Source organism: Pelobates fuscus, chromosome 12, assembly GCF_036172605.1.
Source record: "Pelobates fuscus isolate aPelFus1 chromosome 12, aPelFus1.pri, whole genome shotgun sequence".
Classification (NCBI taxonomy): Eukaryota; Metazoa; Chordata; class Amphibia; order Anura; family Pelobatidae; genus Pelobates; species Pelobates fuscus.
Window position 1 is genome coordinate 83828270 of NC_086328.1, and position 72089 is coordinate 83900358.

General features: G+C 42.1%; 2 protein-coding genes across 2 annotated transcripts; one reads left to right on the forward strand and one right to left on the reverse strand.

Moving 5' to 3' along the window:
* Positions 1-12973: 12973 nt before the first annotated feature.
* Positions 12974-28440, reverse strand: LOC134578289 (LRRN4 C-terminal-like protein). Its single transcript, XM_063437266.1, has 2 exons — positions 28229-28440; positions 12974-14720 (listed from the first exon to the last, which is right to left on the reverse strand). The coding sequence occupies exons 1-2, from the start codon at positions 28244-28246 to the stop codon at positions 13806-13808; spliced, it is 933 nt and encodes a 310-aa protein (XP_063293336.1). The 5' UTR covers positions 28247-28440; the 3' UTR covers positions 12974-13805.
* Positions 28441-40155: 11715 nt separating this feature from the next.
* On the forward strand, positions 40156-55413 carry GNG3 (G protein subunit gamma 3). Its single transcript, XM_063438656.1, has 3 exons — positions 40156-40311; positions 49661-49767; positions 54983-55413. Exons 2-3 carry the CDS (start codon positions 49669-49671, stop codon positions 55109-55111), a joined length of 228 nt encoding a protein of 75 aa, XP_063294726.1. The 5' UTR covers positions 40156-40311; positions 49661-49668; the 3' UTR covers positions 55112-55413.
* The last annotated feature ends 16676 nt before the right edge of the window (positions 55414-72089 follow it).

The window sequence follows — 72089 nt, forward strand, 5'->3', positions numbered from 1 at the left end:
TTATATGAGTTTCCAAAGCCAAACCAGGAACTGCACTCATCCATCTAGAGAGACTTGGGTGCAACTGAACGAGGAACCATCACCAAGTCCTTAGATACAGTTTGCGAAAGAGAAGACAAGTCAGGCACCCTAAGATATCAAAAAGGTAAATTTATTGGAACCCATGTTCAGCAGCAACATTTCAACCAAAATGTTTTTTTTGGTTTTTTTCAAGGAAAATACCATATTGGTCGAAGTTTTCCAGCTCCTGGAAATTTGGGTTCTGATAAATTTGCCTTTTTAATATGTTGGAGTGCTTGAACCTTCTTCTCTTTTGCAAATTACATTATAGGATGGCTTGAACACCAAATGCAACCCCAACCACATAATAACTTGAGTTCATTTCACCAAATCGTGTATGCCATCCAACATTTCAAACACAACACCCGATTGAGCTAAAATGAGCAAAGCTTTATTGTATTATATGGATAGCATCCTGTCAACATAAACAATGATAGCTAGTAATTTTTCTTGGACTTATAATAGCACAATACATTCTAAAGTTTCATCTGTCTGTCAGACCAGAATATACTGCACAATTCCATCTCATAACAGTTCCAAGCTAACAAAGATCTAAACCATCACTGTTCTGATGACCTGTTAGGGTTGAAAATGAAGACAAGGATCCCAAGCAAGAAAGCAACTATTGGACCAATTGAAGAGTTTTTATGCCCAAAAAGGCCCCTCGCCATAGGTTCCCTCCATCCTCCCATCAAGCACCCTCAAATAAAACTTTGCCAACTTTCCTGCACAGACCATGCGTGAAGAAGGGAGAAGGGAAGGATGGGACTAAATCAGTCTAGGCAATGTCAAACTCATTTGTTCTGAAGGGCCAAATTGACCACTGAAGTAGGTATGGAGGGCCAAATGCAAAACATTTATATACACACATGCACCAACAAGAAAGCACAAAGAACAACTTTAAATAATGTCATAAATGTAATGTATTACTTGATTACAACAATAAAAACGTGTATGTGTGTGTAGTCTTGGCATTTGAATGATGCTGTGTGTTTGTCTGTACTGACGCTATTTTAATGCAGTGGTGTATTTGTGTGTTTGAATACAGGGTGTGCTTGTGTGTAGTGCTGACTTTGGAATGCAAAGGTGTGTAGTAATGGCAAATACAGTTTTGTGTAGTTTGTGGGTTTGAATGCAGGGGTGTGTTTGCAGTAATGGCGTTTGCATGCAGGCCTGTGTTTGTCTTTGAATGCAGGGGCATATTTATGTGCAGTGTTGGTGTTTGATGCTGAGATGTATGCACACTGACACAGATATGCACATACAATCACATAAGTACGCATACACACATATTTGCAAAGGTACACATATACACTTACACATAAACAAATACACACAGATACACTGACACTCAGATACACACAGACACAGGTACACATACACACAGACACACAAATATAACCCAAAATTAACAGTTTTAGCCACTCTTCTGTTTCCTTACATTTTGGGTGCATGAAGGTGGTGATACCGGAGAAACTGACGGAAGCCAAGCACAGAGAGATGGACACAGGTTTCTTCAGGAAGGAAGAGATTCTTTATTGGATCACCGATCGGGACTCAGAGGGACTAACGTCACCAAAACACAGCAAGTTCTGAGCCCCGGACAATAGTGCAGGCTCCTTATATAGGCATATAACTCCTCCCATATTAAGCTCCACCCGCACATTCTCTTAACCAATCAACACAAATAAGAATTAACTTCCTGTTTGACCGCATGGCTTGTCCAGCACAATGGAGGAGGGGGAATACTATATCCTGTATTCTTGCACATGCTCCGTACACTACTGATCGTATCTTGCCTCGTGCAACCAACTGATCGATACGTCAGCATATGCACGTACACATGCCACGTGGTAATCTCGGCCTACTAAATTTATTTTTACCGAGATTCCACCACATTCCCCCCTTTGATGCCTCTTGATATTTTACAATTACTTGAGGCATCACTTAACCTTGGTTTGCTTACACCGCAAGTTACCTTGAACCAGACCAGACTTATCTTATGATGTGAATCTTTTAACACTCATCTTCCTGCATTGGTTCTCCCTGATCTAAAGCCTTATACTTATAAATCGCCATTATCTGTGCAGCAGCCTTCCTCTCTGCTATACTTCCTATCAGGCTTTGCACAGACCTGACTACTAGGGGTATAAGACACGGCAGGAGTAGACACAACATTAAAATTAGTAGGACTCCACCTACCACTGCCTTAAGCCCTCCAAACCACTCATACCAGCTACCAAACCAACTACTTGGATTATACCCTTTCCATACCTGAGTAGGCACATGCGCTAGTTTAACCATATGGCTAGTAAGCTCAGCTATTGCTTGCCCTTCGTCATCTATTTGAAGACAGCAATTGCTTAGGTTAAACTTCCCACATACACCTCCCTCTACTGCCAAAAGGTAATCCAAGGCTAATCTATTTTGGTAGACTGCTGTCCTCATCCTGGTGTTATGCTTCGCTAGAAGATTGAGCGCTTGTGATGTCTCATTTGTGATAATCTCAACCACCGCCTGTAATCTTATAATACGGTTGAGCATATAAATAGGGGTTCTGTAACCAAAGGTACCATCCTCAGCCCACGTGGCTGGCCCATAATAATCTATAATACGCTGGGGAGGCCATTCATTATCTTCCCAGGTGCCTATCTCTATGGGTCCCCTTTTCTTCCTATGATTCACATCATACACTTTAACACCTAAAGTCTCACCTGTTTCAATCGGTAACAAGAAGAAGGATGGTTTGAGCATACCCAACACACATGCCCCTTCCCAGCCCTGTGGCAACTCCGAATAGGCTTTCTTACCACAGATCCAGTACAAATTTGCTGGGGCTCTCCAGGTAGATGTGATGGATAAATCAAACCACACATCCTTTAAATTGGCGTATCTAGCAAACGGGTTAGATGGTTCTGAGACATTTGAAGCCGACCACCAAGTTGTATTCTTTGTATCATCATCATAAGCTTTTTGCCCTAGACAAGTTAATTCTCCTACAGAAGTGTTATACATTATTCCTTTCCTTGCTATGCAAACATAACCTATGATGGAGGTCTTTAATCTCCACTCAGATTTACCTCTAACACTCATATGATAATCGGCTTGTGTAGATATTAGTTGGTCAACTGCCTCAGAACCGGACATTACCTCCTTTGCTTCCCAAGGCCATTGGTCTCCCATGTTAGTACCTCCACACACATAGCAGTTGGTAACATTAAGACTACCGGCAATACTTTCAGCTAAATCGATGAACAGGTTTTTAGCATTATGGGGGATCTTATTATCTATACTCATCTCTTCATAAAAGGAATGGTATACTTGATGAGTTTGGGAGGATACCGTATCAGTCTCTATCCCTATAAACAATAATGTCCCAGGATCTAAACCCGTCCCGTATATCTGAAACCCAAATAAATTGCCATATTTGTCTAAGAACTTATCGGGGTTATTTATAAGTATATGGATGGGATTACATTCCATAGACTTACAATATGGGCTAGTCGGCAACTTAGTCACTATCATGTCTTTATCTACTGTCTGTCCCCAAGTCGCCCACCCCACACAAGACCAATATGGGCAAAAGTTATAGTCTTTATTTGGGCATCTAGGACTTACATATTTATTTTTACTACTGGGACAAATATATTTATCATTAGACCCATACGTCCTCTCCCATCTAAGATCCCCGCATACATTCCACGGCTTTCTACCGCTCGATATCGCTTTACACGCATCAAATAGCAGAACACCCGAAGAATGTACGGATTCTAACACCGTCTTATTAATTAGGGTCCCCTGAGGATCTCCATTCCTGAGAGTCAACCAAATTGTACGAGGTTGATACTCCGGACTGAAGCACTTAGGTTCTCCTACTCCTAAATGGCACACACTATAGTCTATATTTAAGTATCTACATCTCGATACATCTCCTTTACACTCGTATTGTGAATGCCAAATTAGGGTTTGGGAAATATGATTACCTGTTCTCGTAGTCTTAATGCATACCTCACAGCTAGGAGTGTCGGTACCTCTACCTTCCTGAATATAAGAACACATATAAATAAACACTATCAAAAGCACATCTTTCGCCGTCATCCTCAGTCTTCGTCCGTGCGATGGCGCCTCAGCTTCCAGGAAGTGAGGGCTGCAGGGAATGGAGTTCTGCTCGTCTTCACAGGTGTCCCTTCGAGACTTTCCTGGCTTATACACTATGTGTTGGTAAGAGGACAGGCTTTATTATGGCCTTCTCACTCACGCACCAAATCCCAAAAATAATAAAATTTGTAATCCACAATAGTTCCTCGTTACTCCGACTGAGTAGTGCGTTTTAACCGGATCTTGCAGGGATTCTCTGGATCTGCTGTAACTTGCCAAGAATCGACTGCTGCTGGCTTAACCCTGGAGTGATGTATCCACGGAGTCACTTCGGCTACTTTTATCGCTGTAGGGGTAGACAAAAGAACAACATAAGGACCTCTCCACTTGGGCCCTAACGGTACATTATTCCACTCTTTAATCCATACTTGATCTCCTGGATGATAACTATGAACAGGGGGATAAATATTCACAGGTAATCTATCTTGTACCCATTTCTGTACCTCCTCCATAGTCTTACCCAACTCTACAACCTGCTGCCGGGTAATTCCTTCTCCCAACTGACTCAAATCCCCCCTTAAGTTACCAAGTACGGGAGGTGGTCGCCCATACATAATTTCAAAAGGAGAGAGGCCCATCCTTCTGGTAGGGGTACTGCGGATTCGCAATAGAGCTATGGGTAAGAGAACGTTCCACTTAAGTTGGGTTTCCTGACACATTTTAGCCAACTGGTTCTTAATAGTTCTATTCATTCTCTCTACCTTACCAGAACTCTGGGGTCTATATGCAGTATGAAGCCTCCACTTTATACCAAGCATATGAGTCAGTTGTTGTAGGCACTGATGAACAAAAGCTGGACCATTGTCCGATCCTATAGAACAGGGTAGTCCATATCGGGGTATTATTTCTCGTAGCAGGAATCTTACAACTTCTCCTGCTTTCTCTGTACGAGTAGGACATGCTTCTACCCAGCCTGAATAGGTGCACACAATTACCAACAGGTAACGATGTCCACCCGATTTAGGCATCACTGTAAAGTCTATTTGTAGATCGGACATGGGGAGTCCCCCCATAAACTGGACTCCTGGTGGCTTTACTGGTCCTTGTCTTGCATTATTTTTAGCACACGTTACACATCTTCGTACAATGGCCTGAGTCAAGTTGGACAATCTTGGTATGTAGAAATGTTTTCTGAGAGATTCTTCAGTACTGTCTCTCCCAGAATGTGTCCCGTTGTGATAATTTTGGACAATTTCTACCGCTAGTGATGCTGGTATGACTATTCTTCCATCTTCTAGCTGATACCACTTGTTCTCCAGATACTTTCCCGGTTCAGTCTTTAACCACTCCTCTTCTTGAGCTGTATAAACTGGAGTCCATTGGGACAGTGGAGTTGGTATAAGAGCAGCTATATGCCCCACATACTCCTGTCTTCCTGATTCAGCAGCACGCTTAGCTGCACTATCTGCCATCCGATTTCCCTTGGTTACATCACCATCTCCTCTCAGATGCGCTCGACAATGTATGATACCGACTTCTTTCGGTTCCCACACTGCTTCCAATAGTTGTAGGATTTCAGCTGCGTATTTGATTTCTTTGCCTTCTGAATTCAGTAGTCCTCTTTCTTTATACAGAGCTCCGTGGGCATGAGTGGTTAAAAACGCATACTTAGAGTCCGTATAGATATTCACTCTTAAACCTTCAGCCAATTGTAACGCTCGTGTTAGTGCTATTAATTCTGCCTTTTGTGCTGATGTTCCTTTTGCCAGTGGCCGAGCTTCTATCACCTTGTCTATTGTTGTTACTGCATATCCTGCATAGCGGATCCCTTCTTTCACATAACTACTGCCGTCGGTATAATATTGAACATCGGGGTTCTGGATGGGAAAATCACGAAGATCTGGTCTACTTGAGAATACTTCATCCATTACTTCCAAACAATCATGTTGACTTTCAGTAGGTTGTGGCAAAAGGGTAGCTGGATTTAAGGTGTTTACAGTCTCTAAATGCACTCTTGGGTTTTCACACAACATTGCTTGATACTTGGTCATACGGCTGTTACTAAACCAATGATTTCCTTTGTAATCCAACAACGTCTGTACTGCATGTGGGACTCGTACATAAAGTTCTTGACCCAGAGTGAGTTTATCGGCTTCAGCTACTAGCAGGGCGGCTGCAGCTACGGCTCTTAGACAAGGTGGAAGTCCGCTGGCCACTGCATCCAATTGCTTAGACATATAGGCAACAGGTCTTTGCCATGATCCCAAGTACTGTGTCAATACTCCCACAGCCATTCTTCTTTGCTCGTGTACATATAAGTAGAATGGTCGTGTGTGATCAGGTAGACCTAATGCTGGGGCACTCATCAAAGCCTTCTTCACATCTTCAAATGCCGTTTGCTGTTCTTGGGTCCATAAGAAGGGGTCGTGCTCTGTACCTTTGATAGCTGCGTACAGAGGTTTTGCTAGTATCGCATAGCTGGGAATCCATATCCTACAGAAGCCTGCTGCCCCCAAGAATTCTCGCACTTGTCTTCTATTCTTGGGTATTGGTATTTGGCAGACAGCTTCTTTTCTCTCTGGCCCCATAATTCTTTGACCTTCAGAGATATGGAATCCCAGATACTTGACAGTTGGCAAACACAACTGAGCCTTCTTTCTAGACACCTTGTATCCTGCCTTCCAGAGAATGTACAGTAGATCGTGCATTGCTTGCTGACAGATTTCTTTTGTAACTGCTGCTATCAACAAGTCATCTACATATTGTAACAAGACACACTCTCCTGGGATGGACTCGAAATCCAGTAGATCTTGACTTAGGGCTGAACCAAATAGGGTAGGTGAATTTTTAAACCCTTGGGGCAGTCTTGTCCAAGTCATTTGGCGCTTTGAGCCCGTTACAGCGTTCTCCCATTGGAAAGCGAAGATACATTGACTTTCTGCGGCAATTCGGAGGCAAAAGAAGGCATCTTTGAGGTCTAAGACTGTAAAGTAAGTAGCCCCGCCCGGAATTAAAGCAAGCAGGTTATATGGATTGGGTACGACTGGATGTATACTAACAACCGCATCATTGACTGCTCTCAAGTCCTGCACAGGTCGATACTCATCTGTACCGGGCTTTTGAACAGGCAGCAATGGGGTGTTCCAGGGGGAAGTACAGAATTTTAGGATACCATACCGTATGAACTTATCCAGATAGGATTGGATGTTCTTCTTAGCCTTCTGCGGGATGTGGTATTGTCTTAGGCTTACTGGATAAACCCCAAGTTTTAGTTCAATTTTTATAGGTGGAATATTGCGGGCCAGTCCTGGTGGGTTGTTCTCTGCCCAAACTCCTGGTATGTTAAATAATGTCTCATCACTCCTAGGGTTTTGGCTAGTCAACGCTGTATAAAGTCGCCACTCTTCTTCCTTTGGTACAGATAATGTCATGATACCTGAAGGTCCATTAAACTTTAAAGATGTTGTTCCATTTGGTAGGAACGTAATCTGCGCTTGTAATTTTGATAGCATATCACGTCCCAGTAATTGGACTGGACATTCAGGCATATAAAGGAATTGATGTTTTATTACGTGGCCTCCCAATGTACAGAGTCGACTTTTAAGAACCGGTTTTTCAGCACTTCTTCCAGTTGCTCCTATCACAGTAATAGTCCTTCCAGATGGAGGAGCAACTAGATTAGTCACCACTGAATGTTCAGCACCAGTGTCGATCATGAACGCACTCCTTTTTCCCCCTATTGATACATCGACCATAGGCTCCGCTCGACCAAGGGGGATGGAGCCCGGTCGGTATCAATAGTCCTCCATGACCGTGTCAGCCAATCCTACGAAGTCCCTACCTTCTCTATCGCGGGACCTTTGCGCTGCTGGAATATACCTGTCTTCCCTAACACTTCCTCTGTTCCCATTACTCCCTCTATAACCATTACTCCCTCCGGGGCCTCCTCTACCTCTCGCTCTGCCTCTAAAGTTTCCGTAGCCTGCCCTGGGTAGGTCTCTCTCGTACTGCTCTCTTTGCGGACATTCGTTCCTCCAATGCCCTTCTTCCTTGCAATACGCGCACTGATTCCTACTCAAAGGCTCCCTACTCCATCTACTATCGCCTCTATCTGGGCCCCGTCTATCTACGCCTGCGATCGCTACCGCTAGCATATCAGCCTTTTTACGCATCTTGCGCTCTTCCTCTTTCTTACTTTCTGTTTCCCTATTCATATAAACCTTATTCGCTACCTCCATTAGTTGGATGATTGACATACCTGCAAACCCCTCTAATTTTTGTAGCTTGCGCTTAATATCTCCGTAAGCTTGGCTGACAAAGGCGGAGTTCACCATTCGGGAATTATCTGCGTCTTCCGGATTAAAGGGGGTATACAAGCGGTATGCCTCCAATAATCGGTCATAAAAGACACTGGGCGCTTCATCGCTTTTCTGAATCACCTCAACTGTCTTTGACATGTTAATAGCTTTCTTTCCTCCGGCTTTCATGCCAGCAATTATAGCGTCTCTATAGGCTCTGAGTTGAGCCATATCAGCACCATTTACGTTCCAATCGGGATCGGTGTTGGGATAATGTGTTGCGGCCCATGCTGATGGATTGGCTTGGTTTAAAGTACGGGCTTTATCCTCTAGTGCTTTAATGGCTGCTTGATTTATTCTTGTCCTTTCCTCATTGTTAAATAAAGTCATTAATAACTGCTGACAATCAGCCCATGTCGGGTTATGTGTCTGTACTATTGAGGTGAACAGATCAGTCATAGCTTGTGGTTTCTCGGTATACGAGGAATTGTGGGTCTTCCAGTTTAAAAGGTCGGTTGTAGTAAATGGGACATATACGAAGACAGGGTCAGCGTGTGCCATTTGACCTGCGGCATCGATATAGGCTGACCCGGGATTCAGACGAAGAGGCATCTGATAGTGCTTTAATTGTTGGGCACCGGTCAACTGTCGGGTCTGTATGGGGCTACGTGGAGGGGCGTCAGTCATAGGTTCCAGTCGGGGAGAAATAGGGTATGGGGATGTGGGAGCTTGGTTTTGGGAAAAGGTTGTAAATAGAACGCTTCGAGTCGAGCTAGATGAAGCTTGACCGGAAGTCTGAAGTGGCGCCAAATCAGGATATTCGTTTTTAATGGGGGTTGGTTCTGATTCCGGAAGGGGAGATTTAGTACGAGGGGGGGTGGATCCTGTACTGGAGGAGGAAGCGGAAGTGGATGGGGGTAATGAGGGGAGGGCTGCAGGTCTTCCTGCATTTACGTCACTTCCTCTTAACGGAAAGTAAGGGGGCGGCATAGGGATCTCGGACTCAGGGGGCGTGTCCAAAATGGGCCTAACACCAGTCCTAGTGGACGAACAAGTCCTAGCTACCATGAGGCGACATTGCTCCTCGTGGCATGTCCGGAGCCATTTTGGCGAGTCATTTACGGCCTGTCTCCAACAATCAACATAAGGAAACTGGCCGTAAAGTTCAGGCCTACCTGATACAGCCACGTGTAAGCGCTGTACCAGAGTTGGATCCAAACTGCCACGTGGCGGCCATGCCGCAACCAAAGTAGGCCACTCCCTAGTACACAAAGTGACCAAACGTACAGGAGACATTTTAACCCCAAAATCACAAGTTTTGAATCCCTTTTTAAAATTCTTCACCATACAACCTAAGGGATCCGGGATCGTTGACTGCGACGCACCCATACTTAACAATGGAACGTCGTCGACAACGAATACTATACACGCGTACTATTCAACAGTCACACCCGTTTCCTCTGGCAACAGCACCACGTGGTACGGTTACCAAGTGAAACGTACACAATAACACAATAAACACTCAGGGAATTCCCGTACACACACAGCTGTTACACCAGTCACTAGATAATCAATATTATGCCCTTTGGCGAAACTATACAGTCACCCACGCTATAATTCTCTATATACGAATTACCCGTCTATAACACACCCCAGTAACATCGTCTTTTACAAATAGCGGTTACAGTACGGTTAGCATAGGTCAAAGCACAAGTTAAGGTCACAATACAATTATTAGTGGTTATGGTGTTAAACATGCAATGGACGACAATGATTAGTACTTATATACAGTGTCAGTAAATATACAGGGTTATGGTACCGTGCACTATAATACAGCAACACACTATTAACACTCTCGCTAGACGGCTGAGCTCGCGCTATCTAACAAGATATACACTTTACTAAACAATCGTTAACACATTTACAATTCCCAACTAAACTATTGGCCAGTACCTTGATGGACTACCTAAAACTATATACACCCGTTTTGGTTAGCCACACTGCCCAATCACCACATATAGCGAGCTAGAGAACCGAATTTACACAGGCGCCTCTTAGTCGCACTATCAAAAGTCTAGTGGGTTCCAAATTTACACGCCTTCCCACTTAGCCCAGATAGGTTGAGAGCTAGCGAACCGAATTTACACAGGCGCCGCTTAGTCTCCCGGTCCCTCCGACCTAGCGAACGTAATATACACCCTAGAACGCTAGTCTAGACAAGACACCGGTGTCCGGCTAGGGCTATTTACACCAGGACCCCGCCTGACTAACAAAATCAAACGGTCTGACTAAAGAGCAGAGGGGGCAGATACACAGATTCAAAACCCCTTTGGGCCTACCGCACAATCGGTATACCCCTAGTGGGTCCTGCCGTCTAAAACAGCAGTTGTCTTACCTCCTCGTTCCTGAACCTGAGTTCACACTCATCGACGGGGACACCCCAGCACTTCTCACGTAGAGGCCGATGATCTCCTGGACAACAGACCAGTGGCGCCGAGACAAAGGGAGGTCCACACAGAAGTTCAGGGGTGCAGCCGTAGAGAACGTGGGCAAAGATAGACCGTCTCACGCCTCTGCCTCTCAGCTACCGTTGAACGATGAGCTTCCCGGCCAATGCACCAAATGATACCGGAGAAACTGACGGAAGCCAAGCACAGAGAGATGGACACAGGTTTCTTCAGGAAGGAAGAGATTCTGTATTGGATCACCGATCGGGACTCAGAGGGACTAACGTCACCAAAACACAGCAAGTTCTGAGCCCCGGACAATAGTGCAGGCTCCTTATATAGGCATATAACTCCTCCCATATTAAGCTCCACCCGCACATTCTCTTAACCAATCAACACAAATAAGAATTAACTTCCTGTTTGACCGCATGGCTTATCCAGCACAATGGAGGAGGGGGAATACTATATCCTGTATTCTTGCACATGCTCCGTACACTACTGATCGTATCTTGCCTCGTGCAACCAACTGATCGATACGTCAGCATATGCACGTACACATGCCACGTGGTAATCTCGGCCTACTAAATTTATTTTTACCGAGATTCCACCACAGTGGCTTTGATGGTGTCCAGTGGGAGCTGGCTGGCCAAGGCTGATGCCTTTCTCTCCACACTTTGTGTGTGTCTGCTCCTGCCTCCCCACATGGCTATCAGCAAGCTTGTTGGAAGTGACCTGAACTCAATCCCAGCAGGCCTAACATATTGCAATTGCTGTTTAGTAGACAGTTGTGCAGCAACTAAATGACCGGTTTATGTTAGTGAAAGGGTAAATGTGTCCCACGGCTTCAGGTGTGTATTAAAGCCTCAAGGAGTATGTTATTTTTTCCAAATCCTTATTTTGTTTCAGTGTCATTTGATGGCAGAGGCTATTTGTGTTTTTCTGCAATATGAATGGCTTTTTTGGTCCCTACTGTCAAAGTGTCTTTCATCCTGGCTTTCACCATCTGCCACATAACATGTATAGTGCCCGCAGAGGAGTAGTGCATCAATCTAGGCTCACACCCTCTAAGTCATTGATGATGTATTATTCTACTTCTCGTGGTAATTATATTAGCCGTGCTCAATTGCTTTTATTGGTTTTAGTACATATTATACCTAGTATAGGCACTAAATAGTACAGAATTTGTTGCCACTTGAACCCAGGTTCACCTTCTCGTGGATGTTCTGTTTCCTGGTGGTCTATAAGTTCAAAGATCGTTAGTGGGAAACCAGAACACCTGTAATGCATCATATGTTTCACATTTGAGAGTGCTTATTCATAAGTGAGTAAATATTCTGGCATTCAAAAGATGTGTTTTAGGGCTATATACAGTAATATTTTCCAGAATCCAGTGTTACCTCCAGCCTGTTTTTGCTACCCAGCTAATGCTTGCTTTGTTAGTATGTTGTTACCATATAAAGACAGGTTAATCACTAAAGTGAGAATTCAAAGTGAATTTTAAATCTAAGGCCATTGTAGCCAAATTGAAAGCATAGTTAAAGGACCACTATAGGCACCCAGACCACTTCAGCTTAATGAAGTGGTCTGGGTGCCAGGTCCATCTAGGATTAACCCTTTCTGCTGTAAACATAGCAGTTTCAGAGAAACTGCTATGTTTACCTATGGGTTAATTCAGCCTCTAGTGGCTGTCTCATTGACAGCCGCTAGAGGAGCTTCCGCGTTTCTCACTGTTATTTTAACAGTGAGAAGACGCCAGCGTCCATAGGAAAGCATTGAGAATGCTTTCCTATGGACTGGCTGAATGCGTGCGCGGCAAGAGCCGCACGCACATTCAGCCAGTCCATAGGAAAGCATTCTTGACGCGCATGCGCATTCAGACGATGACGGGGAAAGGAGGCGGAGAGTCCCCACTGCCGAGGGAGCCCGGCGGTGGAGAAAGGTAAGTGATTTAACCCCTTCCTACTACTAGAGCCCTGCGGGAGGGGGACCCTAAGGGTGGGGGGGACCTAGAGACCCTATAGTGCCAGGAAAATGAGTATGTTTTCCTGGCACTATAGTGGTCCTTTAACTAGATCATTTTTCGGCTATTTTGACCTTAATTGAAATTAACTTTGAAATCTCACTTTGGTAAATTACTTCGTCAGTCGATTCACGTGATCATGTATTTCCTGGATCACCTATACTGCAATACTTAATTACATATAGAATTTACAATTGCACATATGCAATTACCATTATACACATTCATCAACTTATAAACTAAGATATACTAGATCCACAGTTACATATTTATAATTAAATATATGAATTAAGTCATCATAAATAGTTGACACATTAGAATTTTGTTTCAAACATGCTTTTTAAAAGTGCGCTGGACAAAGAACCCAGCACACGTGAAAAAGCCTGGCTGCCATTATCCTTGAATTGTTACGTACAGTGAGCACCACTTGGAACTCGGTGGTCGCTCACAGCCCGGCTAACTAGCATGTCATAAAACAGGATTCATTTTGGCACCACTAGGGTAATTATAATAGAAGTCTGTCCAAGAGTACATCCATTGACTCCATCTTTCCTTACTAAGATGGCCAGGAATGAGAAGAGGATTATGGGAGAGATTTCTAAGACATTTGGGAAAAAATTTGTGGATGGAGAAAAAGCATGGGCCGTATACTTTCTGAGAGAGGGAGCAATGTTTATTTTTTAAGTGTATGCTTTTTTTACCACTTTCAAAAATATCTGTACTTCTGCAAACCTGTGACCTAATATTTCTGAGGAACCCAGCTTCTTTCAGTAGTCATCCACCAACTACCATGCACATTTGCTTCTTGCACATATATCATGCTTCATTCAGGACCCACATCAATACACCAAGCACACTTCCCTAGATGGTAATAAATCAATTTTACAACTGCTCAACACTATGCCCCCTATATAACTGGTCTGGTAATACCATTTCCTCCCAATTAGTTTCTTTGTTGCTCTTTCTCTTCTGGTACAAGCAGTACCCAAGAATGGCTAGCCCTACCAACCCTGCTAGGGCAGCCAGTCCCACCCCAACATAAATATATAACTCCTTGGATGATGTTGTATGGATCAATCTGCAGGACACGGTTGTTTCAGAATCCAATTCTAAATTTCCCTCTTCAACTGGACTTTCTCCTGCGTCATTAAAAGCCAATATGCAAACTCGATAAGGGGTATTTGGTAGGAGTCCATCTATGACGCAAAAGCGAAATGAGTCATTAAGAACAGGCCCTCTCTCCAACAAGCCTATAGGAGGACCATAAAGTACCTTATAACCATGGACAGTGGACAGAGGAGAGCACCAGCTCATATTAATATCTCTTTCCCCAGGGGTTATTTGAGTAAGATGAGGCTTACTTGGACGGATTGTTGGTCCATTTATCCCAGGACAAAGACATCTACCTTGTGCCCTCCTTTGTGTTTCTTCACATGGAGTTTCCAAGTGTTTGCAGCGATCATATGGGCAAGGCACAAGAATGATGTTCGGTGGGATGGGAGGTATTGTTTCTTCATTGTCATCTTCATAGTAATCTTCACCAGTTCCACCCGTTATGTAACGAATGTGCTCTCTTGTACTTTTGTGACCTTGTGTGACCTTGGTGCGTAGAGGAGCATAAGACTGATTGTTTATCAATGTTGGGGCAATGGTGGTCACAGAACTGGAATTTTTACTATTCAAATCAGTGCCGTTGTTTTCCAGTGACTGTGTTTTGTTCTCAGTGGGTAAAGCCGTGGATCCTATAGTAGTAACAGGCAGAGACAGTAGAAGCAGGAAAGGCCAAGAAAAAAATAGCTAAAGAGGGTTTGTGTAAAGGGCAAAAGATTAAAGGCACAGAGAAAGACATTAATAGGAGACAATAAACGACAGCATGAGAGGGAGATAAAGAAAAGTACAAAATAGAACAGAAAATAAATGATAATTAGTATACTAAGTCTATTAATTCAGTCTGTTAAAAAGAAAAATACTAAACTTAATAATTGATTTATTTACACCAAACATTTTACTGTATTTCCAAACTGCCACCATTTCAGATGGGTGCTTTTAAATTAAAGGGACTCTCCAGGGAGGTGATTTTACTCACCTCGTTCCAGCGACGGGATCCTCGTGAAGCCGCGCCCCCTATTTCGTCGAAATGACGAAACAGGCGGGCGCGAGCAGGGAGCAATCAGACGCTTCCATTTGGAAGCGTCATTGCTCACTTGTGCGCATGCGCGGCTTCGCCGTACATGCGCACATACTTCAGAGGGCGGCAATCATGCCGCCCTCTGAAGTGCTGAGCGCACTACCGCGCATGCGCACGGTGTGCGCGGCCGCGAGCTGAGCTGAGTGACAGCTCAGCTCGCGGTCTTTGCCCGCCCCCCTCCTCCGCTGACAGGCTGGAGAGAGAAGGCGCGCACACAGTGCCTTCTCTCTCCTGAACACATCAGACGTATTTTAATACGTCTGACGTGTACAGGGCCTTTTTAGGGCCCTGCGTGATAGGAAGTCCCTCTAGTGGCCGTCTGAGTGACGGTCACTGGAGGTATTCCTATCAATCAATGTAAACACTGTATTTTCTCTGAAAATACAGTGTTTACATTAGATTGTCTGCAGGGAGCTATAGATAATACCTGAACAACTACATTAAGCTGTAGTTGTTCAGGTGACTATAGTGTCCCTTTAAAGCTACTTTTCAAACAGTACACCCACACCATCTTCACTCTTTAATCAATTTGAAATGTATGCTGTGTTTCTATTCTCAGTTTTTTTTTCTCTTTCTACCTTATTTTTCTGCTGTCTGTTTGTCTTCTCTTTCTCCCCAAATCTGCCCCTCTCTCTAATACATTCTATTTTTCTTCTATACACTCCACTGGGATTTTCACCCTTTTCTTGGCCTTTCACTTTTCCTGATGTTTTTATTAATGTTGATCCAGGGGAATCCCTGACGAAGAAAAAAAACAACATGAACCCCCCAAATCCCTATTTCACTAATATACGTGTTTTTATTTTTAGAAGATAGTCCTCATCACCAATGTTCCAAAACTAATTAAGCACTGATACTTGTAGCAGAGTATACTCTCAATGCTTCATGATGTGTGACTGTGACGGATGCCCGAGTGCCCCTAACTCATGGATTGGCTTGGAGGCCAGCCTCCTCCTCACAGCCTATGGACCCTGTCACAGGACACTCTGTCCACGATCTGATGGAACTTTAAAGTACTGCCACTTTTTAGACATTGCATAGCTGAGAGAATGATGTATGGTTTGTTGGGATACTATGTTGGGAAAGAAAGTTTAGGGGCTCAGATTCTCTGGCACCCTGTCTGGAGATGACACAGCAGAAGGGAAATATCATTAACACTGGACTGATCACATAACGGAGGGGCGCCGGGGAGGGAATTGGATTGTGTTATACTGTATTGTATGTATCATCACTAGCATGGGGTATCTACATCTAGGGAGTATAAATAAAATATGTGAGTGGAATAAAAGAGTTCTGTTTTACCCCTACATTAAGTCTTTGCTAATGGTTTGGGGAAAACAGTTATACTATTTTCTGTGAATACTGCTTTAGGATTAGAAGAATAATATCAACTCCACTGATAGCATGACCAAAGTTCTCTCATAAGAGAGACTGCAATGGGATCCATAGCATGTCGGATCCTCCTGATAGCACCGATTTAACTGACCTGGTGGAGATACTCGGCCTAGGTACAGGAGCTCCATCACATTGATGATCTAATTTTAGAGATCATTGAGTTATGAAGTCATCTATTATTGTTAATTGGACTTGAAGACAAGATCTCGAGAGTTAATCAGAGGAGATACATGTCAGTTAAGGCACACATGTCTTCCCTCTCACTCTTTACTATAGAAGAAAAATTATGGGGAGGATTCTCAAATCAATTGTAGTTTTTTATCAACATTTTATTATCTTGTTGAAAATATATATTTTCATCATTAGCATTTTAATTTGTTTAGTTCCCAGGAAAATGGTTTATTGCATAAGCACTGTACAATAACCCCCTGACAATGATTTGTATTTTGCACATAATACTGCAGAATGAGTTACTGAGTCAATTTAATGGTCAAAGAGTGGGTATCCACTCCATTGCCATGCACATTATTCAATTTCATAATTTGTCATTGTAATTTTTCTTTTTGTGGATGGACTTATTCAGCCTGATCTGAATGGAGTTTGTTCCAGTGTTTTGTTTTGTTTTTGTCTTTTATAGTAACAATGTTAAAAGTACTATTATGAAGTATTATGATGTGCTTTATGATCTTTGTTTCTAATTTATAGTTAAGATTTTCCATAAATTCAAAGCATCTTCTTCTTCATATTAGACATTTTCAATGCAGAACCCTTATAGAATATATCTCAAAGAGATTAGTGGAAGCAGAAAGCAGAAATAGACAGGAATGAACATATCGTTTGTAAGAGAAGAAGGGGAATGGGTGGAAAATCCATTTCCAAGGGTACTATCTTAAAAGTCAATGTTCAGCCAGCTGTGGATTTATTATGTTTGTGTCAGAATGGGAGGACATTGTCAGGATCGGGACAGGGATCCAACACGCAGAGTACTAACAGTAGAAAGGTACGTATACCGGGCCTTAGAATGGCCGGACTAACGTACAGAGAATAGTCAGAGACAAGCCGAGGTCGAGGGAACGAGAAGACAGGTAAGCGAGAGACAAGCCGGGTCAGAGGGATAACAGAGATAAGCAGAATAGTACAACAAGCCGGGTCAGAACCAAAGAGAAAACTAGAATACAAGAGCACTGAGTGACTAGACAAGCTAGAACCACGACAGGGCAATGAGCTGACGAGTGAAGCAAGCTTAAATACCCTGAGTCCGGAGAGTAGACACGCCTCAGCTGAGTGCTGATAGGATAAAGCCAATAGAGTGGCAGGTCGCTTGGGATAGCGTCAAGACGTCACGTATCGAGCGTCATGTTAGAAAAGGAAGCGGATCCCTTGCGGCCAGCGTTAGAAAGACTGGATGGACCGCGAGGAACGGGAGATATGGCGTGTCTAGACGGATAAACAACTAAGTCTCTACCCTTCTCAAAGGTAGAGACCTCAGGTACCCTGACAGTACCCCCCCTCTCAGATACGCCCACCGGGCGGAAGGAACCGGGACGAGATGGGAAGCGGGAGTGAAACGCCCTGCGAAGGCGGGGAGCATGGACGTCCTCCTGAGGTACCCAACTCCTCTCCTCAGGACCATATCCCTTCCAGTTGACCAGATACTGTAATTTTCCCCGGGACAATCGGGAATTGATAATGGAGTTGACCTCGTACTCCTCCTGACCGTCCACCTGAACAGAACGAGGTGAGGAAACCGAAGAGGAGAATCTGTTGCAAATCAGTGGTTTCAGCAACGACACATGAAAGGAGTTGGGAATGCGTAAGGCCGACGGCAGAGCTAGGCGATACGCAACCGGGTTGATACAAGACAAAACCCTGTAAGGACCTATGTACCGAGGCGCAAATTTCATAGAGGGAACTTTTAAACGAATGTTCTTAGTACTCAGCCATACTCTATCCCCAGGGACAAAAACTGGAGCCGCCCTTCTGTGTTTATCAGCGTGTTTTTTGAACAACATAGAATTATGCAGGAGAATCTGACGAGTCTGATCCCACAACTTCTTCAGATTGGCGACATGATCATCAACCGACGGTACTCCTTGGGAAGAAGAGACCGAAGGAAAAATGGAGGGATGAAAGCCATAATTCATGAAGAAGGGGCTGGAACGAGTAGAATCACAAACGAGATTATTGTGTGCGAACTCTGCCCAAGGAATCAAACCGACCCAATCATCCTGGTGTTCGGAAACAAAGCAGCGCAGATATTGTTCAATCTTTTGATTAGTACGCTCAGAGGCTCCGTTAGACTGAGGGTGATATGCAGAGGAAAAGTTCAATTTGATGCCTAATTGAGAACAAAAGGATCTCCAGAATTGTGAGACAAATTGAGAGCCTCTATCAGAAACGATTTCAGAAGGTATCCCATGTAAGCGAAAAACTTCTCTCGCAAAAATCTCCGCCAATTCAGGAGATGAGGGGAGTTTAGGCAACGGTACAAAATGAGCCATCTTAGTGAATCTATCCACCACCGTGAGAATAACAGTCTGTCTCTTGGAGGCAGGTAAATCCACAATAAAGTCCATGGCCAAACAGGACCATGGTTTCTCAGGAATGTCCAAGGGGAGCAACAAACCACAGGGAGATGCGTGAGGCTGTTTAGTCCTGGTACAAGTCTCGCAAGCCCCGACGAACTCCTTAATATCCTTTCGTAAGGAAGGCCACCAGAAATCCTTGGAGATCAGGGAATAAGTCTTGCGAATGCCAGGATGACCAGCCACCTTGCTTTCGTGGAAACACTGTAAGAGCTCCAGTTGGAGTTCAGGAGGAACAAAATTTCTTCCCTCAGGAGTCTGTCCAGGTGCTAGATGCTGTAAGTTCAAGATCTGGGCAAGCAACGGGGAATGGATTTTGAGACTTGTGTTAGCAATAATGTTGCATTGGGGTACAATAGAGGACAGAACCGGTTCAGAAGAAGCCAATGGTTCATATTGGCGAGATAGAGCATCGGCTTTAGAATTCTTTGAACCAGGCCTATAAGTAAGAACGTAGTTGAAATGGGTGAGGAATAACGACCAACGAGCTTGCCTGGAAGACAATCGCTTGGCCTCTCCAATATAGGACAAGTTCTTGTGATCCGTTAAAATAGTAACAGGATGTAATGTCCCTTCCAATAAATGTCTCCATTCTTTTAAAGCTTTGATAACAGCTAGTAGTTCTCTGTCCCCAATGTCATATCTGCTCTCTGCACCAGACAATTTTTTAGAAAAAAATCCACATGGATGTAATGGTTTATCCACACCTAGCCTTTGGGATAGGATAGCACCTACGCCAGTCTCTGAGGCGTCTACCTCAAGTAGGAAAGGAAGAGTGGTATTAGGGTGAACCAAAATTGGGGCGGAAGCAAAACGCTCCTTGAGAGTTTTAAAAGCAAGGAGAGCTTCCGTAGACCAATTCTTAGTATCAACCCCCTGTTTGGTCATATTGGTGATGGGCGCAATAATAGAAGAATAACCCTTAATAAAGCGCCTATAGTAATTGGAGAACCCAATAAATCTCTGAACGGCCTTGAGACCCTTGGGTAGAGGCCAATCCAGAATGGACTGGAGCTTATCCGGGTCCATCTTAAATCCCTCCCCAGAGATCACATAACCGAGGAAATTTACTTGGGATTGATCGAAACTACATTTCTCCAATTTGCAGTACAGCCCATGTTGAAGAAGTTTGTGCAAAACCCTTCTGACCTGATCGTGGTGAGTCTCAATCTCTCTAGAATGTATGAGTATATCGTCCAGGTATACAATAACACACTCCTGCTGAAATTCCCTAAGAACCTCATTTATCAGATCCTGGAATACAGCCGGTGCATTACATAACCCAAAAGGCATTACAGTATATTCATAATGACCGTAACGAGTATTGAACGCCGTCATCCACTCGTGTCCCTGCTGGACTCTCACCAAGTTGTACGCCCCTCTGAGGTCTAACTTAGTGAAAATGTTAGAACCCTTTAAACGATCAAAGAGTTCAGTAATCAAAGGAATGGGATAAGCATTCCTAATGGTTATCTTGTTCAAACCTCGATAATCAATACAAGGCCTAAGAGAACCATCCTTCTTTTTAACAAAAAAAAATCCAGCCCCGGCAGGGGAGGAGGATCTCCTAATGAATCCCTTGTCTAAATTCTCGTGAATATACTCCTCTAGAACTGAATTCTCCTTAGTAGATAACGGGTATACATGACCCCTGGGAGGCATGGTACCAGGGAGTAGGTTAATCTTGCAATCAAAGGATCTGTGTGGAGGTAAGGTATCGGCTCTCTTTTTATCAAATACTGCCTTTAAATCCAGGTACTGAGGCGGTATTTGTATCTCTGTAGGATTAGAGGAGCTAGCCGACGTGTTTGCCAGGCAAAGAGGCGAGACCCTCCGCAAACACTTCTCTTGGCAATTCTGACCCCATGAAACTATCTCCCCTAATTCCCAATTAATGATAGGGTTATGTCTCTTTAACCAGGAGTACCCCAGGACTATGGGAATAGAAGGAGAGGAAATGATCAACAGGGATAGATCTTCCTCATGCAAAATGCCAACAGTTAAATTCACAGGTATGGTCTCACGGAAAATAACAGGCTCAAGTAACGGTCTACCATCTATGGCCTCAACGGCCAGGGGTGTCTCCCTTAACTGGGATGGGATAGTATGCTTGTTAACAAAAACTTGATCGATAAAGCTCTCAGCGGCTCCAGAATCGATCAAAGCCATGGTTTTTACTACTCCCTTCTCCCAAGTCAAAGAAACGGGTAACAGAAGCCTGTGATCTTTATAATTGTGAACAGAGGACAAAATAGATACACCCAAGGCCTGTCCTCTAGAGAAACTTAGGTGCAAGCGTTTCCCGAACGATTGGGACAATTTAGGCGTAAATGACCTCTGACTCCACAGTACATACATAAACCCTCCCTTCTCCTGTACTGTCTCTCCTCCTCTGTGAGGTGAGTATTACCTATCTGCATAGGCTCAGGGAAACGTGAGGTTTCGATCTCAGAATCTCGAAATGCAGGAGCTAGTTTAAAGGAGGGTCTACGAGTCCTATCTCGAGTGTTCTGTCTCTCTCTTAAGCGTTCATCAATGCGAGAGATAAAAGAAATTAAATCCTCCAAACTCTCAGGGAGCTCTCTAGTAGCGACCTCGTCAAGGATTACATCTGATAGCCCATTTAAAAATACATCTATATAAGCCTGTTCGTTCCACTTAACTTCTGCCGCCAAGGATCTGAACTCTAGTGCATAATCCACAAGTGTTCGATTTTCCTGTCTAAGGCGCAACAGTAATCTAGCTGCATTGACCTTCCTACCAGGGGGGTCAAAAGTTCTTTTAAAAGCAGCTACAAAGGCATTATAGTTATAGACTAACGGGTTATCATTCTCCCATAAAGGATTAGCCCATCTCAGAGCCTTCTCAATGAGTAACGTAACAATGAATCCAATCTTCGCTCTATCTGTAGGATAGGAGCGGGGTTGTAATTCGAAATGGATGCTGATCTGGTTCAAAAAACCACGACACTTCTCAGGAGAACCGCCATAACGTACTGGTGGAGTAATACGAGAAGAAGCACCTACAGTAGCCACTTCTAGACCTGAACTTACAGGAGAGATCGAAGGAGTACGTGTCTCCTCTGGTGGGTTACTAGCACGAGACAAAAGCGCCTGTAGTGCTAGGGCCATCTGATCCATCCTGTGTTCCATGGCGTCAAACCTGGGGTCGGAAGAACCAAGCTGACTGTTAGTACCTGCAGGATCCATTGGCCCTGTCGTAATGTCAGGATCGGGACAGGGATCCAACACGCAGAGTACTAACAGTAGAAAGGTACGTATACCGGGCCTTAGAATGGCCGGACTAACGTACAGAGAATAGTCAGAGACAAGCCGAGGTCGAGGGAACGAGAAGACAGGTAAGCGAGAGACAAGCCGGGTCAGAGGGATAACAGAGATAAGCAGAATAGTACAACAAGCCGGGTCAGAACCAAAGAGAAAACTAGAATACAAGAGCACTGAGTGACTAGACAAGCTAGAACCACGACAGGGCAATGAGCTGACGAGTGAAGCAAGCTTAAATACCCTGAGTCCGGAGAGTAGACACGCCTCAGCTGAGTGCTGATAGGATAAAGCCAATAGAGTGGCAGGTCGCTCGGGATAGCGTCAAGACGTCACGTATCGAGCGTCATGTTAGAAAAGGAAGCGGATCCCTTGCGGCCAGCGTTAGAAAGACTGGATGGACCGCGAGGAACGGGAGATATGGCGTGTCTAGACGGATAAACAACTAAGTCTCTACCCTTCTCAAAGGTAGAGACCTCAGGTACCCTGACAGACATCCATCGGCTCAATATTTTTGGGAAAATGCTCCATTGTATCGTGCAAATAAGCAGTATGTTTTCCACATACAAAAACTTGTAAACTACTTGACCTGATCGTGGGAATTAGCTGGGGAGTACATACCTGTATATACAGTGAGGGGGGAAAGTATTTGACCCCCTGCTGATTTTGAACGTTTGCCCACTGACAAAGAAATGATCAGTCTAAAATTTTAATGGTAGGTGTATTTTAACAGTGAGAGACAGAATAACAAAAAAATGCAGAAAAATGCATGTCAAAAAAGTTATAAATTGATTTGCATGTCAATGAGTGAAATAAGTATTTTGACCTCTTCGATTGTTGTCAATCACAGAGGTCAGACGTTTCTTGTAGTTGGCCACCAGGTTTGCACACATCTCAGGAGGGATTTTGTCCCACACTCTCCAAGTCATTAAGGTTTCGAGGCTGATGTTTGGCAACTGGAACCTTTCGCTCCCTCCACAAATTTTCTATGGGATTAAGACTGGCTAGGCCACTATAGGACCTTAATGTGGTTCTTCTTGAGCCACTCCTTTGTTGCCTTGGCTGTATGTTTTGGGTTATTGTCATGCTGGAATACCCATTCACGACCCATTTTCAATGCCCTGGCTGAGGGAAGGAGGTTCTCACCCAAGATTTGACTGTACATGGCCCCGTCCATCGTCCCTTTGATGCAGTGCAGTTGTCCTGTACCCTTAGCAGAAAAACACCCCCAAAGCATAATGTTTCCACCTCCATGTTTGACGGTGGGGATGGTGTTCTTGGGGTCATAGGCAGCATTCCTTCTCCTCCAAATACGGCGAGTTGAGTTAATGCCAAATAGCTAGATTTTGGTTTCATCTGACCATAACACTTTCACCCAGTTCTTCTTCTGAATCATTCAGATGTTCATTGGCAAACTTCAGATGGGCCTGTACATGTGCTTTCTTGAGCAGGAGGACCTTGCAGGCGCTGCAGGATTTCAGTCCTTTACGGCATAGTGTGTTACTAATTGTTTTCTTGGTGACTGTGGTCCCAGCTGCCTTGAGATCATTAACAAGATAGTTCTGGGCTGAATCCTCACATGATCATTGAAATTCCACGAGGTAAGATCTTGCATGGAGCACCAGACCAAGGGAGACTGACAGTTATTTTGTGTTTCTTCCATTTGTGAATAATCACCCCAACTTTTGACACCTTCTCACCAAGCTACTTGCCGATGGTCTTGTAGCTCATTCGAGCCTTGTGTAGGTCTACAATCTTGTCCCTGACATCCTTGTACAGCTCTTTGGTCTTGGAATCTGATTGATTGCTTCTGTGGACAGGTGTCTTTTATACAGGCAACAAGCTGAGAGTAGGAGCACTCCCTTTAAGAGGTAACGAGCTCCTAATTTCAGCTTGTTACCTGTATAAAAGACACCTGGGAACCAGAAATCTTGCTGATTGACATCAAATACATATTTCACTCATTGACATTGACATGCAAATCGGTTTATAACTTTTGTGACATGCGTTTTTCTGGATTTTATTTTGTTATTCTCTCTCTCACTGTCAAAATACACCTACCATTAAAATTATAGACTGATCATTTCTTTGTCAAACGTTCAAAATCAGCAGGGGATAAAATATTTTTTTCCCTCACTGTATTTTTGACAAAATCTCAAACAACTATTTCTTCTTATATGAATTTTGAATCAGTGTTTGCTTTTGCCAAGTTTTTCTACCCAGACTGGAGATCTAAAAATACAAAATGTACATTTTTAAATATGTCGTCAGAAGCACTTTTTTGCCTCAGTATTAGTGATGAATAATGCATCTATTATTTTGCCCCAGGTATAGCATTCTCTAAACACACAACTACTGAAATGTATGCAAGAAAACTATTATATGTTCCAAGTTTTTTTTAATATAAATGTTATCTTCTCCTATAATGTTCTTGTCTATTAATCAGGGTCCACTAGATCATGCTCCCCACCCAAGGCTACACTGCATGCTGTAAGGCTGGTGTAGAGAGGCAGCATAGAGAGAAATCAGAAGAGGACTTGGGGTACTACAGCTGAAATAAAATGAGGGGAGGAGTCCTTACCAGAAAAGGAGAAACTGAAGGATTGTTGGGAGAGATGGGACGAGAACCATGAAAGGACAGTGTCACAAGGACCAAGGGTGTGAAGAGTTTGGAGCACAAGAGCATGATCAACAGTGTCCAAGCAGCAGAGAGATCTAGAAGAATTAGAATGGAATACTGGCTGTTGGATTTAGTCATGGTTAGATCATTAGTTACTTTAATCAAAGCAGTAGTTGAATTGGTAAAATATTCCATAATGAGAATCATATAAATGTCATGAGGGTAATCTTTGAATATGACTAAAGATATTGGAAGGACAAGGCATGATCCATCTACAGTAGAAGAATATTTATGCCCTACTTGTTCCTCATGAATGGTTTAACGTTGTTAATGTCTCACATTTCCACCTCCTTAAATATTTCCACATGGCCCACATCCATGGTTTGATACCTCTCTATATCTCAGATTAATACTGGCTTGATTTGTTATGGGGGCCATCACTGGGCCTTTACTTAATGTGTCTGGAGACTGGCTGGAGAGCAATATTTGATTGCCCAGACTGCTATAGCTTTATTACTTAAATTCAGGGAGTTTGCAGTCTGCAAGTGTGTGTATCTGTCTGTATGTATGGTAGTGTTTATATATGGGAGTCTGTAGTTTAGTGTATGTGTATGTGCACGTGTAGGTGGGTATGTATATGTGGGTGTGTAGCTGAGTGCAGGCCCGGACTGGCCATCGGGCACACCGGGCAAATGCCCGGTGGGCCGCGGTGGCCAGGGGCCGAGGCCGGCAGGGAGGTCACAGGATCTCCCCTGCCGGTCTATGCAGGGCCGGCACTATCCTATCGCCGGCCCTGCAGTAGTCCATGGCGGGCCGGTGGGGAGATCAAAGATCTCCCTCACCGGCCCACATGCTGTCAAAGGCGGACGCCGGCTGGGGAGGGAGGGAGGGAGCCAGCCTACCAGCAGAGGAACCCGGCGGAGCTCTATCTTGCAGCTCTGCCGGGTTCCTCTCGCGAGATCCGGAGCGTTGCCATGGCAACGACCGGATCGCGCGAGAGTGAACTCTAGCCCGCAGGCTAGAGTTCACTCACCACTGGACCACCAGGGATGAAAGAGTGCCGGTCCCCCCCTCCCAGATACCACAATGCCGGTCCCCCCCTCCCAGGCTAAAAGGTAAGAAGGGAGGGGGGACATAATGCCTTTTATTTTATTTGTTTATTTGTTTATTTACCCCCCCCCACACACACACACAATCCATTCTAACATTTATACACAGCAGCATTCTCACACCCATCACACTCAGCACTGTCACACACATCATACACAGCACTCTCACACACATCACACACAGCACTCTCACACACATCACACACAGCACTCTCCCACACATCACACACAGCACTCTCACACACATCACACACAGCACTCTCACACACATCACACACAGCACTCTCACACCCATCACACTCAGCACTGTCACACACAGCACACGCAGCACTCTCACACCCATCACACACAGCACTCTCACACACATCACACACAGCACTCTCACACACAGCACTCTCACACTCAGCACTGTCACACACAGCACTCTCACACACATCACACATCACACACAGCACCCCTCACACACAGCATCCATCACACACACACTCTCACACCCATCACACACACACACTCTCACACCCATCACACTCAGCACTGTCACACACAGCACTCTCACACACATCATACACAGCACTCCCACACTCAGCACTGTCACACACATCATACACAGTACTCACACACAGCACTGTCACACACATCATACACAGCACTGTCACACACATCATACACAGCATCCATCCCACACATCACACACCGCACCCTCACACACAGCACTCTCACACACATCACACACAGCACTCTCACACACATCACACACAGCACTCTCACACACATCACACACCGCACCCTCACACACCACACACATCCCACACAGCACCCCTCTCACACCCATCACACTCAGCACTGTCACACACATCACACACAGCACTCTCACACACATCACACACAGCACTCTCACACACATCAAACACAGCACTCTCACACACATCATACACAGCACTCTCACACACAGAACTCTCACACACATCACACACAGAACTCTCACACACATCACACACAGCACCCCTCACACACATCACTCTCACACACACCGCACACACAGCACCCCTCACACACATACTGCACCCCAAACACATTACATTCCAGACACACACTAGATCCCTTACCCAACTCTGGATCATATACACACACTAGATCCCTATATACACTCTGAATCCGTTATAAATACACACTCACTAGATCTCCTATACACATTCTGGGTCCTTCAAACACACACTAGACTATATATATATATATATATATATATATATATACACACACACACACTCTGGATCCCCTATACACACACTAGATTCCTTGTAAGCAAACACATACTACACCCCTAAACACATACTTTCTACAAACACTACATCACCTATACACACACACACACTATAGCCTGTATGCACACACTTGCTATATCCCCTATACACACACATTCTCTACAGCCCCTAGCCACATATGCATCACATTACACCACAAACACAACATGACTAAAACCAACCTTATTACACAATACCACACCACAATCAGCTCACTCTACACACACGCAATACCACAAGCAGGCTCCAAACACATGCACAGTACTCTTTAATGGCATTTTTGTCTCCTGGTATCCATTTATAGAGACACCAGAGACAAATTGCAAGGAAACACAGTGCAAGCATGTTATTAAATTTTCTTGCGCTGTGCAGAACAAATACAGGGCTTTTTTCTCATGCTAGAGCTCTTCAGCAGAGCTCTGTGCATGGTCTGCCCTGGAAGAGCATTGAACCAACATGCTCACTTTGAGAGGGGGCGTGTTTGTCATTGGTGATGACAAAACACACCTCCTCTGCCCCGCCCCCTTCTTAGTGGGCCGCTGTGATAAAAAATGCCCGGGCCGAATTTTTCTCCCAGTCCGGCCCTGGCTGAGTGTGTATAGAAATACATAGCTGTATGGATATGAGTGTGTTTCTGCATGTCTATGTCTGGGAGTATGGATCTGTGTGTGTGTGTGTGTGCGCGCAAGTGTGGTAGTATAGTTCTACGACTACCATGGGAGAAATTACTGGGCAAGACAACCCCAGGTAAGTTGACTTAGAGTCCTCTATGCTTCATTTTATAGCAAGAATCAGTAAGTAAAGTAATTTAAATTAACTGACTCACCTGTATCTTGTTGTACATGGTACTGTTAGCTTTCTCTGGTGCTGTTCCACTCTACTTGCTGCCTTTCTCTGTATCTTTGTTTTCATTAAGATTTTTTGTGTTTTTTAGATGCAGTCCTATTTATTTGTCCTATGAGTTCTGTGCTGACAGTTAATCTTGTTGGAGACTCTTCACTCTGTATTTTGTATACTGGAACGGCTATCTCCTCTCTGTCTCTTTGTACTGCACAGTAGTAGTGCTGATACAAGTCCTGACTGGATACCTGAATCACTGACTCAGAGAAATTGATATGTAAGATGGGGGTGGTAGGGTAAGGAATTTTACCTTGGAACACTTAAATGAGGGAGGGCGCGAAGAGAAAGTGAGAACATGAAGGAGAAAAGGGAGCCAGAACACGAATAGAGAAAACGTAAAGAAAAATACATGTTTAATTGTAATATTATTGTAATTTTTTCTTCCTCTTATAAAAAATGGTTACAATCTGTCCACATGTATGTGACGTAGAAAGTGATTGGAAATTAATTTTCCCGTAATATTATCTATACAAACACTATACATCGATCAACCACAATATTAACACCACTGATAGGTGAAGTGAATAACATTGATTATATTGTTGCAATGCCACCCATCAAGGGGTGGGATATACAGTGCCTTGCAAAAGTATTCACCCCCCTTGGCATTTTTCCTCACAACCTGGAATTAACATGGATTGTTTGAGGATTTGCATCATTTAATTTACAGAACATACAGAAAAACAATAACTATCCCTTACGGAGATAGTGAGTGGTATTCTAAAGTGCCTGAATTATAAAAGCAGCTCAACACAAAAAGATGGATTTTGGACTTTTATACTTGGACTTTTTTCATTCTACTTACATGCTTTTGAAAAGTCTAGCATTGTTTTTATTATTATCTTTTATTTTTACAATAAACCATTATTTTTATATTGATTTATATTAGTCCATAAAGTCCTTTCTAGCCTCCAGGAATTTTATGTGGGGAATGCTATCCCAGTATAATTAGCATACTGCCAACACACCTCAGAGCCAGGAATTTAAGGCTCTGTCTAAGGTGAGCATAACCATTACCACCTTATTACATTGTATTTACTTTCCGTACAATACCACCCATTTGGTTTCTTTCTCTCTGCTTGCTCTATATCCCCGGGAGAACATTGTTTGGGACAAAGGGGTGTGTTGCTGCCTTAAAAGCAAAAAGGAGTTACTTACGGAGCCAATATTTTATAGGCTCCAATCCACGTGAGTGGTTTAAGCTAATTGCTATTACTATTCATTTTCATTTCTGTAAACCATCTGCACTATATTTTCTTTTGCTGTTTTGTTTTGTATGTACGTTTGGATATATTTTGCCACTGTATTGGAGGGGTGAGTATACCCCCTCATTATTTATATTTATTATAGCGCTCCACTTGTTGGTATATTGTTTATACCTCTTTTTTCTTTAATTTACAGAGCATGCCCACAACTTTGAAGATTTTTTTTTTTTTTTTTTATTGTGAAGCAAACAACAAATAGGACAAAATAACAGAAAAAGTCAGTGTGCATAACTATTCACCCCCCTAAAGTCAATACTTTGTAGAGCCACCTTTTGCGGCAATCACAGCTCCAAGTCACTTTGAATAAGTCTCTATGAGCTTGCCACATCTTACCACCGGGATTTTTGCCCATTCAGTGATGTTATTGCTGTTACTTATAATGGTGGATGGGGTTGTTTACCTTTAGGGGTTGTTAAAGGGACACTATAGGCATTACAACATTGGCGTAATGAAGCAAACGTAATGTATAGGTAATGCCCCTTCATGCTTACAGCTCAATTCTGTACCATTTAGGAGTTAAATCACTTTTGCTTATGTTTACACAGTCTTAGATACACCTGTTTAGGAAGGCAGTGCAAGTCACCTACAGGGAGGTGTGACTAAGGCTATATAAACAAAATGATTTAAAGGAACAGATTAGGCACCATAACAGCATTATCAAAGATAAGTTGTTATGTTCGAACCATAGGTCCCTGAGTGCATTATTAGGGGTTAAACCGTTCTTGATTTTTATTTTGTAAATTCATAAAAGTGATTTTTTTCACACCTTTCCAAAGTATCAAAAAACATGCCTCTCAACAGTCCCAGATCTTGTGGAACAGTCCTGGTTCTGGGCTTCTGTCTCACCATCCAACTTTGTTTCCTGGTGTCCTGTTTCTGGGCTAATTGATTATAAACCAAAGACCCAAGCCTTTTGGAGCTAATGCGTGGTTGAGCAGTGCAAAGTTCAGAGACCCCCCAACTGGTCCAATGAGATTCAGGGGGCCCATCAGGCTGTGGAGTTCCTATTCCTTAAACATACACCTTTGCACAGTGTCCAGAGCATACAGGGGGCGGGGACATGATATGCTCAATTTCACCACTATGTTCACACACTGCCAAGTTGCACAAATACACCTACATATTCACACGTAGAACAGAAAAAGTGTGAATGGGCAGTGAGATCCATCCACAAACAATGCCACCACTCCAAGTGATAATCTATTAAAGGAACACTATAGTCACCTAAATTACTTTAGCTCAATAAAGCAGTTTTAGTGTATAGATCATTCCCCTGCAATTTCACTGCTCAATTCACTGTCATTTAGGAGTTAAATCACTTTGTTTCTGTTTATGCAGCCCTAGCCACACCTCCCCTGGCTATGATTGACAGATCCTGCATGAAAAAAAAACTGGTTTCACTTTCAAACAGATGTAATTTACCTTAATTAATTGTATATCAATCTCTAAATTGAACTTTAATCACATACAGGAGGCTCTTGTAGGGTCTAGCAAGCTATTAACATAGCAGGGGATAAGAAAATCTTAATTAAACAGAACTTGTAATAAAGAAAGCCTAAATAGGGCTCTCTTTACAGGAAGTGTTTATGGAAGGCTGTGCAAGTCACGTGCAGGGAGGTGTGACTAGGGTTCATAAACAAAGGGATTTAACTCCTAAATGGCAGAGGATTGAGCAGTGAGGCTGCAGGGGCATGTCCTATACACCAAAACTGCTTTGTTAAGATAAAGTTGTTCAGGTGACTATAGTGTCCCTTTAAATAACAGGAAAATTCAAAGGTCCTGTATAAAAAGTGAGGTTAAATTCTGGTGCAGGACCTTTCCCAAACATAGACAATACTTCATAGAATAAAGTTATGGTCCGCACTCTGTGATAAACCTCTGTAATCCACAGACAAAATAGATTTCTATCCGAATACACACAGTCCTGGATTTGCGGCAACCATCCTGACTTCAGGATCCTGTCCGCAACAAAAACAATGCAAGCATTTGATTGGGTGCACTTACACTATGCTGAGTGCACTAGGACCATGTAGAGAAAGCTTCAGCAGTGCTCTCTGCACAGTCTGAGATGGGCAGGGCCAGTCAGGGAGGTTGTCAGCTTGGCTTTAATTAACACAAAAAGGTCCCCTTTTTTGGGCAGCCATTTCGGGTGGAATTACTTATTTTGAGCATCACCGGTGATACATGTGTTGTTACTAGCATGCACCTTTATGACTGTCTGCCTCTTGCTAAGATCATCATTATTGATTACCTCAGCCATTCCAGTGCTTCTCCACAGAGAGGTAGAGCAGCAATCACATCTCGTGATAGAGATGCATTTTTTTCCCAGTACATCTCTATGTGGATGCTTCAGCGTCTTCATGTTGAGTGTAAAGATGCTGAGCTTCAGTCTTGCAAAGATTTCTGGACTGTAATAAGAGGTTCCTCTAGTGACTGTCTGATTTACAGCCACTAGAAGTTTCGTTAGGGATCCATGTAAATACTTTTTTTTCACAGAAGAGGCAGTATTTACATTGCTGAGACTGCAGGGACGGTCACTTTGCACCTGAACCTTTACATTAAAGGATCACTATAGGGTCAGGAACACAAACATGTATTCCTGACCATATAGTGTTAACACCACCATCTAGCCCCCCTGGGCCCCTCATGCCTCCATAAATATAGTAAAATCTTACTGTATTCAAGCCTGAAGCTGTAACTCTGCATGCTGTTTGCCTCAGAAAAACAAGCAGTCTGCTGACATCATCAGAAGTGGTAGTCTGATATAATCACAATGCTTCCCCATAGGATTGGCTGAGACTGACAAAGAGGCAGATCAGGGGCAGAGACAGCACAATTCACAGCCCTGGCCAATCAGCATTTCCTCATAGAGATGAATTGAATCAATGAATCTCTATGAGGAAAGTTCAGTGCCTGCATGCAGAGGGAGGAGATACTGAATGTTTGGATGCATTTTAGGCAGCCATGACCCAGGAAGAATCTCTAACAGCCATCTAAGGAGTGGCAAGTGAAGTTATCACTAGGCTGTAATGTAAACACAGCATTTTCTCTGAAAAGACAGTTTTTACAGCAAAAAGCCTGAGGGTAATGATTCTACTCACCAGAGCAAATTCAATAAGCTGTAGTTGTTCTGGTGACAATAGTGTCCCTTTAAGCTGTAATGTAATGTTTAAGAGTGTCTCTTGAATTTCACTGTAATTTGCACCTGCTCCTTCCTTCCCAATGACAGACTATTCTAAGGGCACAGAAGTAAGGTTCAACTTGTTTACCTGCTCTCTAACTTCTGAGGGAGAAAGAAAAACAAAAAAGCACAGAGAATAGTATTTTTTTATTTTTTATTAATTCTTTATTTTTGTTGTGCTTTGGGTAACATAACAAATAAGCTCTTGGTGCCCCAATAGCATTCCTCGAGCACATTTTCAGGCAAAGCAGATGGGACATTAGGATTATCAGCACACATTTTTCTTTGACACGAAAAATTAATATTAATTAAGTCACGTTATTAATAAGTGTAAGTCGCAATAACCAGCGTTGTGGGTACAAAAAGGTTAAAACACATAACTGATCTAAACTATAAACATGTACAATTCTTTGCTAGTGCGTCTGCCTTATGAGGCCTATGCTCATTAATGTATACGTGATAGGCAGGCTAAACTGATTATCTAGGCATAGAATCTAAGGCTACATTAACCTAATAAAAATGATATGCCTAAGGTTTCAGTAAGTTGGTTAAGCGGATGAAACAAGTCTAAGTATAGCAAATAAAAAGTACTGTTAAACTATTATAATATATTGCATGTGAGCTAAACAGTAGCTTGAGTCATAGAGAGTCCTAGCAATGCAATGCATAACGAGAAGCATATCTTTACGTCAATAGCTTAAATCTGAGAGAAAAAATAAAATTAAAGAGTACTGTGAGTCCACAAGCCAGTCCCCTTCAACCCATGCTGGTTCTTGGCATGTAGGATTTCGGTGTCAGCCCGTGGGTGGCCGCGCAGCCGTCGTGTGGATATCCGTCTCCCTTGCTCACCAGCGCTGCCAGGATCCAGACCCTCGGCTGTGTATCGAGAGAGTATATACAAGCGATGAATAGAGATTTACGTGAATTAGTAGAGTTCCTCAGTGCGTGTTTGTTATATATGAGAGGCAGAGCGTTTTGTATTAAGCAGTTAAGGCATGTGTTATAACAATCAAAAACATACAGGGCATGTCATTGCCTTTGCAACACAAGAACAAGGGAAAACAGATGAGTTCTTTTCTAGACAGTAAGTCCCATTGCCGTGTGGGTCATAGTGTATGGTAGGTATGGGACACTTGCAGTCAATCCGTCTTCGGCCCTCAGCCCACGCCGGTTCTCGAGGCCCGCCGTCCGGTGGCAAGAGATCGTTCGGCAGTGTGTCGTAGCCAGATGGTCTGTATGAGCGTTAAGTCCAGTTGTGGGGGTCTCAAAGGTAGGGCCCCTCGTTCATCGGGACATGCTCTCTTCCCCCTGGTCCGAGAGAGGGACCTCCGTCCGCTCCTCCCGCGTGTGGTAGCGCCTTGCTTGGTGTGTTTGGGGTCGCAGGGGGAGAGACCGGTCGTACCTGTCGGTAGGTCCCAGTCTGAGTCAATCGGATGTGAGTTTTGACGCCTATTGGCTGTGGCGTTATCACCCTCCATGTAGGTCTCTGCTCTGTGTCGCCTAAGGGCTGCTTTGGAGGTGCGAGGGAGAGTCCGGCCTATTTGGCGCCGGGTTGCCGGGCGGATCCATGCCGCCACTACCTTGAGTGCCACCTTGAAGGCCTGTCTTCGGGCATAGAGTCGTGACCACAGTCTGGCATATAGCTTATTGTAGAGCTCCTCCGTGTTTTCGGGCGGTATGTGGAGCGTGCGGTGTCTTGCAGGCCGCATCTCTCCATCTTGTCTGAGTTGCAGGGCTGAGGTGTGCTCATCCGCCATTTTGGAGGCCCCTGCTCCCGTGCTGCTGGTGAGGGCCGCAGGCTTATTCGGAGAGTGCCGGGTGCTTGGTTCTCCGACTGGCGGGGATCGGGATATCCCCCGCCGATCCATAGGGGGGGGGAAGGTATCGTTCCCAGCTTACTTGTGCATGTGTGCGTCTGGCGGGAAAGCGGCCGCCTTTCTCCGCCTCCTCCCCCGGTAGGCCTCAATCCGCCGATGCGGTACCCAGTTGTCCCCAACACCGTGTTCAGCATCTCAGGGTTCGGGTCGGCTGCCCCGGTAGAGAATAGTATTTTGGATATTGAAGTTGCAAGGACATAATGTGCCTGAGTCTGTGCATGTTTGATGCACAGATGCTTTTGGTAACATTCCATATCTACTGGTATATTAGTATGAGCATGCTGAAGGAGTACTTCCACATATCTATATCATTTACCTTTTTGCCAATTGAAATCGGGATAGCGGGGGAGGTGAAGGCAAAGGGTGGGTAGACTATTGTATTTATAGATCTTGTGGAATGTGCTGGGCACGTGTATTGGCATGTTAAGGAAAATGGAGCAGGATTTGTTGCCTTTATTATTATTATTTTATTATTTATATAGCGCCAACAAATTCCGTAGCGCTGTACAATGGGTGGACTAACAGACACATAATTGAGATCAAACCACTGGACGTACAGGAACAGAGGGGGTTGAGGGCCCTGCTCGATGAGCTTACATGCTATTTATTACATAAACAAAGTTGAAGCCAGAGAGTTTGGAACAAGGTCAGGAAAAATATTTAAGGAAAATGTGGGTGAGACAAATACATAATTGGATTCTTCCTTCATTCCCTACCTCAAACTGATTGACTCTTCATACTAGTCAAAATTTTGCAACCAAGCTCTTTGCTAACCTTATTTCTTCCTCCCACAATAATTTCTTCCTTGTGGCTTGACTTGGCGTTTGACTATTATTCTGTGTGACAGAAGCTCCCATGCCATGGCCTTTTGGAAAGGCTTGAAGGCCAGCCTCTTGCGCACAGATTATGGACTTGGTCCAAGGAGCCCCTGAAAGGCATATGATTGTAGTAATTAAAATACAAACTATTCATTGTTACTTGAAACTGTGCAGCGCCCTCTGCTGACTGATTGGAATATTACATAATACTTGTATGCAAATTAGGGCAACCAAATACTTCTGTCATTTTGTGTCCTGTGTGGATTTGTTCAGGGATCCCAGTGACAGAGTCTTCGGACCTGTTGGCTGGCTGCATGGTCCCTGTAGCTTGCCCTGGACAAATGCAAGAGAGCTAGGTCTGAGAGCCGCAAGTGCCTTTGTAAAAGCAGGAGCTATCACAGTGCAGGCAGAGGTAGATACCCGCCTAGTAGAAAAGCAGTAGAGGAATAGGCAGAGGTCACAATACTTACCTGGAAGGAGGGAGCTGCAGCCTGGTCGAGTGGAAGAGCTCTGGAGAGACCCCAAGTCAAGCTTCAGCAACTGGGTCTGACGTGTTTCAGAGTCCCCTGTGCCAACGAGGAAGTGGACTTGGTGGAGGTACTCGGTTGGAGTACAGGAGCTCCGTCACATTCTGGTACCCTTTATGTTAGCTTGCTCTCTTGATATGTTGATCTCCAACAACCCCAGACCATACATCAATCTTGTTTCCCGCAAGGTCTTGTGTGTGTGTTTTTTCACCAACATAATGATATTCTTTTCGCTAACATTGTCCATGCTTTATTCACCGTATCACCACCTTTTCATTAAATGTCTCTCTTATTTCTCTTTCCCCACTCTGTCTGTCTTCTTTCCTCTTAATTCCATCAGTTTCCCATATCTTCTCTTTCCAGCTGCTCTTCTATCTTCTCATTCACACTTCCGTTCCTCATAGTATTTGTGCTCTTCAATCTTCATTCCATCAGGCCCTCTTCTAAATTCAGTCTCCACTCCCCTCTTTATTCCTTCTCCCCCACCCACAACCCCATCTCTCCCCTACTAATGCCACCTTTTCTTAAGATTTAGTCCCGCTCACATCTTGATTCCATCTGCCAGTTATCTACTTATTTATTATATCCCTCTGTGACGGACTGCCTGGCACCCCGACTGGGTACCTCCATCAATTGCTGCTTCCTAGTACTTGCGAGCACTATAAGCACTGCACTGCAACACCATAACCACCATAAACCCCACAAAACAACTCAGCTTGGTTGGGGTCTCACTGTCCTCCACCCACCCTGGACCCAAGACCAGGATCCAGCTTCCAGTGGGTAGACCTCTCCTAGTCCAGAGAGCGAAGCAGGCTGCTCTTATAAGAGCAAGTGTTGTGATCCAAGGGTGTATGGTGATTAAAGCAATCCCCAGAGTGTGAATATAGCTCTCCAATCCCCCAAACATGAGCCTAGACTTCATGAAGGGTAAAACGAATCTCAGTTTAATGGTAGGGGCACTCCCCCTGGACCTAAGAGTAAACCACAGTAGAAATAAATACACAATCACCTTGGCTCTCAGGCCCAGGACACTACCATGCAAAATAGGTCAATCCCTCCGCTATGCCTGGAAGATAATTGAGTCAAGCACTACACTAAACTCAATTATCTCCAAACACAAAAAACAGAAATTTTTACAAACCCCCCAAATACCTTAAAACACACACAATCCCCTCGAGTTACATCCCTTGATAGCCCTGATCTGGGTGACCAACATATCCAAAAATCAGTTCAGGGGTTCAGGAATTTTCTGGAAGTCAATTTTGACTGACCGCCCGCCCGCATGGTCCCATTCCCAAAACAGTTCCAGAGAATCAGGGCTTGCAGTCGGTCTAGTTCAGTAGTTTAAAAATGAACAAACTACCGAACAGAGTCAAAAGTCTTACCCTGGAGCTTGTTCCCCTCATCCAGACGAACGATTTCACAGAACAGTGCCCTTCTAAATTGTATAGAATCGAACGCAGGCGATGATGGAAGTCCATCGGTGTTCGGGAGTTTCTGTGTCCGATTTTAGTTCCATGAGATTCATGCCCAAACACCACTGCCTGCATTCATGCGAACAAGATGGCCGCCACCTCGTGGTTGTCCATAGGAATTAACACTGCAGTGAGAAGTGTTAATAGGGACAATGTTAGAATAGGAGGGGAATGCAATCTACTGAACAGAATCGCAAAAAAGCACGACCAAGGTCGACAAACAGGAACCTCAGATATCTGCTACTGCAAACCGAGCGGTGATTGCAGTTGGTGAGAACAATCCTAAATTTACGCATTTCAGCATTCTCAAATCACTGAACAGGAATCAACACTGGAGTAGAGCAATCCACATAAGCTATCACAGCTCTTGCCCTTGGTCTCTAATTGGCCTGTCTGGTCTCCACTGGACCCCCCCCCCCCCCACCCACACTGCTAGATATACACAGAGCTGGAGAAGAAACCTTCACTCAATCAAATAATACAAACAGCCCACACACAAACACCATTGACAATCCACATACACGCAAACATCCCCACAAGCAGCCTCTCAAATGCAATACCGGAAGTCGCCCCACACATACACACACCAACAAACACGCAATGTGACATATCATTCACATACAAAATTCCACAAGCAGCCTCCATACACAGCCCACATTCATATGTATCATACACAATACCACAAACTAATTATGAACATATATACAATATAACAACCCACATATGCATAAATGCAAAGCTACAAAGCAACTGCTACACCGATAAATAACACAAGCAGAATGCGGCAACATACACACTTTTAAAAAAATAGGATCAGCACACCAAGAGACTTAAAAATCTTGTTGCCTACCCCTGTGCTAGTCAGTGCAGTTAGGAAGATATACATATCTCCCACAGTCGGACCGCATTCAGGATTTGAGGCATAGCGGGCCCCCTAATCCTCCCGGGTATGGCAGCACTCGGAGGAAGTGATGTAAGCTCACATCTTCTTGGCGCAATAAGGATGGAAGCAAAAGCCTTGCACAGCCTGCTGCCTAGAGTTGCCAACTGCCCCACTGGACCACAGGAAAGCCACCTGCCTCCAGCACAAAGGCAGGCAAAGAAAAGGATGGCTGGCTTAAACAGAGCTCAGTTGGTGGTATTGGTCAGTATGTGCTAGTCCTTATATGTAATGTTACCATATCCACCATGTTTTCTGGGACACATATCATGTATACATATTGATGGTTGCCAAATGAAAAGGGTAGTCCTGTAGTATGTAGAATTCAGAAGAAGGTGCATAAGATTATGTAATTAGGCAATGAAGAATCCTGCAGAATATTATACATATTGAAGGGCATATCTTTTTTAATGCGTTTTCATAAATATGACAAAATTATATGTGTCCCTGAATACAATGTGGATGTGGTATATGTGTATGACAGTGTGTGCCTGTGAGTATATGGCAGTATGTATCTCTATGTTTGTGTGGCTGGGCATATCTGTTTGCATTTGCTATGTATATCTGTGTGTGACACTGTGTATCTTTTTGTGGCACTGTAGTTCTGTTATTAGATATGTGTGGCAGTGTGTATCTGTGTTTGTGTTTATCTATGTAGCAATGTGTATTTCTTCCTGTATCTATGTGGCAGTGTCTATCTGTGTGTGCATTTAAGAGAATGTATGAGCTGGAATGCGCATCTGTGTGTATATGTATGTATCTATGTGAAGAGGTGTGTGTGCGAATATTAGTGTCAGCTTGTGTTTGTAAGGGTTTGTAAGGTTTGTAAGATTCTTGATGGAAGCCTTGGAGCCCCATGTGGAAATCATAAAATTGTATGAATACAGCATGTCATTCAAAAACATCAACAAATGCTGGACCAGCTGCATATTCATATGCAAACACACTTGTCCTAAATCAAGGTCTGGTCCAATATTCCTCTTCCTTGTTTTGATGGTTCCAAAGTTAAAGGAGAATAGAATGGAGGAATAAAGTATTTTTTTTTGGTCAAGGCATTCTGCCAGGAAATATGGATCCAACTATCCTGATCAAAGGGCTACATGTATATATAACCAATGTGACCTCAGGACAGGCAATGATTTAGACTGGAATTTTTTTTTTTTTTCAATCTAGCACATTTTTATTAGGTACCGTGATGAAAAAGGCACGAAGGTGGTGTAAATGCAAGAATGTCCTTTAACATTCACATTCATTTCCTGGAGCCCCAAATTCCTAGTTTACCGAATAACCCTGTATTGTTTACTATGCTACATTATTAAACAAGGAAGCAAATTTTATATTCCACTTAACATAAACATAAATCGAATTTACTGTGAGCACTTTTGATCGATGATGCTGGTGATATAAATATCTATGATGCCAGTATTTGAATGATAAAATGTGCAAGCTTGAGAGTGTTGTTATTATACGATTCAACTGGATATGATTCCTCAATTGCAAATTGCAAGAGCAGGGCTCTCAACTATTTTTGTATTTTTTTTTATTTAAATCTCATTTAATGTACTACATAAAATCCTATGATCTCCTGCTCTTGTAGAGCGAGAGCTGCTTAAAATGTTTTCACTTTCTAAATATTAACAATATTCATCCTATATAATGGGCATTTCCTGTACTGGTCCCATTGTTGTATATGTCTGGATGTCCCATTTTCTCTCCTCCTCCTTTTTTATTTTGTGCTCTGGTCCATTAGTGCTTGCATTACATTGTGTGACCATATCCATCCTTCACTCACTTCCCCCCTTCCTTCATTCCCCCTCCTCCATTCAGTCTCTCCTCCCCCAGCTCTCTTTGTTGCAGGGTGTGTGTACAGCTGCAGTGAAGGGGCTGTGAACAGCATCCTGTATCCCTCCATCACCAGACAGACAGGTGGGTTCAAAGACCTGGTACCTTTCCAAGATAATGAGAGAGGTTGTCACCTGTGTGCTTATAATGCGTATAACCTCCTGTGTTACTTCACCCCTATATCTGTGTCCTTCTGTACCCCTGGAGAGTCTGACACAGCCTTGCCCCTCCCTGCTGCCCCCTCCATCTTCACAGACAAGGAATCTTTGAAATATGCAGAGCTGTTTTTGCATGAATTTTGATAAAGAATTGCAGACTTCATTTGCTAGACTGGAAATATTCCATTTATAGAACAGATGGTTTGGATATAAATGTATATGGTAGAGATATATGCATTGATTTTATGAAACATGTTTTGTTATTTGCTAAATATGATTGCTCTAGGAAGGATGTTTTTGTAAGATTTGCTATTGACAGCTCAAACCTTATGGCCTGCATGTTTATCATGATAAAACAATGACGGTTTGTTGATTAATATATTGTGTTCCATCTTGGTATCACAATGTAGTTCTAAATTGATGTATTGTAGACATAGATAGTCACACATATAGACACTTATATACGTGTTTTAGGCCTGTGGCATTAGGTGTACCTACACAATGTCTGTAGGTATTCCTATTGAAAGTAATTGATACATTTAGAGTCATTTTGATTCTTCTCGGTTCACTAGTATATGTGTATAAGCGATATACACCACAGTGAGGATATTTGCTGCAATTACATGTTTTTGCTAACGGTAAATACTAATTTCTCAAAATGTTAAAGGAACACTCCAAGTTCCAAGCTCCAGGAATGTTTTGGTGCTGTCCCATCGTAACCAATCAAACTGTATCAGCACGATGTGACACTTGCCCGGGGTCAAACAGACACCCTTGTTGCTTTCAAGCTTGGAAGAGCTGGATGTCAGTCATGTGTAAGACAGCACACACACAAAAATTCTATTTAAAATTTTGTAAGGCTACTCAAAATCACCTATCTCAGCAAACAAATATGGGATTCAGTTCCCCCATATGGCCATATTGTATTAAGCCCACCACTAGACCACAGTCCCCCAATAGCGGTGGGTCCTACACTAATTTTAACATGGAACACAAATAAATAGTGCTAAATTAACTGAAGCATATTTTATTAATCTGTTGTAAGAGCATTGTGAATATATATAATGCAAAATAAATATGATAAAAAAACACCATAAAAAAAATAGTGTCAAAACTAAACAATAAAAGTGAAAGTGCTTTGATATATACACTCACAATGCAAATCATATCTGATCTATATTAACATTAATAATAATAATTTATTATTAAAGTGACATTGCTTTCTAAAACCTCCTTAAAGTTATACTTTTCTGTGGTTACCTCCAAAGGGGCATAAGCTGGAGGGTGGGGTGCTCCATCCAAAAGGAATCTGGTTTGGACTCCAAACAGACAAAGAAAAAAGAGAATTGGGGGGCACACCTTGAACATGCATTTCTCATCAGTTGTGCTTCAGTAGAAACCAACATTTTAAATGGTCTCTACGGCAGAACCACTCCTGAGAAATGCATGTTCCGGTGTGCCCCCAATTCCCATTGTTTCTATGTAGGGTTTCATCCACTGGCTGAGAATGTCAGCTGAACCAATGAATGAGTTCCTATTGTGCACAAAATTGACATTCAGCTTCTACTGTCTCGGAAAAATGGAAAGGGCCCAGTCGGACCCAGCTAAGTATTTAACCAAGCTATTATAGTTTGACAGGATATGGTAGAATTGCACTCTGCAATGGTTTTGACGCTTGGAGTGCCCCCTAAAAAGGCACAGTCTAGGCACCATAACCATTAGAGTGCGGACCCAAGAAATCTGTTAAACCACTTCTGAGTGGTTTGTCATTTATGTTATGTTTGGAGCTTGTGGTCCTTCTGGTCTAAGTTGGTCTAATGAAGCAGAAGTGCATTCTGCTGCATAATCATTCCAACTTATAACCGTGTGCTCTAGGACTATTGGTGCCACTGTCCCTTTAAATATAATAATAAATAAACACAGTTCAAGTTTGTCAGATGCTTAAAATGCATATAATAACACTTAATGTAACGCTCCAGCCATCATAACCACTTAATCTCAATTAAGTGGCTATGGTGCCTGTAGTCTGCTGGTACTATCTTACCATTTTTGGACAGTTTAATACTGAAAATGTTCCCCCAAGTGCCAGACTTCTGCCTCTCCTCCTGTGATTGAGCTAATATGAAAGCATTCGCTTGAGCAGCAAAAGGGTGGCAGTGGTAGGCTGAGAACTAATTTGGAGAGAGAATTAAAATTTTATGCTAAAATAGAGGAGTAGCTGACACCCTCAGCCTATAAATGGCCGTCTGGCATAACCTCTTCTCAAACTCAAAGAGGTGGAAAGTAAGGAAACTGGGGGGCAGCAGTGTCAGGATAACAATTTTGGGGCTAAACGGCTGTAGTAATTATGATGCTATAAGCACCCTGGCCCAGTTTCCTAGTAAAGGGGCAAACAGTTTAGTAACAGTGTGTAGTCTTACTTGGGTCCTTGCTGATCTCATTCCATGTGTGGTGACGCGCTCTCAGCCGGAAGCCAATCCAGTCGCCATTTATAGGCTGAAAGTATCAGCCGTGGAACACCATGCAACAGACTTTGCACAGAATTGACATTAGCCAGCCTGGTAATGATGTCCCTACGACTCTGCCAGGGGTGGAGTTTCACCTCTCGCAGCCAAGGGAATAAGCTCTGATCTAATGATTTTTGCACATCCAGTGTAACTAATAAAAAAAATTAAAAAAAATAAAAATAGATTCATATATCAGTCCTGATTGTTTTGTTTTGTTTTTTCCAATTTGACAATTTTTATTTTCCATGTGAAGGGATACAAAAGGAAAGAGGGTGGGTAAAAATATACAATACATCCTTCACATTCATGTTAGGCTTTTACAGCAGTCTTAGTTGTGTTTTAGCGGTTTCTTGTTGTTATTGAGGTCTGCCATGCCTATGTGTGGTGCCTTATCTCGGTTAATATTCCCCGTGGCTGTTTGCTTTGGTTTTAGGTGGGGGGTAGAGGGGGGGTTCGTGGAGGTGTGGAAGAGGGGGGTATAGGAAAGGGGGGGGTATGTGGACCTGACACCATTCCTGTGTTACTCCTGGTTACCTTGCCACGTTTGTTGGTTCTTCGTGGCATTCAGGCCTGTCCCCCCTCGAACTATGTACATTGTGGGTTCTAGTTCCGCATTGCCCTGGGTCTAGTGTATTGATTGGGTTGTCCCCAGGAACCACGATCATGCCTCACTAATAGAGGCGCTCGTCTTGTCACCTCTGTTCTAGCGATTTGCCCTCTCTACTGACTCTCTTTTCCTTTCCTTTCCGTGTCTAGCCTGTTTTTTTTTTTCTTCTTATGTTTCTCATCCCCTACCCCTTTCTTCTCCACGTATGATTCCCACTCGTTTCTAGCTTGTACGATGTGTTTTGCTGGGTGGAGCTGCTGGCTAGTCCCTATTTCGTAGGTCAGGTTGAGTGACGTCTGTTGTATCAGGTCGGGTCGTTTGGGTGCTTGTGTCTGTTTCCATCCCCTTGCTATCAGGAGGTTGGCTGCTATCAGTATGTGGAACATTAGGCTGGCTTATGTTTTATTGTATGTTTCAAGTGATATGTCAGTCCTGATTGTTAAATGCCTAATATGTTTAAAATTTAAATCATTTTTGATAGTTAAAGGGACACTACAGGCACCCAAACCACTTCTGCCCATTGGAGTGGTCTGGGTGCCAACTCCCACTACCCTTAACCCTGCAACTGTAATTATTGCAGTTTTCCTAAACTGCAATAATTACCTTGCAGGGTTAAGTCCTGCCCTAGTGGCTGTCTACTAGACAACCACTAGAGGGCACTTCCTGCTTCATAGCACAGGTTTTCTGTGCTAGAGCGTCGCTGGACGTCCTCACGCTGTGTGAGGACCTCCAGCTTCACTCAATTCCCCATAGGAAAGCATTGAAAAGCATTTTCAATGCTTTCCTATGGAGAGCTCTAATGCACATGCGCATGCGCGGCAATGCTGCGCATGCGCATTAGGTCTCCTCAGCCTGCGGGCGGGATCAGTCTCCCCCGCTGGCTGACGTAATGAAGGGGAGGAGTGGCGGCGACCCGAAACCACCGCCAAGGGACATCAGCGGGGGTCTCAGGTAAGTCACTGAAGGGGTTTGATGGGATTCAGTCACTGAATGGGTGGTGGGAGGGAGAGGGGACCTGCAGTGCCAGGAAAACTGATTGTTTTCCTGGCACTGGAGAGTCCCTTTAACGCTAACCGTATATCAACCCACATACTAACACAATACCAACCATACCCCTTACACAATGCTTACACTAATTCTAACCAAATGCCTTCCCTAATCTTACACTTAACCTTAGTCCTACACCATCTTATATCTTTAAATAGCATTATCTTTTACCCAACATTAACCCTTACCTTACCCTAACCCTACCGCTAACCCTACCCCAACACTAACTGTAACCATACCCTACTCCAAGCATATCAAACTCAAAGGCTAGCATGGGCCAAATAAAAAAGGTTTAAGTTTATGTGTGCCGCAAAAAAACACCAAAACCTTAAATTTTCATAGAAACTTAGGTTTATTTTGAAAAGTACAGTATTAAAAAAAAACAGCATCCCCCTCTTTTAAACCCCTTTCCCCCTCTACTAAACCAAATCCCAGTACCCTACCTCCACTTTACTAAATCCCAGCCGCCTTCGCCCCCAACCCCCCTCCAATCCCAGTCAGTACCCCCACTACTAACCCCCGGCCCCTGTTTAAAAAAAATAAAAAAATATTGTCCAATAAGCAGACTCCACTCACATTGCCACTGCCAGTATGCGACTCCAGTGTCCAGCCTCTGGTATACACCTAATGGCGTCGTCCACACCCTGTGCCAAAACGGATCCTCCCGTTACTCCTTGAAACCATGTTGAAGTCACATCGGAATGTGACGTGGCATTGCGTGCCTCCATGCACCTCCAGGACCTCCACTGTCCAGTCGCGGCCATCGCAACACTGACAGACACATGCACTGACAGATACACACACTCACTGACAGACACAAACACACTGACAGAGACACACACACACACACTCACTAACAGACAGACACACACACATTTACATATTCTTGCACACACTCAGAAATCATTTTATTTCTTGCTCCCTGGGGTCTAGTGGGGATCTTCTCTCTGGAGATCTCCCTTCCTGCTCCTCACCGCTCCCTCATGCGCGCAGCATAATGATGCCGGGCCAGAATTATGTCATATTTCGGCACCCGGCACCAATACAGAGGGCGTGCGCGCCAGCGTCCTCTCTCCCGGCCGGGTAAATTCTAGCAGAGTAGGTACCTGTAGATGCTGGTATGCTGCCACTATAACTGCCCGTTTTCAAAACTACATGTAGTGTCATTCTTAATAGAGCTTCCTAACCAATTACACAGTTATTTGTGCTGGGCATATGGCAAAGCCGAGCACCACTCACAATTGCCTAGGAGACCAGTATTAATGCCTATTTAAACATTTCATGTAAAAGTCTGGGGCCACTGAAAATGACCCCAGACGACAGAAGCGGCCCCAGCTAAACATTGATACCTGCTCTCACCAAATATGCAGAGCGGTCTATGCTGCCCTTCAGGCATTTTCCCCGCTTAGTGTGGTATGGCATAGAAAGCCCTAACTTCCTTAAAGGGACTCTCCAGTGTCAGGAAAACAAACCATTTTCCTGGCACTGCAGGTCCCCTCTCCCTCCCACCCCCCATCCCAAGTTGCTGAAGGGGTTAAAACCCCTTCAGTGATTTACCTGTATCCAGCGCCGATGTCCCTCGGTGCTGGTTCAGGTTCCGCCCACGCTATTCCCCCGCCGGATGATGATGTCATCTGGCGGGCTGGACCTAGTGCGCATGCGCGGCCGCCAGCGGTGGAGACCTAATGCGCCGCGCACGCGCATTCAACCTCCCCATAGCAAAGCATTGAAAAATGCTTTCAATGCTTTCCTATGGGGATTTCAGCAACGCTGGAGGTCCTCACATAGCGTGAGGACGTCCAGCGACGCTGTAGCACACGGAATGTGTGCTATAAACACAGAAGTGCCCTGTGGTGGCTGTCTAGTAGACAGCCACTAGAGGAGGAGTTAACCCTGCAAGGTAAATATTGCAGTTTATAAAAACTGCAATAATTACAGTTGCAGGGTTAAGGGTAGTGGGAGCACCCAGACCACTCCAATGGGCAGAAGTGGTCTGGGTGCCTGGAGTGTCCCTTTAAGGGGTTAATTATTATATTCCTTTACTGGTCTTTATTCATATATATTATTTTTTCTTTCTTGCCGGATCACAAACCCTGAGCGCGGCCATTTTGTTTTCCTTGTCCATGATGCCAGCTGGGATTGGTTTACTGATGGATTGTGGGTAGATTTGATTGGTAACTGAATCAAAACTTTGCTTTAACCCCTTAAGGACCAAACTTCTGGAATAAAATGGAATCATGACGTGTCACACACGTCATGTGTCCTTAAGGGGTTAAGCTCCGCCCATTGTCAACTCTAGTGCGACTCATAATTCAGGACAAAAAAGAAATTCAGACACAGGGAGCTATATGGAAACAGGTTAGATAAAAGTCTGTTTTTGGTGGCATAGCAGCTTTAATATGGGCCACACATTTGTTTGTTTTTTGTTTTTAAAAAGTTACCAGTGTTGGTTCTTAGTTGGCTAAATGCATGAAGGCCAAAATTTCAGCCCGAAGGAGGAGACAGGTCATATGTTTTAAGAATATTATACTGCCCTTAATGACCATTATACCGTCAAACAATCTAAACCTCACAATCTACTTCAAAGCACAGCTTTAATTACTAGTAAATCTTAAAGGGACACTATAGTCACAGAAAAACTACAGCTTATTGAATTTGTTCTGGTGAGTAGAATCATTACCTTCAGCCTTTTTGCTGTAAACATTGTCTTTTCAGAGAAAATGCAGTGTTTACATTACAGCCTAGTGATAACTTCACTGGCCACTCCTCAGATGGCTGTTAGAGATCCTTCCTGGGTCATGGCTGCCTAAAATGCATCCAAACATTCAGTGTCTCCACCCTCTGCATGCAGACACTGAACTTTCCTCATAGAGATTCATTGATTCAATTCATCTCTGAGGAGATGCTGATTGGCCAGGGCTGTGTTTGAATCATGCTGGCTCTACCCTTGATCTGCTTCCTTGTCAGTCTCAGCCAATCCTATGGGAAAACATTGTGATTGGATCAGAACAACACTTCTGATGATGTCAGCCAAGCAGGCAGATCAGGGGCAGAGCCAGCAGCTGCAGACTTATAGAAAAGTAAGATTTTACTATATTTAAGGGGACATGGGGGAGAAGTGGCAGATGGTGGTTTTAACACTATAGGGTCAGGAATACATGTTTCTTTAACTTGCCCTCTGTTTCTGATGCAGCTTATGAAACACTCTCCTACTTGTCTATAAATATTTGCCACCCCTGAAAACCAAGATCATTTATACCCTGACCTATACTGGCCAATTTAATCAACATTTAAATTGGCATGCCTCCCAACCATCCCAATTTCACCTGGACAGTCACGAGTTTTGGGTCCTTTTAAGGAATTATAAAATATAACAGAAATTATGTGTAGTTGGCGCTAGTAAATGCAACAAATATTCCCAGTGCCAATGATCACCTACTTTAGCAGAGCATAAAGTAATATGACATATAAAAAAAGGTGGGGAGTGCACATGAAAAACCAACAACAAATACTTATAGAGATCTTCGTAATAAGTAGTAGTTGGTAGGTGATAATTTGTTCTGATTTCTATAGAAAACATAAGAACAGATGCTTTCATAGCGTAATACAGTCGTATTTTATATATATTGAAGACTTTTCCACAGAACTAATCACATTTACCAGAGCCACATATAGCAGACTCTGGCTGGTAAAGCAAGTAGTTTGATTTAGCACTCTCGCTACGATGCCCTGTGGCGGAGCTCCTGTACTCAGACTGAGTCCCTCTGCCAGGTCACTTTCCTAGCTACTGCCAGGACTCTGAAGAACTTCAGACCTAGTCGCCGAAGCTTGACTAGAGTCTCTGAGGTCCTCTTGTCTGAACCAGGCTGCAGTGATTGTAGCTCAAGACTTTCTCTCCTATAGAGCAGTGATTATAACAACCCTTCGACCCAAATACTAGTCAAGGCATAGCATATGGTAAAACACAACTGAGCTTTATTGAAAACAGCACATCTATTTATACCCCAGGCAGCCTCTTTTACATGTAATAGGGTTACAGTGGTGCACAATGTTCTCCTTTAGGTCCTCCATGTAACCCCCTCCTAAACAGTCACTTCAAAATCACAGTACAGTGAGCCCAACTCAACCAATAGCAGGATGGACTTGGGATAGCAACCAATCACACTACCAAGCTTAATTGCATTAGTGTGAATGTAGCACTGGGGATAGACATTAACATGGGCTCTTGATCACATGGGGGATTTAAATGAGGGACAGGGCAGCGTAGAAATGACCCTCGAACAATAGGACAACACCTTGCTGGGGAAACAAAAATCCAAGAAAGGAGTTGGGGGAAATGTACATGCACAATCAATACATTCAAATCAATACCAGTTACAGACCATAGAATAACTCCACCATCCCAAACCAGATGACAAGCAATTGAAAGTTGATGAATTGTCTGTTACACTAGTAATTGGAGAAACATGGCAAACACATACCATGGGGAAGAAGTAGTTCCAAATGTCCCTCTCTTACACCCACCTTTCCAAAAACAGAACCCCGTTCTAGGCCAAAACTGCTTCATTAAGCTAAAGTTGCTTTGGCGACTACAGTGTCCCTATAGAGCCTTGATTTAATATTGTTTAATAAGCTTTACAAATATTTTAATATTTTTGGATAAACGTTAAAATGTAAAATAAAATGTTTTAATAATATTTAATCATTTAAAAAATATTTAATCAGTTGGAAAGCGTATCCAACGAATTAAATTGAGGCCTAAGTTAGCAATGGACATCACAGTCTAGTTCAGTCCAGGCACAGACACGGACAACGTTTCAAGGTAAGAGGAGAAAGTGGTATAGTAAGAAGACGGAGGTATGATGTGGAATGAAAGAATTGTATGGCCTGCTTGTGTGCCATGGAAATAGGCTATCTACCACTGGGTCTACGTGTAAAGTGGCTACACAGACCATATCTTCACCTGTCATCTTAATAATAGGCTAATGTGCTAGTATTCAAATAATTGAAATGTAATGATGGTTCATTCAAAGATTTATTTGTATTACAATATCCATCTTGAAAAATTAACATTAGCATTACCTTATCAATAACTAGTCTTCCTTATTCTTCAGGCAGCACAATGAAAGGGGATACCCCCGTGAACAGCACCCTGAGTGTTGGGCAAGCCAGGAAAATGGTGGAGCAGCTTAAGATTGAGGCTTCCATGTGTCGTATTAAGGTATGTACTCAATGACTGATAACCGTGCCCGGTCATATAAGATTGTGTGTCACATTACAGAAAAGTGTTAATGTAGTCTACATTTATTTATTTTTTGACACAGTTATAGAAAGACATGTGTACAGGTACGTAGTGAATAACAGGCATATACCGCGTTGTATACAGTTATACAAAGATTCAAATGGCATCATAACCTCCGTGCATATATTCAGTTATTACATTGAGCATTGTAGTACATCATTGTTCAAACACCATCTAAATATACATGTACACTAGTGTGCGAACTGAGTCAAAAGTTCGTTTTTTTCCCTTGCCTAAGGAAGGAGAACTTGGGGATGGGGTAGGAAGGTACAGGTGGGGTGTCGCGTGACCGGGAGGGGGAGGGGGGGAGGGTCCTTGGTTGCAAAACCTGGAATCTGAAAACCATTAGGTGACTTCCTTCGGACAATCTTTTGTCATAGTGTAATCTCTGGGTGTGAGTGGTGTGAAAGCCCAACCTCGCTCTGGGTGACACAGTAAAGATAAATATTGTACACAGTAGGGTTCCCAACTCGGGTTCTACATCCTTATGGAGTTAGGGTGTGGTTGTGTTTTTTTTCGCTGTTACCTCTGGTATGTATCCATACAATAGTATAGTCTCTGTGTGCATAGTACCCCTTATGAGGCAAGTTATCGGACTCTGAGTCTGCCTAGTTGAACCAGATTAATGGTTTTGTCCGGATTTTTGTTTGAATTCGATCAATTGATCCCAAGCTATTTCCCAATAATACCTATAATTGGGGTGCTTCTTCTTGGGGGGCATATTTTGTTTCTTTATCGCTATTTCATACAGACATGTTTGGTCTATTTGTTGTGTGCACCACCTCATGGTGGGGATTGCCTGAAAGCACCAGTTTTTAGCTATGAATGAGAGCAGTACTATAACTATGTGGAACAGGAGATATTGCTCTGGCTTTGGTATCGAGATCGGGACATAAAATAGAATATAATGTTCTAAGTGGTGGGGCAGGGTAATGCCTTGCAGCCCTGTATGAGCGTGGCAACCATGTGACATGCATCTAACTGCCGATTGGTGTCTCCAACAATGGTCGGACAAGTTAGGACTAATGCGGTGTAGTTGTGCTGGTGTCAAATACCACCTGTAAATCAATTCTTTTGCTAGTTTAGTATGTTTGGTGCAAAGGGTCAGGTTTTTAGGTGTAGTGATCATTCTTTCCCATTCATTTTCAGTGAATGATTTATTCAATTCAATTCCCCATGCTTTGATGAAATTATAGTTTTTCAGTTTATATTTCTGAGGTAATGCTGCGTATATCAGGGATATAAGTTTTTTCTGGAGTGTATTCTACATTTTAACATAGGTTAGCACAAAAAAAAATTTAATAATTTTTTTATTCCCCATTGCCTTTTCTGACAGGGTGGCCACCATTTAGATAATTCCACCTAACAGATTATGAATTCAAGGAATAATGCTACATGCAAACACACCTTATTAAAACACCACACCCCTGCATATTCAAAAACCAACACTAGATAGACACAAATGCATGTCTGTATTCAAACGTCAACACTACATCCCCTACATTCAAAAGCAAAACACTATACCAGGGCTTGACAAATTTGCTTTAAATATAGGAGCCAGCTAAAAAAGTTAGTTTTTTAAAACTAACAAAGCTTATTTTTAACAACAAAAATATATATTTTTAAAGGGACACTAAAGTCACTAGAACGACTACAGCTTAATGTAGTGGTTCTGGTGTCTATAGCCTGTCCCTGCAGAATTTTCATTGTAAACATTGCCTTTTCTGGGAAAAGACAGTGTTTACATTGCCGCCTAGTAACACCTCCTAGTAGCAATCACTCAGACGGCTACTAAAGTGCTTCCTATCTTAGGTTCAGCGTGTCCTCACTCTGCATGGAGACACTGAGCATTCCCCATAGAGTTGCAGTTATTCAATGCATCTCTATGAGGAGATGCTGACTGGCATCTCAGATCCTGGTGGAATCTCTGGAATCTGAACGTCCCAGTTATAAAGCAGAGTTTGTCAATCCAGACCCCACGTAAATCCCTTTGCAAAACCTGAACTTAAAATGCAATTCATACTTACACAACATTTAACAAAACAAAAAGGGATTTGTGAATAACACCTCAATGGGGGATGAGTTTGAAAAAGTGGTTCCCATGTGGAAATTTGGACAACAGAACCAGGGTGGCCATCAGAAATTTTGGGGCCCCTAACACAGCTCAAAGTCTGAGCCCCTTGGGGTCTGCCTCCAAATCCGTCCACAAAGAAGCAGTGTTTGTAGAGTGGATACAGTGTGTGTTTGTGTATTTGATGCAGTGTGTAAAGTTCACACGGACACGGATATACACACACACACACAATTTGTGTTTGAATGTAAGCATATTTTTGTATGGAGTATATGTGTGAATGTTGGTGTTTGAATGCAGGTGTGCATTTGTGTGTAGTAAATACACTTCCACACACACGGATACACAGACACATACATTATTACACAGATACACACACTGAAACATACACAGATAGAGGTGATACTCAAAAAATTAGAATATTGTGCAAAAGTTCATTTATTTCAGTAATGCAACGTAAAAAGGGAAACAAATATATGAGATAGAGGCATTACATGCAAAGCAAGATAGTTCAAGCCGTGATTGGTCATAAGTGCGATGATTATGGCTTACAGCTTATGAAAACCCCAATTCCAAATCTCATATATTAGTTTCTTTCTTTATGTTGCATTACTGAAATAAATGAACTTTTGCACGATATTCTAATTTTTCGAGTATCACCTGTACACAGACACTCAGACATTGACAGAGAAAGAACGCACAGAGACAAACACAGATACACAGAGTGACACAAAATGACAGGTACACACACACACACACAGAGACACACACGGCACAGATATTCCTGAAACACAGACATTCCTGACACACACACACAGACACAAACATACTGACACGCACATACATAACAGTATATGGAAGGAAATGTCCAAATCATTTCGGGAATTTGTAACTATTGCAAGATCATCTGTATGTTCTGTGATCAAAGTCAGTTTCGTTAACTGCAACTTAGTATCCCACCTTAAATCAGAAAATATACTGACAGTGTAATTCCGTTAGAATTTTATTCCCTATAAAACCAAAAATTAGGAAAAAAATTAAAATTTATGTAGCCAAGTGCGGCTACGGAATTTTTTATTTTTTTATTTGTGTATTTTATTAATCTTATGTGGTTATTAATCCGTGTGAAAACTAGAATTGTATGTAAGATATTATATTGTTTGTATGTAAACTTCTTTTTAAAATCATGAAGTTAAGTATGTGTGTAATCACGAGCACAGAATTGCTGCACACCCCAGATATGTAATCAGGGGGTGTATATATTCAAACCCAATCCCCCACACACTATCTTGAGAAAGCCCGATCTAACGGGCCAAACGCATAGATTGAGTTTGGCGGGATTTTCTAATTTCAATTGTAAGGGCGATCACAGCAGTACCGGATAGTCTGCATTCCAGCAAGAATATTGGTTCGAGTGCACAGGACCGGTCTGCAAACATCCATCAGCAGAGCGGTAACCTTATACATCCCGGCTAGTACACTGTATTGCTCCAATGCCTATGTAGTGGCACTTAGAAATAAGTTCCACCATGATATTTTGTAAGAGTTATTCTTAGGGTTTTTTTTGGTTTTATTTTTGTATAGGGAATAAAATTGTAACTGAATTACACACTGTCAGTATCTTTTGTAATGTAAGGTGGGATACTAAGTTGCAGTGAACAAAACTGACTTTGATCAGAGAACATACAGATTATCTTGCAACAGTTACAAATTCCCGAAATTATTTGGACATTTCCTTCCATATACTGAGATTGGAACCCTTATGTTTTAAATCAATATTATTATTGCATTTTATGTTGTTTCCTATATTCGGAAAATAAGGAAATATCTACTAAGCGCTGATACTAACTTTATTTTATATATGGTCTACATTATTTTAAAACTTGGTAAGGTTTTTATTGTATCTGGCAGCTTTAGTCTATTTTGTTGTGTAGTGCTTTAGTGCACTTCCTCACCTACTGTTTTACTTATCTTTGCGCTCTCTTATCCTTTTAAATTAACAGATACAAACATACTGACACAAACATACATAATAACAGACAAACATACATACATACACTACCCGGTGGCGCCCCTGAACAGAACAGTGCAACTGCTATGATAAACCAAAAAATATATTCTATTTATTACGAATCGTGACAGACACCATGAACAAAAATTAGAGAGAGTAATTTTTTTGGATCATTTTATTTTGTGTTCCCCATCTGACATCTGGACCTACTTGTACTATACAAGATAACACTGTAATAACAAACAGACCCAAAGCATGAGAAAAGAAGTCTTACACAAAATATATTCAGATACATTTATTTACAATTCATACAAAAAGGCAAAAATGTTGGACAGAAATGCAACAGAAGAAAAGTGGTTTACTAATTTTGTAGGCACTTGAATGTCAACTGTCCCATGCTCCAAAATGACAGACAAACTTAGTTACTCACTGAAGTGAAAATTGTTGGGAATTCAAAGGGAATTTCAGATTTAAGGCTAAAATATCAAAGTTGGAAGCACTTTGGCTTTTTTGGCCTTGAATTTCAAATGCACATTGTATTCTTGATAATTCTCACTTTAGTACCTTGAGGGTTAATCACATAAATTGTTATTAAATGCCACATTTTTGAGAATTAAATTCAAATGGCAAAAGTGAGGTAAAAATCGGGAATAGTTCTCCAATTAAGCTATAGTTACAGCTTGGGTTAGTTTGGCCCACATTTTGCCATTCAGATTTAATTTGTGAAAATTCAGGGTTTAACCCTGAGGGAGATTTCTGAAGTGGTACACCTAGAAACATAACCAGTACAATTCAGGTCAGTGGTTATATTGCCAAATGGTCTACTGTTGATTCACGGTCAATTCATTTGGCTGTAGTTTGAAAAAATAACATTATCCTTGGAACTAAGAAGTTGATTCCTTATTAACCAACTTAACGAGGCGTAATTTACTCATGCAAGGAAACCTTTTGGCATTTAAAAACAATATCACATTTTATGTTGAGGAAGAGTTACCCCGTGCTTTCAACTCCATAGTCATATCAAGCTCAAAAAAAACTTTATTTCCCTACAGGTCTCAAAAGCTGCTTCAGACCTTATGACTTTCTGTGACGCCCATGCCTGCGAAGATCCCCTCATCACTCCAGTGCCCACTTCCGAAAACCCTTTCAGGGAGAAGAAATTCTTCTGTGCTCTCCTCTGACACATCCTCAAGACTAATGAACAACCCTCTGAAACCTGTCCAACAATGATGGATCTCTCCATGCACATTTTCCAACTCTTCTCCACCTAGGGGTGGTTTTAATAGTAACCCACATATCCTTGAGGAGGCTGAGAGAAAGTTAAATTTAAAGTGAAAAATCGCACCAGTCTATTGTTTATGGGGAAGGGGGCTTTTGTTGTAAATCTCCTCTACTGTTGCTCCATGTTGGGAGATATTCACGTCAGTATTTATTTGTAAATTAAGCCAACAGTAATTAATAAATCTTAAAGTATTGAAATTCAGATTATTTCAAAAATTTTCATTTTGTGTTTAGTGGTTCATATACACTGCTCAATATACTGAAAAGTATGCATCATACACAAATAATGTCTGGGTTGTTTTTCATCTTGGCTTATTATCGGCTGTAATAAGTACAGAACACCATCTTCTTTCCATTGATTGCATGCACTATTCTTATATGTCTTTTTAACTCCTCATATGTTCAGGGACCCACGGCTTAATGTTTTTCAGATGCAGTTATTTCACATTTTCTCCAGCAGCAGAGAATTCTAGGAGATGAAATAATATGTTAGTATGGTCCACTGCTGTCTCCGTTTTATGTTACACATGCAAGCCATACTCACCAAGACAGAGGAAAAAGGATAAATTCAGTATATAAATCAAAGCAGCCTGATTTCAGTACTATATAATACACACCCAATAGACCCATGGAATGATTAAGGAGCACTCCAAACATATATAATACAACTCACTTAGAAGCATAGGAAAGTCATGATTGCATGCTGTTCCAGCACAGAGGCTTTCCATTGAGAACAAGCTGTGTATTCCGCCTGACAGCCGGTGACCTACCTGTGTTCTGAACAGAGTGTTCTGAGAGACATAGGCTCCAGCCCCAGAGCACAGTGCAGGTGAAACACACAGCGTATGGCAATCACAAAATGGCCACCAACCATCCCAGTTAGACTGCACTGCCTCTCAGGGAGTACAGGGCGCTGAGAGATTACATCACTGCCCTGTGCTCTCCGTGGTGGGAAAAAAAAAAAAAATAGTAAGCCCACAGGTAGGGATGCATTTTGCTAGAAATTTTACATTGACACTATTAAGAAAAAGAACAAAAACTTTTCCCTTGAATAAAATATAAAAAGCATTACTTTGGCCCAAAGTAACTTTTAGGTGGCAGTTGTCCTTTAAATTAACATATTGCATAAAAATAAAATAAATTAAAAAACAGAAAAAAAGATTATATTTCACACACACACACACACATATATATATATATATATATATCACAGAATATTAAATGTCCACTTTTAATCCTGAAATGATGTGTCCATACATACAAGCATTGTCTCTAGTTCTTCGATGTCCTGTTTATCCAGCAAAATCCTGAGTGAAAAAAGATATAATGGTTTCAGTAAGACCGTTTGTGTACTTAATTGACCATTTTCAAAAATTAAATAATTACAGAACTTATTAAAACTTTATGACAAGTTATGTGCTATAACGCCAGTGTTATTCTATGGTGGTTCATTATGAACCAGGTCAACATTGCAATATCACAACTATGCTTTCAATATCTTTGCATATCCAAAACATTCATTATACATATGCATGCAAATATAGGATCTTCACAAATATAAAACAAATTATAAAGAGTCAATTAAAGTGCCATTATAACCTTTATTTCAGTATTGGCTTCCACATAAGAATTTGTAGTGAAAATAAAAACCTCATTTAAAAAAAAAAAAAAAAATACCAGCATTACAAATGTATATATTTATAACCCCCCAATGCCTATAAATAAAGGATTAATAGTGAAGTATAATGGAGAATCTATGGGACACAGAAGCAGATGCTCTTTGCCTGCATTTCATCTCATAGAAAGCACCGAATCAGTTGATTCAATATTATAAAATGTGCCAATTTCGGTTTAAAGTTAACACTTTTATAAAGGTGGATATCGAGCTACTCTGTTAACTCCCAAAGCACTTCAGCAAGTAGCATGAATCTTGGCTGATACACTGACACTGTTTATACAGACGATCAGCTACTTGCAAGTGCAAACACACCGTATGCCACAATTAATCAGAAGTGATAGCCATATTCTCCCACTGTTACCACAGTTAGAATATGGTGGTTTTGTATAAAATGTTGCACTGCTGAATACATATAAAACTGGTAGTGAGGTTGTGTTGGCAATCTTGGAATGCATGGGATAAAAATCAAGGGACACTATAGGAACCCAGACCACTTCAGCTCATTGAAGTAGCCTGGGTGCAATGTCAATGTCCCCCATAGTTCTGCAGTGAAAAAAAAAAAAATGTTTTGAGAAACTAGTGCAAAGATGCTCTCTACCAGACTAATGGCACTAAACGCACTTCCAGTAGTTTACCAGACTCTAGGTCCTTAAATGACGCTGGACGTCCTTATTCTCTGCATGAGGACATCCAGCCTCAGTGAAATTCCCACGGGAAAGCATTGAGGTTTGGTGGACTTGCCCAAATCTAAGACCGTATTGGACAACAGAGACGCAGTTGTTGTTCTGGTTACTAAAAACCCATTTTACGTCAATGCCAGAAACGGGTCTGTTGTCTGTGGGAGTGTTTCTAGTTAGATAACTATGCTGCTTTGCATTGATCTTATTATTGGACACGTTTGGAACTAACTTTGATCTTCCTTTATCTGTTACATCTCCTTATGCATATGACTTTGACTATTCGAACTCCTTCATTATCTAGCAAATAAAAATGGAATAAAATAAAATTTAAAAAAAGGAACAGGCCTCCAAACTTAATTCAGACTCTAGTCTGCTCCATTCTGGAATGTTGAATAAAGGGCCTGAATTTTGTATTTTAAATCCATCCAGCCCTTGTAGATAACCCTCAAAGTATTTACAATGATGATCTAATGTTGACTAAACATTAGAACCAACAGAACACATAGCAGCTGGGATGCTGAAGATCTAAAACCATTGTAATTACCCTCATCCCATAGACAGTGCTAGGTATCAATAGACAGGAAATTAAATGGAACCCAAACAGAATACAGCTCTCTCTAAGCTCCAGCAAGCATTCTATCCTTCCCAGTAATACTGACAGCTCAACAGCCAATCAGCTTACAGAGATTAGGACCCGCCCCCTGGAAGCCGCTAAACCAATCCTGGCCGAGATTCACCTCTCTAGGCTGGAGTTGACTTGCCGCACGTTAGCGGATATGGCTCGCGTCACCGCGCTGAGTTTCTTCAATGCATCGCATAACACCCGGGCTTCTCCACCGCGACTCGCCGGCGCGTTCAGTAGAAGCCCCGAGCTTCTGCGACCTCCGATCCGTCTCTGAGGGTCCGTCATCACCGCCGCGAAACGAAAATAGCGCGGGTCGCGCTGATTGGTCAGGGCGTGTCACATGACAAAGGATGTCGGCGGACAGTCACGTGATTAGTAAACAAAACAAACCATAAGCACATGATGCAGTCAATGACTGTAGAATATGGGGTCTTGTAGGTCTGATATTGAGTACAAATGATGTATCATTGGAAGTAACGCGTTTAACAAACACTGCCAATACTATAACACTAATAGTAGCCCATTTATAATGTTGGTTTGCCCTGTCAGCAAATGGAGATATGCAATTATGCTCCTCTACCTACACCAGACTCTCCTTTTTACCCCACTTTTTAAAAGAGTTATGTCCTTCCTCCCAACATTGAGAGCCTGGGAGGTGTGAAGAGGTTTTGTATTTTTTAGGGTGGGTGCATACCTTTAATTTTAGGTGTGCACGTGGGGCTGTTCTGAGAAATTGTAGGTGACTTACTAATAACAATTTATACAAGAACAATGTATCTAATTTAACCCCTTCAGGATTGGACTGTTTTTGCGATGTTTGTACGTTAAGGACCAGAGCTATTTTAACACTTTTGTGGTGTTTGTGTTTAGCTGTAATTTTCCGCTCTCTCGTTTACAGTTCCAATACAAATTATACATTGTTTTTTTTCAGGACAAAAAGGGCTTTCTTTACATACTATTATTTTTATCATGTCATATAATTTAATTAAAAAATAATAATAAAATATGGTGAAAAATAAATAAAAAAAACAACTTTTTTTGACTTTTACTTAAAAAATCTTTTACTGATCTACAAAATCGAATGAAACAAACTGCTAAATAGATTTAAAATGTTGTCCTGAGTTTAAAAACACCCAATGTTTGTGCTTTTTTTTTTTGCTTTTATTTGCAAGTTATAGGGCTATAAGTACAAGTAGGAAATTGCTGTTTCAAAATGTACATTTTTCAAATGTATCAATAGTGATATTGTAACACTGTTATGTCATAAATCTCCAAAAAAACACCCCACCTGTATATATTTTTCTTAAACTAGATAACCCAGGGTATTAATTCAATGCAGCCATTTTACCACAAACCTTTGCCAAACTTTGCATAGGTAGTTTATTTTTTAAAAATTTTTCACATATATTGCAATTCAGGTATAAATTCACAGATTCTGTTAGGTGTCACTACCAAACACCCCAATATGTGTTCAGCAACATCTCCCAAGTACAGGGATACCACCCATGTATATGTGTGTCGGGTTGCAGGGGGGCTAAAAGGCCACATTTGGCAGGTGCGCATATCCGTTTCCCAGCTTGGAATTTTGACATGTAGTCAACCTGCATGCATGTCCTATTTGGGACATTTTTGAAGCCGGCCAATGTATTTTACCCCCATCAAACCATATTTTTTTGAAAAGTAGACATCCTAGGGTATTTCACATGGTGGTATTTTAACACTTTCCATGCACTAATTCTACCACCAGGCTTTGTCAAACATTGAGTTAGTAATTTTTTTTTCGTTTTTTCCCACACACATTGTACTTTAGGCATGAATTAACAGATACTGTTATGTGTCACTGCCAAACAACACCACAATATGTGTTCAGCAACATCTCCCGAGTACAGGGATACCCCCATGTATAGGTGTGTTGGGTTGTTTGGGGGCTAAAAGGCTACATTTTGCAGGTGCGCATATCAGTTTCCCAGCTTGGAATTTTGACATGTAGTCACCCTGCATGCATGTCCTATTTGGGACATTTTTGAAGCCGGCCAATGTATTTTACCCCCATCAAACCATATATTTTTGAAAAGTAGACTCCCTTGGGTATTTCACGTGGTGGTATTTTAACACTTCCCATGCACTAATTCTACCACCAGGCTTTGTCAAACATTGAGTTAGTAATTTTTTTTTCTGTTTTTTTCACACACATTGTACTTTAGGCATGATTTAACAGATCCTGTTATGTGTCACTGCCAAACACTGCCCAATATGTTCAGCAACATCTCCCGAGTACAATGATACCCCCCATGTATAGGGTTGCTGGGTTGTTTGGGGGCCAAAAGGCAACAATCAAAACTTGTACATGTCAGTTTTTCAACTTGATATATAGGTATGCTTGGTCTAGCTTCAGTTGGACATATTTTTGCACCCCCCAGTTAATGTTACCATCATGACAGTACATATAGTATATATTTTTATAAAGTAGACATCAAAGGTTATAGAAGATGGGGTGTTTTGACTTCTTTCCCCCAACCATTTTGCCCCCCAAAGAAAGTGTAGTGGTAATTTTTTTAATTCTGTTTTTTATGCACACGTCATCTGTTTTTGGACAGCTGGTTATGTGTTACTAAAAACAAGGGGGAAGAGTCTACGCTATGTAACAGAAATGTAAGCAGCAACCGTAAAAGGGAATCCCTCAAGACCCTTGGTCAGATAAAAAAGAAGAGGAGGTAAGGGCTGCGCTAAGATACAAAGAATAGTACCGTAAAAATCGGACCAAATGGCCTGAATAAATAGACAGCAATAAGTAAACCTGGGTATTATAGTCTCTATTAAAACACCATAAAAAAGTAAATAAAACAAAGTCTATCCAAGTAGTAAAATGTTCAGTAAAAATCAATAAAAACGTCTCACTGATATATGGATAGGATATGTGTACAATCCTCAGGAGTTGATCCGTCTGGGTTGTAGGTAATCCGTATATGTGAAGATAAAAAAAAACCATGACAAACTGCCAATGGTGAAATATTGTAGATCCAAAGGTAAAATAAATAAAAAGGAGGAAAGTACACTCACATTTGGTGGAGCTTAGGCCAGCTCTAGGATGAAGGGCGCTTAGCGGTATGATCCCCGCTAAGGGATATACTGGAGAAGTGAGTCCGTCCGTCCGACTTTGGTTCCGTCGTACTCCACAATATATATATAAAAAACAGCAATAGTGCTCTCAGTTGGAAAATAAATAAAATAGATAAAATAAAATAAAATATATGGTAATAGAACAATATACCTGGCATTAAACAATATTTATAAGAATACACAGTGGTTCAAATTGGCGCCAAAAAGCGTTACACCAATTGCAGACAAGTATTAGAACACTTTTTTTAAAACACAAAGAGAGAGAGAGATATCTGTCCCTATAATAAAGAATTGATAAAAATCACGAAGATACTTTAATTATACCAAAAGAGAAAAATCATAGATACATCTAAATATAACTGTCTAACTCAGACAGAGAAAAATATACAGAAGCATATAGACAAGGGGTAGGGGGAGTGGTGAAAATGACACACAAAAGAGAATATATGAAGAAATATATATATTTCTTCATAAATCTAAATAAATTATCTGGAGCAAAAGCGGAATAGCGGCAGTCTCCAAGATCATGGTAAAAATCAAATTGACAAGCAAAGCTACTAGAACTATAGAATCGAATAGACTACTATAGTAAGGAGAAAGGCTGTTCGAAATGTAGATAAGCTGGCTGGATACCGTCAGCTGCTACATAAATAGCGGAAATGCATGACTGAATAGGTACAATGTATAAATATGGTAGTTAGTCACAGTTCATTAGAGGTCAAAGGTTTAACCTACGGCAAAATCAAACCCGTGTAAACTGTGGATAGAGGACCTAATGTCTAGTCCTATAAGAGCCGAACTGGCTATAATATGGAAAGAAAACTAATATACACGAAAATTACTGACTCAATATCATCCGCCTGCTAAATGTATTGCAGGAGTTCGTCACTGTTGTATACAATGTATATTGTAATAAGTGGTAACAATTCGTTATATGATAAACGACTTGTTCGAAGGCAGTAGTGAGTCAGTATGAACTATGAATAAACAACCAGAAATCTAGTCCTGAGCGGACAAAATCTGATTGATTAGTGTGCGAGTCATACAGTTAGATAGTACAAATAACAAAGCATGACCCCAAACTAACGCGATCCATGCAATCGCTAGATGCCCAGAGAATACTAGATTGGAGATCTAAAATATAAATGGATAGAAAGCATCTGATCGATGCAAACAGATAAAGCAAAATATATATATATATACTTTTTTAAAACATACTTAAAACAAGTTGAATCTTTACAGTTTATAGGCAAGACTTGTCTGCAATTGGTGTAACCGCTTTTTGGCGCCAATTTTAACCACTATGTATTCTTATAAATATTGTTTCATGCCAGGTATATTGTTCTATTACCATTTTGATAAAGCCTTAAACGTGAAACGCGTTAATGGTTTTAAATTGTGTATTTTAAAGCAATAAAAGTTTTTTTTGGTTTCCTTTTTTATAGGACCAATCTTCCACTTATTTTATTGTATTTTATATACACTTATATTATTATTTTTCCTGGCATTTTAATTGTATCCTGTTTCAAGATATCCATAGGTGGGGATAATTGCACCAGTGCTGTGTCAATAGAGCAGTATTTCCTGCTCTACCATTGTGAGTATATTTTATTTTATCTATTTTATTTATTTTCCAACTGAGAGCACTATTGCTGTTTTTTATATATATATTGTGGAGTACGACGGAACCAAAGTCGGACGGATGGACTCACTTCTCCAGTATATCCCTTAGCGGGGATCATACCGCTAAGCGCCCTTCATCCTAGAGCTGGCCTAAGCTCCACCAAATGTGAGTGTACTATCCTCTTTTTTATTTATTTTACCTTTGGATCTACAATATTTCACCATTGGCAGTTTGTCGTGTTTTTTTTTTTATCTTCACATATACGGATTACCTACAACCTGGACGGATCAACTCCTGAGGATTGTACACATACCCTATCCATATATCAGTGAGATGTTTTTATAGATTTTTACTGAACATTTTATTACTTGGATGGACTTTGTTTTAATTACTTTTTTATGGTGTTTTAATAGAGACTATAATACCCAGGTTTACTTATTGCTGTCTATTCATTCAGGCCATTTGGTCCAATTTCTACGGTACTATTCTTTGTATCTTAGCGCAGCCCTTACCTCCTCTTCTTGGTTATGTGTTACTGCCAGAATACTTGTTAGACCAAACGTGCAGGTAGCAAATGTACATTTAGCAGCAATCTTTAAACGGACTCCTGCAAATAGAATCTAACTGGAGATTTGGGGGCTGCTTGCCAAAGAAACAAAAAATAAAATAAAAATTCAGGAACACTTCTTGCAACTGTTCTGTGCGGTACAGCTTGAAACATGTTCCTACACAGAGTCCTGGTTTCGAAGGGCAATCAGGACAGTGAAAAGGGGTGTCTGTCCTTTTCCCGTTTTTAAAACAGACCCGGCAACGTTTCTGGGTTTTTTCTAGCAGTTGGCGGTAACTTAAAAATAAAATGTCTGGACTCAGCTTGTACCGTTGTTGGAACTTGTCCATCTCCATAAATTGTTAAAGAAATGATTTTCAACTGAAATTGGAGAAAGGTGGTTTTCCCTGGAATATTTTTTTTAAAAAAAAGCAAAAATGAGTTGTGGGATGCTATTTGCATCAGATAGATAGCCACCTTTTTATACCATGCTTTGGTTTTTCGTAAAATAAGATATGGCTGATCAGCCAAATCAACACCCCCCATGTACTTATTATACGCCCTGATGCAAACCGGTTTGGACTCTACTCTGCCCCGGACAGAGACGTCTTAAATGCGTTCGTCATGGATGGTGGTTAGTATGTTGACATCCTTCCTGTCCCTAAATTGTAATGCAAGCACTTCAGCCTTTTTTAAATTTTGCCTCTATGAGAGATCGTGGAAAGTCTTTGGAATTTTTTCTGGCAGTGCCGCAGGCCAGTGTCTGTAAACCATAAAGTGTTTTAAACAGACAGACACTACTTTAAAAAATATCCACATAAAGGTGGTAACCTTTATTAACCCCTTAAGGACTGGACTGTTTTTGCGATGTTGTACATTTGCGACCAGGCCTCTTTTTACACTTTTGTGGTGTTTGTGTTTAGCTGTAATTTTCCGCTCTCTCATTTACTGTTCCTATACAAATTATATATTGTTTTTTTCAGGACAAAAAAGGCTTTCTTTACATACCATTATTTATATAATCTCATGTAATTTAATTTTAAAAAACAAACAAATATGATGAAAAATTTAAAAAAATACATGTTTTTTGACTTTTACTTGAAAAATCTTTTACTCATCTACAAAAGCGAATAAAAAAAACTGCTAAATAGATTAAAAATATTGTCCTGAGTTTTAAAATACCCAGTGTTTACATGCTTTTTTGCTTTTTTTTGCAAGTTATAGGGTTATAGGTACAAGTAGGATATTGCGATTTCAAAACATATATTCTTTCAAATTTATCAATAGTGACATTGTAACACTATTATCTGCCAAAAGTCTCTGAATAACACCCCACATGTACATATTTTTTTTAAAGTAGACAAACCAGGGTATTCAATATAGGGTATGTCCAGTCTTTTTTAGTAGCCACCTAGTCGCAAACACTGGCCAAAGTTAGCGTTCATATTTGTTTTCTGTGTGAAAAAACAAAAAAACTAAATTGAACGCTAATTTTGGCCAGTGTTTGTGACTAAGTGGCTACTAAAAAAGACTGGACATACCCCATTTGCAATACCTTTTGTTGTCTTCTTTTGCAAATGGTATGCCATCATGGGGGTAATTCTCATTCCTGGGCTACCATACGCTCTCAAAGGCAACATAACCAACCTGGCCATTTTCAATGTAAAAATATTTGACCCATATATTTGACCCTGTAACTTTCAAAAACGCTCTAAAATCTGTACATGGGGGGTACTGTTATACTCGGGAGACTTTCTTGAACACAAATATTAGTGTTTCAAAACAGGAAAACATATCACAACAATTATATCATCAGTAAAAGTGCTGTTTGTGTGTGAAAAATGCGAAACAAAGTCACTTTCACCGACAATATCATCGCTGTGATAGGTTTTTCTGTTTTGAATCACTAATATTTGTGTTCAGTGAAGTCTCCCGAGTAAAACATTACCCCCATGTACAGGTTTTAGGGTGTCATAGAAAGTTACAGGGTAAAATACAGTGCTAGCAAATTAAATTCTCTGGAATTTTCACCTGGGTTGGCAGGCAGGTCCCTCAAATTGCAATTAATAAAATTACTTAATTATGTAAAAATATTACATAAATATGCACGTATAATTTAAATATATATGCATATTTATATATTTGAAGTCTACGTGTATATTTATATAATTATTTATGTAATTTTGTATATGGACACATGTATATTCGTATTATATTTATTTATTTATATATACATAGATATATATACAATTTCATTCTAAGTGTATTTTGATATAAATATATATATATATATATATATTTTTTTATATTCTTTATTTTTGCAGTGCAATTGCAGGAACAACTCGCATGGGGTACCCCAACGGCACTCCCCAAGCTTTGTCATAAACATGCTTAACAAGGGGTATGTTAGTACGTGCACAATTTTATGGTTAGTTTGCGTTCAACATTGTTATTCTTGATGTAGCGTCTATTACGTGTAGCGTATTAACTAAACATGCATGGATACGGTTACATGTCACATTATTTAGTAGTAGTATTTAGTAGTAGCTTATTTGTTATTCAGTAGTAGCTTATTTGTCACATTATTGAGTAGTCTAGATTCTGGCTAGCTCTGTAGTTTCTATGGTTTACATGCTGTGATAACATATCTAGGTTCTGATTGCAGTCTCCTAGGTGACTAAACAAAAGTGCTATCATGCTGCCTCTAGAGCTGTCCGCTTAAATTAATGAAACAAAAATGTGAGCATCAAACAGGTGTAAGGTTTTCCGCCCCAGGCCCACCCTAAACCAGCAAGATGAAAGTCCAGAGCTGTATGGCATGAGATCCACCTAGGTGATATATTGTCGGCAGAGGGGCAAGAACCCGGGGACTGTCGTGTCGGTTGCGGTCCGGTTGTGTGGCAGGGTAATATTCCCGCTGTTGTGCCTGTGATTCAGTCCAGTGCCACCGCCATATTGTCTCCCCAGTGAGTTCTCGACGCCGCGGGCTGTCAGTCTATGGATCTCTGTTTCTGAGCGGCTATCTGAGAGGATCAGCTTGTACGATTTCGTCGCCGGGGTCCCGTCCCACAGGTGCACATTCCATTTGTGTATTTGGTCGTGCTTTAGTGGTAGCTTGTAGGTGCCGACCTCTGCCAGCCGCTTAAGTTGCTGCCTTCGGTGGTTCAACGTGGCCCCGGTTTCCTCGTCCCGGTTTGGCTGGTCCCAGAATGGGTCTGATCAGGTACTTGCCAGTTTTCTTGCCTCCCGTATCGGCTCGCTGAATGTTTGTGGCGGGTGTGTCCGCCTTCCTTCATTCTTGGGTGGCTCGCCATGCGGTCTCCGCCATTTTTGGCTGCGGCCTCCGCGTGTATAGGCAGCTCTGCCGTAGCCTGGAGCGCCGGAACTTCTGCGCGCTGGCAGGCCCAGGGTGGGGACCGGGATCACCCCCACCGGCCCAGAGGGGGGGGAACAGGGCCAGACCCTCCTAGTTCTGTGCTTCGCTCACACCGCTGGTGGGCAGGATAGCTGGGCAGCGGCCGTCCACCTCACTCACCGCCCGAGCGGCCTCCATCGTGGAAGATGGAGAGCGCCCCTCCAAGGGACTAGAACTTCACAGCAAGCCTCTCCTCGGAACCAGGGTGACTGCTTGCGCTGATTTGCCGTTGCTGGTCGTTGCCAGGTAAGTATAAAGTCGAGTTTTTGTGTTAAACCTGGGAAATATTGCAGGAGCTGCACTATCGTGCGACCATTCGGCATGGCGGCCTGGCCCCGCCCCCCATAAATATATATATTTTAATATCAAAATACAGTTAGAATAAAATTGCATATAGATATGTAATTTTTTTTAAAATTTGTATTATTTGTAATTTTTTTAATTTTAATTTACTTATTATTTGTATTTAATAATATATATATATATATATACAATATATAGTTATTATATATATATATGATATATATATGTGTGTAATTTAATTAGAAGTGTATTTTTATATTAATATATATACACATATATAATTATTATTTTTTTTTATTCACTTTAACTTTAATTTTTTTTTTTATTTTACACTAGCAGGGAGACTGCCTGTCAGCACAGACAGTCCCCCTGCAGGCAGACACATGGACACCTATTGTGACCATGTGGTCGCCCTGTTGGGCGATCACATGGCCACAGGGGTCCTAATCTGCCATGGGGAGACTGTCTGGGCTTCAGGCAGTCTCCCCACAACGGGAGCACCGCCGATCGCCGCCGGGGGAACGACGGCGATCAGGTAAGTACATCTGACCGTTAGGACGGTTCAGGACCGTCATCGGTCGGCAACGCAAAAATGCCGATGACGGTCCTGAACCGTCCTCGGTTGTTAAGGGGTTAAACAAGGGGTTTAGTAGGTCCCATACAAGTTTCCCACTTGTCCCCAGGGAGTCAGGACAGCCAGGAGGGTCCAGCCGACCATCTTTCCCCTCATATACATGAAAGGCAAATGTGTATCCACTTTCGCTCTCGCACAGTTTGTACAGTTTTATGCCATACCTACAGCGCTTTGAGGGGATGTATTGTCTGAACCCTAATCTCCCTTTGTATTTCATTAGAGATTCATCTATGGATACATTTTGTTGGAGGGTATAAACATCCGAAAATTTGTCCTGAAAATGGTCTAGTAGTGGGCGTATTTTATAAAGCCTATCGTATTGGGGGTGATCTCTAGGGTGACAGAGGGTATTGTCACTGAAATGTAAAAATCTCAGCAGTAATTTGTATCTGGCTCTAGGCATGGTTTGGGAGAATACTGGACTAGACATTATTGGGTTAGTGCTCCAGTATGAGCGAATCGATGGCTTCTTTATAATCCCCATGAGCATTGTAAGAGCCCAGAATTTTTTAAGCTCTGGGACATCTGTGGGATGCCAGTCATGCTCCCTGACTGTATAGCTACCTGGATTGTTTTCAATAAATTGGGTAGCATACAAGTGAGTCTGGGAAGCCATCTCCTTCCAGATGGTATCCCCTAAAGATAGTTCTACATACTGCATTGGGGAGAAGCCATCCACATTAACATTAATGCCTGCGTTGGCACTAAAAGGGGGGACGTTGGGCTCGGCTAACTGTGGAGGTACCCAGTCCCCCTTCACATTCGGCGTAGCAGAGGAAGCACAGCTTCTTTCTTCAGCCGGCTCACACACAGATGACATGTCGTCTTGACTAGACGTGTCAGAAAACTGACCTGGGTCAAAATCTGACGCAGTGTCAGTGGCGTCAGAGTCTGACGCCAAGAAGGCATATGTCTCCTGCAAGTTATACATACGCTGCATGTTTTACACACGACTAAAACAAATTACAAACACACAAAACATTTTTATTCCTTTTTTTTTTTTTACTAAAACAGACTAAACAGCAATCCCTAAACTAACTCCTGTCACAAAAATCTAATGGAGATTTGGGGGAAGGAAACTGACTAAGACAGACCAAGACACAGATTTTTAAAACAAATTTAACCCTTTAAGGGAAAAAAAAAAATACAGACAGTACAAATGCACTGCTGTAACAGATCTGGCAGGGAAGGGGTTAAAATGATTTTTTATTCACTTTAGATACTGTATAAAGCTCTGGAACACTTCTGCTGCAACAAACTATCACGATCTCTGTCTCTCTCGCCTCACAAAACGCTACAGAGGAGAGAGGGGCAGAGATCACTGTCAAAGTGAGTGTTTGTAACACCCACTTTGACAGCAGCCAATTGTGAGCGGTTCAGGACCGTCAGCGGTCCAAACGCACGTTTTACCGTCAGCGGTCCTAAAGGGGTTAAGACCGCAGCCAAATGTACAAGTTGTGATCAAAACAAAACGTAAACAAAACCTGGCATTTGCGCTATATGTCTGTCCAACCGTAATTTGCCTCTTTCATATTAAATGCACCCACACTTATTATATATAATTTTATTCAGGGGAAACAGGGCTTTCATTTAACATCAGATATTTAGGTATGGAACATAATTTAATATGAATAAAATATAAAAAAAATGGGAGAAAATAAGATATTTAAAAATATTTCTTAGTTCTACATGACATTTTTTTTTTTTTTTTAGTTCTTTATTTTTTGCGTGCAAGTGTGAACATAGCAGCTTACTCTGCCACAATAACATACGTAAGCGTGGACATAACACATCGATTTTACAATTATGGCATTTGAAGTAGTGCACATTTTTTTTTAATATAGATACTCAAACAAAGCATAGACTTCTATTGATTACAAATTGCAGTTGAACTTGTTGGCTTAATCTGTGCGTTTGATGAAAAGTATACAAGCTAGATAAGTACAGTGCTAGAGGGTTAACTGTGTGGAGCATGAGGTGAAAACACTGATTTGAAAAGTAAAAGTTATAAGTAAAACCCCCTAGCTACGTTAGCATCTTAGCTTAATATGCAGACCTCTATTTTGGCTGCGAGTGATGGGATATTTAGGAAACAAGACTGAATATAGTAAGAACACAAAATAAATGATATATGTCATCAGACATTCGTGTGAGTTCCAGTGGGGCAAAGAGAGTTATGTGTCTGATGAGATTATGCCTGGGTTAGAGTCTCAGTCCCTTTGGGGTCAGCCGATGCCTTGACGGGGCTGGGTGAGTACCCCCTGCGGTAGGTGGTGCAGCTGGTGCGATCTTCTCGGCGTGTGGGTGCTGAGATCCCCTGGGCTGTTCTGAATTGCTGTGGGTGCTGGGTGTAGCTTCACCTGCCTTGTTTGGGGTGGTCTTGTGCTTGTCTTCGGCGGTTCCCTCCGCTTCCCTGCCTTGCCTGGGTGATGCCGGTGTTTGACCCCCCGCCGCCTTCCAGCATCTGCTTTTTTGAGTTGTGTATCCTGCCTCTGCCCCTGTCGGTACGTGTTAGTGTCACCCTTTTGCTGCATCTGCCGTTGGGGTTGCGCTGCTGTTTTTCCCCGTCTGACATCTTGTGGGGTACCCTGTGGCGAAGTCTGGGGGGTTCTCTTCAGGCTCTGGGCCCCTCATGTGGGCTTCTAGGGTCTCCCAGAAAGCAGTGAATATACTGTTTAGTCGCATCTCAGTTTCCCGCCATGTGTTAGACGTGTCGTCTGTGCGGGAGGCTTCCGCCATCTTGGAGGTTGCAGGGACGGTAGCTTTTGGGCTCCACGGAGCAGTTATTGACCCATTGCTTTGCCCGGGAGTCAGTTGGCAGTGGACCGGGATGACCCCCACCGGTCCAGAGGGGGGGGGGGGGACGAGGGCTTGCAGTTAGCTTTTCGGCGTGGCCTTGCTGCTGGAGAGCGTCCGCCTCCCCTGCGCCTGCCACGCTTGTAGGCCTCATTGTGTGCTGTGCTCGGTTTGTCGCTTGAGAGGTACCGATCTCTGCACCTTGGTGCCCTCTCTCGAGTGGTAGCTTTGGGGTCACGATTAAGTGCCTGTATGGCAGTTAATTTTAGCGTTAAGTGCCCGGTTTAGTAGGAGCTGCTGAGATGAGCGTCTGCACAGCTCTGCGGTTAGGCCCCGCCCCCCTACATGAAATTTTAACTGTGAATGTCAAAATACTGTTTGCTTTTACTGCAATAAAATACACATATTTGTATTCAGCAATTTCTCACGTGTAAAACAGTACCCCCTATGTACAGGTTTTATGGTGTTTTGGGAAGTTACAGGGTCAAATATAGCGTGTTACATTTTAAATTTTTTTCACATTGAAATTCTCCAGATTGGTTACGTTGCCTTTGAGACCATATGGTAGTCCAGGAATAAGAATTACCCCCGTGATGGCATACCATTTGCAAAAGTAGACAACCCAAGGTATTGCAAATGGGGTATGTCCAGTCTTTTTTAGTAGCCACTTAGTCACAAACACTGGCCAAAGTTAGTGTTAATATTTGAAAATGCAAAAAACTAATTTGAATGCCATTTTTGCCAGTGTTTGTGACTAAGTGGCTACTAAAAAAGACTGAACATACCCCATTTGCAATACCCTGGGTTGTATACTATTGCAAATGGTATGCCATCATGGGGTTAATTTTCATTCCTGGACTTCCGTACGGTCTCAAAGGCAACATAACTAACCTGGCGAATTTTAATGTGAAAAAACTGAAACGCAAGCCTTATATTTGACTCTGTAACTTTTGAAAACACCATAAAACCTATACATGAGGGGTACTGTTATACTCGGTCGACTTCGCTGAACACAAATATTAGTGTTTCAAAACAGTAAAACGTATCACAACAATTATATCGTCAGTGTAAGAGCCATTTGTGTGTGAAAAATGCAAAAAATTTCACTGACGATATCGTCATTGTAATGATACCGGAGAAACTGACGGAAGCCAAGCACAGAGAGATGGACACAGGTTTCTTCAGGAAGGAAGAGATTCTTTATTCGGTTCACCGATCGGGACTCAGAGGGACTAATGTCACCAAAATACAACAAGTTCTGAGCCCCGGACAATAGTGTAGGCTCCTTATATAGGCACATAACTCCTCCCATAATAAGCTACACCCACACATTCTTGTAACCAATCAAAACGAACAAGAACAAACTTCCTGTTTGACCGCATGGCTTGTCCAACATAATGGAGGAGGGGAATATTATATCCGGTATTCTTGCACATGCTCCGTACACTACTGATCG

Coding starts and splice junctions, on each gene's coding strand:
- GNG3 (XM_063438656.1), top strand. CDS start 49,669: ATGAAAGGGGATACCCCCGTGAACAGCACCCTGAGTGTTGGGCAAGCC. Junction 49,768..54,982: donor CTTCCATGTGTCGTATTAAG/GTATGTACTCAA, acceptor ATTTCCCTACAG/GTCTCAAAAGCTGCTTCAGA.